The sequence below is a fragment of the Lathyrus oleraceus genome, chromosome 7, assembly GCF_024323335.1.
Source record: "Lathyrus oleraceus cultivar Zhongwan6 chromosome 7, CAAS_Psat_ZW6_1.0, whole genome shotgun sequence".
Classification (NCBI taxonomy): domain Eukaryota; kingdom Viridiplantae; phylum Streptophyta; class Magnoliopsida; order Fabales; family Fabaceae; genus Lathyrus; species Lathyrus oleraceus.
Window position 1 is genome coordinate 404,544,403 of NC_066585.1, and position 72,089 is coordinate 404,616,491.

The 72,089-nt window shown below is 40.7% G+C and overlaps 3 protein-coding genes across 3 annotated transcripts; all 3 read left to right on the plus strand.

Moving 5' to 3' along the window:
• Positions 1 to 6,326: 6,326 nt before the first annotated feature.
• Positions 6,327 to 7,448, plus strand: LOC127102735 (spliceosome-associated protein 130 A-like). The gene has a single exon (XM_051040075.1). It carries the CDS (start codon positions 6,495 to 6,497, stop codon positions 7,092 to 7,094), a length of 600 nt encoding a protein of 199 aa, XP_050896032.1. The 5' UTR covers positions 6,327 to 6,494; the 3' UTR covers positions 7,095 to 7,448.
• A 7,027-nt stretch (positions 7,449 to 14,475) lies between these two features.
• LOC127104041 (uncharacterized) lies at positions 14,476 to 47,368 on the plus strand. The gene is made up of 6 exons (XM_051041258.1): positions 14,476 to 15,209; positions 15,339 to 15,669; positions 15,733 to 16,680; positions 18,306 to 18,390; positions 19,614 to 20,173; positions 47,168 to 47,368. Exons 1-6 carry the CDS (start codon positions 14,476 to 14,478, stop codon positions 47,366 to 47,368), a joined length of 2,859 nt encoding a protein of 952 aa, XP_050897215.1.
• Positions 47,369 to 49,393: 2,025 nt separating this feature from the next.
• On the plus strand, positions 49,394 to 50,094 carry LOC127104042 (spliceosome-associated protein 130 A). Its single transcript, XM_051041259.1, has one exon. It carries the CDS (start codon positions 49,495 to 49,497, stop codon positions 50,092 to 50,094), a length of 600 nt encoding a protein of 199 aa, XP_050897216.1. The 5' UTR covers positions 49,394 to 49,494.
• Positions 50,095 to 72,089: the final 21,995 nt, after the last annotated feature.

Consider the following 72,089-nt stretch of genomic DNA (forward strand, 5'->3'; position numbering starts at 1 on the left):
CAAGAGTTTGGAGTTAGTTTGCCTTGAAAACCCTAATTCATCTGAGTATCTTGTGTGACTTCTTCAACAAGTTTCTTCAACAATTGATCAAATATTTCAAATGATACTTAACATTTCATCATCTTATGCATATATGATCCTCCATAAGTCCCAAAAGTCAAGAGAATATCAAGCTAGCAAGTTGGTTCATGGTGGTTGACCAGAGAAAGCCAACTCGTCAAAACTCGGGTTCCCTAGACCCTATTGCCTACAATTTTTGTCATATGAAAATGATTCCAAGAGAAACGTTACTCTAAATGACATTCCAAACAACTTTAATGTTGAAGTCAAGAGCTAGGTTTTCTTGGAAAGTCATTTTTTATGGTGAAAGATTATAGGTCATTTTGTCTGAACCCTAGTTTGGAGGTCAACTTCCCAAGACCATAACTTGCTCAATTTTTATGAGATGAAAGCCATTCAAATTTCATGATCAAATTCAAGATGTATAATTCAACTTTTATGTTTGGAGTAAGTGCAAATTCAACTTGAAAATGCATGTGCCAAAAGGAAACATTATAGGTCATTTTGGACCAATACCATTGAACAAGTGATTTTCCTCAACTTCTAAAATGCATAACTCCTTCATGCCAAATCCAAATGAGGTCAAATTTGTGAACAAATTTAAGATGTTTGAAATAGATACAACTTTGATGAAGGAACATTTTTCATTTGAAGTCAATAGAAAAATTTATTTAAGATAGAAGAAGTGAACATTTGACTTGGGACTGAAAATTTTCAAATATGTTTGATTTCCCAAACTTCCACCTCAAAATTCATCATGATACAAGATTCAAATGAAAACGTGTTCAACATGAAAGTTGTTCCCCTTGATCCCCCCTTTCTAAAAAGTCCAAAATCATCTCATTTGGACAAAGTATGAGAGACTTGCGCATGGGTGTATGTTAAAGCACCGTTTGGATAATTTCAAGTTCCAATTTTCACACACATTTTCATGAGCTTCTAACATGATTTCAGCATTGCACATTGGATTTTGGATCATAACACATCATCTCATGGGCCTAGTGCACGCCCATGCATCCATGCAATGGAGAATTTGAAATTTTTCCCAAATTGGAAGTGTGCAAATATCAATCACATTGGCTATAAATAAGACCCTTCATGCTCAGAATTACGGACCTCATGCCCAAGCTTTGAACCTGCAACCATAAACCCTCACAATTGAAGGATAAAGTTCAGGATATTCTTTGATCAAGTTTAAATTCTCCATCTGTTTTGAGATTGAAACTCCAAGAGTCCATCCTTTTCCTTGAGCTATTTCTCATCCATCAAGCATCTGAAGCAAGGCCAAGCATAATTGGAAGCAAGATCGAGCCAATCTGAATCTCAATTGAAGGTGAATTTTCAGATTTTTCATCTCTTCGATTGTCCCTCAATTCTCCACCATTCTTGTTGATTTTTGGTTGTCTGAAGTCCTACCATTGTAGGCAAGAAGATTGAGTTGCTTTGAGGTCAAATTGAAGCAACTCAGTTCATGATCCTCAAAATTCAAATCCATGTATCTTTTTATATACTTGGAATTGGAGAAAATTGAGGTCAGATTCGTGCTCCTGAGCATTTTTCCTTCAAAATAGTGTACTCATTTTTCATTTTTCTTTGAGTTGAGCTTGGACAAGTCTGGTGGTCCTCACTGGAGAAGATGACCGGAGCTAGGGCTTCGGTGGTGTGTTGGCAAGGTTTCAACCATCTGATCTGGTCCACAGCTTCTAATCTCATCCATCAAAAGTAATTATCATGCGTGTGGGACAATTGACTTCAGAATACATGGAACGCGCATTTTCATCCATCTGATCTGCCACCTCAATTAATGAGGGAGATCAAATGGTTCTCGTTTTTTTGAATTTCTGATTATTTCATTTAATTGCTTATTTTTAATTAATTCATATTAATTTCATTATTAATCCAAAAAATATGGGACTTTCACCAAAAGTTTTCAAATATTTTTCTATTTCATTTTCTGAATAAAATTTTTTTTTGGATTAATTTTGATATTTTTTATGATTTAATTGTCTTTGTGCATATTTTTAATTGTTTAAAAATAATTCCGACTTTTCAAAAATAATGAATTTTTTTCTCCAAGATCCTTTGACCTTGTTTGACCTATGATAAATCTCTTGGCCATTTATTTGGTGTTTTGAAGAGGTTTTAGGTTTTTGATAAAACATAATTTTATTTAATGCATTTTAATTTGATTTTTAATTGTTTAATTGTGTGAAAATTATGTTGAGCCATTTTTATTGACTTGTGAAGTTTGACTATGTGTCTGGGGCTTGGTCAAGGTTGATTTGACTTTTGTTGGATTAAAATCATTGGATTTAGGGGATTGATGAAATGTATATTTCATCTCCCAAAATGAATGAATGATTTTAATTTGATAAAATTCCTCCCATGACCAATTTGTGTTTGTCTCATTTTCCCTCCCTCTTCATCTTGAATCCCATTCTATTCCATCCCTCTCATTGGCCAATGACATCTCAATATCCTAAGGCTAATTGGTTCATCAATAACTTATGTTAGATGAACCAATACAAGTATGGATGAGATTAGGTCCATCCTTTGATCATTTTCTTTTTATGTGTGGTATGTTTTAGGAGTATGGTCCCTTATACCATATCTCTAACATGCATTAACACCAAAATTTCTATTGCCCGACCTCAGATAGTTGTGACTTCTACATAAGTTCAATTACGAACACTTAACATATCGTTAAATTTTGACCCAAAGGCATAACATTCTAGGTATTATGTGGAAACTTGGCCTTTTTCCCTTCATTTGGAAGATGTCTTGGTTCAAGGATCCATGCTTGTGAATAGAGGGTAGAGTGTTCTCCAAAGAATGACTTAAACAATTGAAAAGCAAAACTCCACTAACATCTAATCAACTAACATTTGCCTAAACTTTTAATTACAATTCATTTACTTTATGCAATTTAAATTCAAGTCATTTACCATTTCATTTGCCATTTTACATATCATTTAACTTGTTTATGTTAATGCCATTTTTACTTTGCTCACTTGAGTCATATATTGTGTTTGTATATATTTGTTTGTGTATCTTGTTTGTGTTTGTGGTCTTAGGACCTTAAAATATTTAATAAACAACAAAAAACCCTAAGAAATGTTTGTGTGGACTGTTGGATTTGATTTGAGCTTTGGACTTAGAATTAGGCAACATTCCCTATGCAAAAGAACTTGGCCAATGCCAACATTTCTAAAAACAAGTTTGTGAATTGAGCTTCCATTTGATGCAAGTATTGAGATCCATTTGAATTCATCTGCTACATGGTTATGATGCAAATGTTACTTTGAACCTGTGTCTAATGCCTTATTCTGAGCCAATCAAGGAGTAGGTAATCTGATACATGGGAAGATTATGAACAAGACTGTGAAGTTGCTAGCTTGGATGTGGCTATCTTTATTTGATGCCTTGCTATCCATTTTGCTACTTGCTTATTGATATTGCTTGATTTAAAGTCCAAAGGAAAAATGGATTTCTATATGACATTCTTGTCTATTGGATTGCATCCCATTGGTCAGATCTTTTCAACTCTTAATTTTTAAATTTTTGCTTAGGATTAGTGTCATACCCCGATTTTGGCCTTGAAAATTTTTCCCCATCAATCACTCGTTTGCATTCTTTCTTCATTCACCTTCATATCCTTCATTCATGTTCATGTTTACTATTTCATATTTTTTTACGTTTTTCACATTCAAAATTTACATTCATATTTTCTTCATTCACATTGAAAAAAAATTCCATTCATATTCAAGAATTTCCACATACTCATTCATAGTTCGATTACTTCGTTCATTCATTCAATCATAATCATCCATGTACATGGCATATGAATAACTTATATTAAAAAAAAAACATCCCATCACATGAATACATGAAGTTTCTAAGATGCAAAAAGGACTCTCTTGAATGACATGCATATCTTGGACTTGGAAACTATGATTTGGGACGAAATTGATGCTGTTGGAGTGCCTCCTTCCCCAAGGTCTGATCATGCTGCTGCTGTACATGTGGAGCGATACTTGCTCATCTTCGGAGGGGGTTCACATGCAACTTGCTACAATGATTTACATGTTCTATATTTGCAAACTATGGAATGGTCTCGCCCCACACAACAAGGCCCTTTATGAGATTGCTATGAGAGACCTTTTCAAGGATAGGAGAAATTCTAAGCAGTTAGAGGATGATGGCTTGGCTCCATGTAATCCTTCTTCAGGTCTACCTTTTCAGAATGTTGTTCAGTCGCCTGACACTCGCAATGAGAACTACTACCCGCCGTGAGAATGATGAAGAAAAGATTGAAAGGCATGATAGAAATCAAACTGCCACCTCAATGGGAGCTTACTGCAGAAGTGACACCATACATGAAGACCAATGCTGGAACAGTTCCATCCATTATTGTAGATCATACTGGTGTGTATTTAGGCTCAATTAAAGGAAGGGGTAATATTGTTGAAGTGAGGGAAGGTAGGTTGGTTAAGGCCTTCATGCCAGCAGGTAATTCATCGATGGGTCTAGGAAGCCTTAACAAACAGCTTGCCAGTTCATCTGCTAATGAGCAGGCTAAAGCCGAAGAAAAATTTAAGAAATCCATGTACGGAGTTGCTGATAATGGTAGCAGTAGTGATGAAGAAGGAGCATCCAAAATTAAAAGAATAACACTTACATATCCACTGCTGACAAGGTCGAAGCGTTATTTGAATTAATAAAAGGACGTATAATGGAGTTGGATGGAACATCTGAGGTTGGGGATCGACCAAGAAGAATTCAGTTTAAAGGACTTACTCATACTACCGTAAAATCCATTGCCGAGTTTCAGAATTTATACATCACAACATGTTCTGCACACACGGCTGCACCCCAAAAGAGGAGTATGTTTATACAGACGCAGTCCACTCCAAATTCAGAATCTCTCATGTTTCATCCCAATGCTTCCTGGGAATTTCTTAAGCCGAAAATCTTTGCTACTTTTCTGTACGATCAGTGCAGCTTACATTCATCTTTCTTGTTTTGTCGGCAAAATCACTAGTTACTTATGGTGATCAAGGAGCAAAAATGGTCTTTGCTCAATGGATGTGTGTCATGTGGGTCACATGTTACATATCCCTGCTGCACTCTTTCAGAATTTCCATCAGCATAGAATTTCTAAAGCTTCTCGTCTTTCAGATTCATTTATGGTCTTGGAAGAGCCAAATTCTCATTCAGAAGATGGAGTGAATTTCTGTCATGTAGATCACCAGTTCACAATTAATCTATTTGTTGCTCGCTGTCAACTATTGTGCACCATTATAAATCACCGTCCAAGTGAATGCAAACAGTGTGTTGCCCATCTTGAAGCCTCTGTCACCGTTCTTCTTAATTGCTTGGAGACAGTTTAGAGAACAACAAATCTACGGTGAATGAAGGTTGGTTTTGTTGGGAAGTAGAAATTAACACCGCTGCTATAGTCCCCGGCTCTATGCAGAATTCGCCTCGCAACAGTAGTGGTGGCTTCTCAAATCAACATATATCCACACACCAACTCAAAGCTATTCAACAATACGGACTCAATTTATCACAATGTTTTCCTCCACTACTATATCCTTTTGTTGAACCTATCTAGAAAGGGCATCCGCGATGATGACGATGCAAGGCCTTTGTCCAAATGATTTCTGTTGGTTTTCTCTTTGAAAGATGTTAGCCAGTTGAATGAAATATGATGCGATATTTGGGAAGGTCGTGTTACCGATTGGCTATTTGTCTTGGCTTTCATATATCCAAGATGATGTTACCGGTGTCGGTCAATGCTGTTTCGTTGGAAATGTTTTGGCATTTTCCAAGTTAACACTCATGCAGCGAGTTTGATTTACCTGTAATGACTACGGTGACTGGATGATTGGTTGGCGCAACTGTCAGCTTCGTTTCTGTTATGGATTCCCCACTTCGAATGGCTAACAGTTGAAAATGCGGTGTCACCATTGGCTGCTCAGAGTTTCCCGTCCATTGTGTCAGATACAATAACTCAGCATATCCTCCTGCAGCATCAAATGCAACGAGTTTTGCGTAAATTCACCAAGTTTCGATGTAATAAGATGGCATGAACAAAGGAGAAAAAGCATCTTCCAGAACAGGAAGGTCAACGACACCAACTGCAGGAATATTAGACCTACTGCTGGAAATATAAAGTCTAGCTCGAAAATCGTCTTCGATTTGAACACTCGTCGGAGCAGAATCCTGTGAAGGCTTTCTATCTGCAGCTTCACAAGTATCCATTATTATGTCCATACCATTATGTGAGATTCCCCAACACATTTGTCTCTATTCAAACCTACTGCGATCGAATTTATGTTGGTGACATCCAAGAGTCTTTTCATTACTGCAAGTATAGACGGGATGAAAACCAACTTTACATATTCGCTGATGATTGTGTTTCGAGATGGCCTATGGCATCATACCACATAGATTTTGACACCATGGCTGGTGCGGAAAAGTTTGGAAATATCTATTTCGTGCGGTTGTCGCAAGACGTATCTGATGAGATAGAAGAAGATCCTACTAGCGGGAGGATCAAGTGGGAGCAGGGTAAGTTGATTGGAGCTCCCAATAAGGTGGAAGAAATTGTACAATTTCATGTTGGCGATGTGATCTCATGCCTGCAAAAGGCCTCTCTTATACCAGGTGGCGGAGAGTGTATTTTATATGGAACTGTTATGGGAAGTATTGGGGCATTACATGCTTTTACTTCACGAGATGATGTTGATTTCTTTTCTCATTTGGAGATACATATGAGGCAAGATAATCCACCTTTGTGCGGAAGAGACCACATGGCGTATAGATCTGCCTATTTTCCAGTTAAGGATGTTATTGATAGGGACCTATGTAAGCAATACCCAACATTGCCAATGGATTTGCAGCGAAAAATTGCGGATGAATTGGACAGGAACCCTCGAGAAATTCTGAAGCAACTCTTGAAGATATTGCTCATAATTCAAATTCAACTTTCACAGAGCAGAATCAAACAAATATGCGTTTCAAATTCCTGATATGAGCCAAGAACAGGATACCGACAGTCATCAATTCAATGATCATATATCACATGCAGTAACAAGCAAAACTGATACATCTCATATTAATTTCTTTTGCCGTCAACAGGAAGCTGAGAAAAAAATCAGAACTAAAAAAAATGAAGTGAATCAGAGAAGAAGGAAATGGCTACCAATATCGGAATAATGGACGCCGAGTACTTCGTCGGTAGATTTGAGATTCTCTCTTGGATCAATTCACTTCTTCAACTCAATCTCTCCAAAGTCGAAAAGGCTTGTTCTGGTGTTGTTCACTGTCAGCTTCTTGATGCCACTCATCCTGGAATTGTTCTGATGCATAAGGTCAATTTCGATGCCAAGAGTGGGTATGAGATGATCCAGTCTTTGTTAAGTGTGACAAATATATCAAGTTTCTTAGCTGGTGTTCTAGCATGGAAAGATCCACATATTTTGGTTCATGCCTCGCAAATTGTAGAAATTCTTATGGAAAAGCTTCCTGATAAATTCTCTAAGATGCTTGTCAGTATCACTACTAGACAAGCCTCTTCCAGGGAGAAGGATAATGATTCCATATCTGGAGCATCATTTCACCGTAAGCACTATCACCTACGCAGTGGTAACTTAAATCCCGACGAAAGTCTCCTGGACGATATGAAGATTCCAGTTCCAGTAAATGTGAGCGGGCCACCATGTTTTGTGGAAACTGCAACAGTTAACTAGAGCATTCGCTCATCTGTTAGCTCGGCTGCTAAAACTTTTAAAGACGGGTACTTTCCTCCTGTTCCGGGGACTGTTGAAGTGGGTTTTAGTGATGATCTTTTGCACCTGAAAAATCTCTGCATCAAGTTGAATACTGACGTTGATGACCAAAGAGCTTGGCAAAGGAGATGGTGTGTCTGCTTTTAAATTTATTGGAAGTAGTGTTTTCAGATGCTTGCTAAAACAGTGTGTTTAGCAGATGAGAATTCAAAATGGATTGTTCCACGACTACTATTTCTTGATAGCTATTTCACTTGTGTAGTTAAGTCCAACTGGACCAGGCAAAGTGGAGCCAAAATGAATGTTATAAGGTCCCTTCTGCTGCTAAGCTGTGATTTCATGACTACTTGGAATTGCAGAAAGTTATTAGTGTCCAAGAAGAAGCAGGTCTCAATGTTTGTAGATGAACTTAAGCTATCATACTTGGCCAAAAGTGAACAAGCTTGGAATCATAGAGATCAAAAATGAATTATCGTGCATGGAATCACCGATGCTGGTTAATCTCTTACATGACTAAAGAACAGTTGCTATATGAGATGAGGAAATTGCAGAAACCATGTTGCATTTCCTGCAGGATGCAAACACGGTTATGTTGCTTTCAAGTTCAAACCTTTCTGCATTAAAAGAATTGATAGCTGTGTTGGTTGTCTATCATGATGATTCAAAAGGGAAGGCTACTACTGGGGAGAAAATTCAAATGAACTCATATTCACCTGTATAGATAATATATGCCAAATCATCCCCATGACCAAACCGTGCTTGTTTATGATTATTTGCTCCAGCTCATATTTTCACGTCGGCTTCTCACATAAAGTAGACGAAGTAAGATCAAATGTTGCAATAACCTTGGAGATATTGGTACAAGCAAAGCTTATCATTTGTATTCCTTGGGATTCCTAGACCAGATTGAAATCAAATATCACAATAAAGCCACTGCCGTAACATTTTGCCCCCCGAACGAATCGCACCAATGTCATGTGAAAGACATGCCAAGACCAAAACCGCGTCAAGCTGCCACAATAACACCACATGAAATCAGTTCAATTCAAAAAAAGTGAAAGCACATATTTCATTCAAATGAGTTTACAGTGGTGAAACCTTTCTTACCAACAGTAACGTTTTCAAAATGAAGAGGATTGGGAGAGGGACCACCAAGCTGGAGTGAGGACAAAAAAAAACCTCTCCACTACACAGCATCCTCCGTACCTCCACTACATAGCAGGAAACAGAGCAGAGGAGATGAGAGATATATAAGTGAGGCCATTGTTCATAAGAAGGGAGAGAGCCGAAAAACCCTAATTCCTTAGAGTAACCGCCACTGATCACTAACAAGGAAGAGAGAATTCTGCAAGAACACAAAGAGCTGACTGTTCACACAAATAAAATCCTACCTTTGAACCACCCACCCCAAATCTCATTTTCCCAACAACCATCGCATCTTCCACCTTGGCTCTCATTATATCCAAACATAACCACCATTACCACCGTAATCTTCTGCAACGTTACGACCTCTTCGATGACATGGATCCGCTAGTTTGTGGTTAGGTAACAGCAATACAAAAATTGGAGTTGCCGTTCATCTCACTCGTTGAAGGCTTTGGTGCTCGAAAAGATAACAAACTGCAACAACAGGGACGTCACTATAACCGCCACCACGGTATAATCATTTTCGACGCGGTCCAAGAATCTAGTATCGACATCACATAACATCGTCACTCGACATCAGGTGCGTTCATAGCTGACTTGCTTAGGAAAGAAATATATCGAAAATGAAAGGAGTTTGAGTTCCGGTTATTTTTTTGTTGATTGTTGTTGTTCGGACATAGTTGCATTGCATGAGAGATGATGTATGGTTCACAGTCCATGGAAGGAACATTTTTTTTATTTTTTTCGCAGAAGGTTAAATCCATTTGTTTCTTGTAGCAGGTGTGCATTAAAATGAATCTGTTTAAAAGGACTTGCTACTGTTTTAACTTTGTGTTTTATTTAAAGCTTGATCCATTTTTTATGTTATGTATTAGCGCTTGAGGCTATATGACAAGGATGCTTGTTTGGTGGAGTTGGTGAAGGGATGCTTTGGCAAGCCCTTGGTCTTGGGTTCAATTCCCATATGTGCCATATTTGATTTTTGCAAAACTTTAATTTCTATTTCACATTTTTGTTTTAATCCCCTCCTAATGTTTACTCTTTAATTTTATTTTAATTGTTAAATATCGATTTTAATGTACTTTGATTATTTTAATCCAATATTCAAAATCTTTTCTAAAACGTGAAGAAAAAGATTATCCTGGAAGGAATATCCAGTTATAATCCCGAATATTAGGCTCAAGCTGTAAGAGCTTGCAAGCCGTTAATATTCGTCTTCTCTTTAACACTCTAATATTCAAGTCATTTTCTAAATAAAACGTGAAGAAAAAGATTATCCTGGAGGGAATATCCAATCATAATCCCGAATATTAGGCTCAAGCTGTAAGAGCTTGCAAGCCATAAATATTCGTCTTCTCTCCAAAACACCTGTAAATATCTCAAACCATCTTCTTAATAAAGTTGGAAGAAAAAGATTACCTGGAGGGAATATCCAGTCGTAATCCCGAATATTAGGCTCAAGCTGTAAGAGCTTGCAAGCCATAAATATTCGTCTTCCCTCCAAAACATTCGTAAATATTCGAATCATTTTTCTTAGTAATATTGGAAAGAAACAGACTACCTGGGTGGAATGTCCAGACGTAGTCCCGAGTATTAGACCCAAGCTGTAAGAGCTTGTAAGTCACAAGTACTCGTCTTTCAAACTTCAAAATACCTAATTCCTACCTTAATACTTTTTCAATAAAGATGGAAATGGAACATGGTGTATACCGTGCACTCCTGAGGCTAGGATTCGAGATGTATATCTCGCTCATCCAAGTTCTCGCCATTATTCAAAACACATCAAACCAATCAATATTTTTCCTCGCCGCCGTGCGATTGATTTCTTAAACCTTTTCACAAACTAAAGGTACTTTGTTTCAAAACAATGCAAGGCAATGTTTCTCCACCTGTTTTGGGTAGTCCAACAATGTTTTCGTCGATTTGACACAAAGTAGCTTTCGCTAAAATCGACCAACAAACAAACATTTTTCTACCCCAGAACTACGTAAGCCTTGATTTCTCTTTTGAGATATGTAGGAGCAGGAATTTGTAAATCTTGTCAGGCCCACTAATAAAAAACTTAGGTTTAGTCCTTCGTCAAAAATCCAAAAACATTCTCCTCTTTTCCTTTCTTTCTTTCCCACCTAATAATTCGAAAAGCCTAATATTTCAACTATCACAAACGCACACAACTAACCTAATGGTTCCCGTTGAGTACAACGGACGTGAGGGGTGCTAATACCTTCCCCTTGCGTAATTGACTCCCGAACCCCGATTTGGTTGCGATGACCATAATCATTGTCGTTTTGTCTTGGGTTTTATCGATATTTCCCCTTTCCTTTTTAGGAATAAATAAAGTTCGGTGGTGACTCTGTTCAGTCCATCATTGCGAACGTGCGATCGCGCTTCGCTTTAAAGTCGTATCCCCATTTTTTTCGAGGTGCGACAGATGGCGACTCTGCTGGGGAGTAGGAACATTCCTAAGTGAGTCAAGCCTAGTTAGGTCGTTTGTGTGCCTTTGTTTGTTTACCTATGTGGCTTTTCTTTATTGGTTTTACTATCTCTATTGTCATATTGATATGAATCTGTTGTATTGGTTCGATTATGGTTTGGTACTTGGGTACTCTGATTGCAAACCTTGTGGGAAAGACTTTTTACCCGAGTCTCGAGTAAAAACATAAGATAGGACGAGGTTGAGTAGTGCGGGTCCGCGAGATGTATTTCTCGTTGGGTCGGTACGAGAACCTTACTTAGAGTAGATTCTTGAGAGGATGTTGTCGCTCGGTAAGTAAGTTGTCGTAAGCTTCAATGTTTTCTTTAGGATCCATGACTCTGAGAACCATTTGTAGAACCTTAGTTCTTTGCCCAACTAGGAAAGATAGTTGCGTAGTGTGGGTCTGCGAGATGTATTTCTCGTTGGATCGATGCGAGAACCTCACTTAGAGTAGATTCTTTAGATGGAGTTGATGCCCGACAAGTAAGTTGCCGCAGGTAGCAAACAGTCTAATGGATCCATGACTCTAGGAACCTTTTTAAAAAAAAAAAAAAAACTTAGACCATACCTGGTGAGAACCATGTTCTATACAAAGCAATCAGACTTATCCATGCCTTAAGCCTATTGAACCTATACAAAAAAAATGCATTACATTCATACATTGCATCAACATCATAAAAAAGTAAGCTCTTAGTTGTCTCTTATTTGTTTCAGGAATTGAGAACTTGAAAATGACAACTTCAATAAGACACACTTTCACGCTTAAGTACAAGGAACCTAAGTTGGACAGTCTGAAGGGTTTGATCTCTGATTTGTCTCTCAGCAGACGTGATGAGTTCGGAAAAAACTATGGGAAAATTTTGAGCCTTCTAAATAAGAAAGTTGAATATGGAATTATCGGCTCTCTGGCACAATATTATGATCCACCTCTGCGTTGTTTCACATTCACTGATTTCCAGCTAGCTCCTACTTTGGAAGAAGTTGAGAGAATTGTGGGTCTCAAATTAAAAGATTTTAATCCATTTCCAAAGCTCGAAGAAGATATGGGTCCAAAGAAGATAGCTTCAGCCCTAAGTATCAATGTCCCGACTGTTCGAGACAATATGGTTGAAAAAGGGGGTTGCAAAGGTTTTGCCGCGATGTTTTTGGAGGATTTAGCTCTAAATTTCAAGAAAAGTGGAAATTGGAATGCATTCTATGCTGTGTTGGCTTTATTGATCCATGGGATTGTGCTCTTCCCTAATGTTGAAAAATTTGTGGATCAAGTGGCCATAGAAGTCTTTCTCTCTAGCAACCCAGTACCATTTCTCTTAGCTGACATTTACTATGCCCTTCACGCTCGACATGAAAAGAGGGGTGGAACTTTGTTGTGTTGTGCTCCGTTGCTTTACACTTGGTTCATGCAACACATGCCCGAAGAAGGTCCTTTTGTGGCAAAAGAACTTAAGTCTCCTCAGAAATTAGCTTCTCTCACCGCAAGTTCCATCAGATGGTATATCCGAGAGTGGGAAACCCCAGACATTATAGTCAGCTGTGGGGAATTTCCTAATGTACCGTTGTTGGGTACCAAGGGTTGCATCAACTATAACCCTATGTTATCTCGATTACAACACGGTTACTCCATGGATGGTCCTCCTGACGCAAATGACTTATAGCCATTTGTGCTCTCTGACATCCAAGCAAGCAATCCTGATGTAAGAGCAGTACGAAAGGCTTGGTTAAAGGTTGTAAGAAAGGGTAAAGAGTTTGGAAAAAGAAACATTCTCGCCAAAGAACCTCACACTCAATGGGTGAAAAAAAGAGTTGAGGAAATCCAGTTGCCCTTTATCTTAAAGGCTCCAGCTTTTCCTAAAACTCCTGATCCCAAGCCCATACTCCCCGAGGACATGGAGAAACTCGCTACTAAGGTTAAGGAGCTCGAATTGGAAAATACTGAATTATGAATTCAGATGAACCGAGTTATCCTGGAAAATCAGATTTTGAAAGAGGAACGTAAGGGAAAAGCCCAAGAACTGGAGGATAGCAACAAGAGAGCCAGGTTATTGGAAGACCAGAAAGATGATCTTGATCATATCCTATTGGGTTCCACATCAGTGATCCGAACCAGGAAGGAAGAGCTAGGATCTGTGAGTTAGGGAGAATGTTGGATAAATCTCTTATGGATAAAAAAGAAATTAAGCTCGACTTTGAGGCACAGATTCGTGACTTGAGAGACGCTCTGAAGAAATGCGAGGAAAAGTTGTCTCGCGAGATCCTCCAAAAGGAAGAAGCTGAAAGAAACTGTCACCATCTCAGGTACCAGTTGGAAGAAGCTACTATGAGGTTTGCAGTTTTGGAGAGCCAAGAAGGTGATGCAGCCTACTTACTCCTAAAGAATGATTGTGTGTACTGGAAAAGGTTGTATAGAGAGGCTAGAGCAACCTTAGATGAAGATCAAAAGGTCATCCAGAAACTCCAAGAGCTCTATGTTGAGTGGAATGGCAAGTTCCGCAACTTAGCTAGGTTTGTTAACCACAATATGTTGGAGCTCCCAGAAAAACTCCAGGAAGCGGATTGGTGTATGTGTCCAGAAAACACACCTCCTCAAGTTTTCAATTTCGTCAAGTTTATCAAGAAAATGATGAATGAGCTCACCACAGATTTGGCTACGATCATAAGAGCCGAGACAGAACTTAAGTTTACTCGTACTTGAATTTGAATTGTTGGTGTTTAAATCTTTTTGTATTCGAATCATGTGTACTTGAAGTTAAATCCTTTTGTATTCGAATTTGATTTTGATTAATGGAAGTTGTCATTTTGGGTCTCAATTATTACATGTCGTTCTTATATTCTAACATTGCTGAAATGAATAATAAAGATAACTAAGAGTTTTGCAAACAAATGCATCCATACATGCATTCATACATTTTCAAAAAAGAGTCTCACTCCGCCCTTTCTTCCACCAGCTTCACGCTGAATTTTCAACACCAGTATAATACTCGCGCCAGAGCAAGACAGAGAATGGATGAACAAGAACAAGAGAGCGCCCGAGTTAGAGCTGAACTAGAAGAAATCAAAGGAGGCGTGTCCCAGATGCGAGAGATGCTGCAAGCTTTAACCTTCAGGTTTGAGATTCCACAAGCGACCGTGATTTCAGAGACCACGGGCCCAGCAGTAGAAGTCCCACCTCAGAGGACGTTACCCTCAACCCTTCCTCCATATGGGCTACCTTATGACTTCGTCCCCCGAGCGGAGGTGGTGCACGAAATGGGGCAATCTGTCCAACAAGCTGTGCCATTACCGGTTTACACTGACGCACGTCCAGTCATCCATACTGTGGTTCCACCAGCTGCCTATGCTAGGCATATTCCTCATTATGAAGATCAAAACCACATGTATCAGACTGTTGACTCAATTGTTGCTGGTGACGAAGTAAGGTTTGAGGACTTCAGGGAGGTAAAGGAGAACATGCAGCTCCTTGAGAAGAAGTTTCGAGATCTAGAAGGAGACCACTTCTTTGGATCTGCTGCCAAAGAAATGTGCCTGGTGTCCGGGTTGGTGATTCTAGCCAAATTCAAAACTCCAGATTTTGACAAATACAAGGGGCATACTTGTCCAAAGAGCCATCTCATCATGTATTACCGAAAAATGGCTGCACACATGGAGGACGAAAAGCTGATGATCCACTGCTTTCAAGACAACTTGAGTGGGGCTCCTTCCAAATGGTACCTAAGTTTGGATCAGAACAGGATCAGGTGTTTCCAAGACCTGTCAGATGCGTTCATAAAACATTACAAATACAACATGGACATGGCGCCTGACAGAAGACAGTTGTAGAGCATGTTCTAGCATGACAAAGAGTCCTTTAAAGAATACGCTCAAAGATGGAGGGAACTGGCTTCTCAGGTTAAACCACCTCTTGCTGAGAAGGAATTGGCTGAACTATTTATCGACACTGTCCAACCCCAGTTCTACGAGAAGATGGTTGGAAGTGCTTCTTTGGGATTCTCCGAGCTTGTTGCTATGGGAGCTCGTGTTGAATATGGTGTAAGGAATGGAAAACTGGCGGTTGTAGCTGGAACTTCAAATGCTAATCCAAAGAAGTTCTCTGGAGGGTTTCCTAGAAAGAAGGAAGGGGAAACAAATGCTGTGACTGCTGGCCAAGGAAGAGCTCCTCCAAGAAGGAGACCACAACAATATCCACCTCAGCAATATGTTCAACAACCAATTCCCTATCAACAATCCATGTATCCTGTCCAGTATGCTCTGCAACCATAGGTAGCTGTTGTGACGCCTGCGTTCAATCAACAGCCTGCTCAGGCTTATCAAGCGCCTCCAGTCTATCGACCAGCTCCAGTTCAACAACGTGTTGCGGCTCCGCCAGCTTATCAACAAGCACCAACAACTCCTGTTTATCAACAACCGAGAGCTCAAGCGCCGAGGCAGAATGCTCAAAACCAAAATAAGAGGCAAGGGGAGAAGGTGACCTTCAATCCAATTCCAATGTCGTACACTGAGTTGTATCCCTCCCTATTGCAAAAGGGGTTGGTGGTTCCCAGACCTATGGGACCTCCACCTGACCGTCTTCCTCCATGGTACAACCCTAATGCACACTGTCCTTTTCATGAAGGGGGCCCCGGGCATGACCTAGAGGGTTGTTACGCTCTAAAGCATAGGGTTCGGGAATTGATTGAGAGCAAGATCTTGTCTTTTAAGGACATGGGGCCGAATGTGAAGAACAATCCTCTTCCTCCCCATGGAGATCCCGCGGTAAATGCCATTGAAGATGCCTTTGCTGGTGTTACGGTTGATAAGGTGGATGATGTGAAGACTCCTTTGGTGGCATTCCATGCCCGATTGGTGGAAGCTGGCCTGATTAATGTAAATCATGAAAATTGTGAAGAGTGTGCCACACATCCAAAAGGGTTTCAGATGGTGCGAGACAATATTCAAGGCTTGATGGATGAAGGAATGCTTCAAATATCCAGTGCTGTGAAGAACGAGGATGTGTTGGTGATTGAACCTTGTTTCAATTTACCTGAACCAGTCGAAATCCCATATTATAGTGGTGGAGTGGTCCCGGTGAACAGTAAGCCATCGCCTTTCGAGATATGTATGCCCACGCCTTTTCCCTACGAGAGCACCAAGGTTGTGCCTTGGAAATATGAGATTACTGTTGTGGATAAGGTTGTTGAAGGAAGTTCAGACGCTGAGGTGACAGAAGCTGTAAGTGAACACTACAACAAACAAGACCTTAGACAGCGCTTTTTTTAGCCTTAGACAGCGCTTTAAAGCGCTGTCTAAACCTCCGCTGCTAAAGGTTTAGACAACGCTTTTTTAAATCTTAAAAGCGCTGTCTAAGCCCACCCCCCCCTTAGACAGCGCTTTGGCCAAAAGCGCTTTATAAGACACTCTTATTTTAAATTTTTTAGGTATACCTTAGACAGCGCTTTTGAAAAGCGCTGTCTAAGCCCCACCCCCTTAGACAGCGCTTTGGCCAAAAGCGCTTTCTAAGACCCTCCTATTTTAATTTTTTTAGGTATACCTTAGACAGCGCTTTTCAAAAAGCGCTGTCTAAGCCCCCCCTTAGATTAAAATTTATCCTATGTAAGCTTTTCTAAAAAGCGCTTTCTAAAAAATATGTGCATCATTCACAACAGAATAGGAACCTTAGCAGAAGGTAATGCTCCATATAGCTTGTCTGTATTCCATGGAGAAATTTGTTTTTGTACATAGTTAGAGAGTATTATGCGGCTTTAAAAAAATAGAAAATGTAACACATGATAGGAAATAATTGTAGACAGTTGTTGAATAGAAAAATAGATTATTAAATTAGATAAAGTGTATAGAGTCTATCATAGATATGGATATAATTAGCTCAATATTGTGCCAGCTACTGAAAATATTGAACAAAGTTTCATTTATGTCATAATCCCTAAAAACATAAAAGGCACAAATATGTATTCATCAGCATTCACCAAGAATCCATATATTAAAAGTTAGAACCAAAACAAAAGCTCATCTATTTCACTTCTAAAATAATTCCTAGAAAGCTCTCTGACTTGATTACCAAATTCACAATTTTCATATAACAGACTACCTACTAGCTATATGTTGGTGTTTTTCATTTCACACAAAATAAATGGATTCCACACAAAATCAATTTGATTTGTATATTTAGGCTTTAGAGAAATGTTAGCTTAAGGATATAATCAGCAATCTACCAAATCTCTTGAACTCTAGGAAACCCCGATACTCCAAAATAGTCAAAGTATCGGTGTCTAACACATATCTGACACCATAAACCTGTCCGATACAGAAAACTATATATCATGTTTGATTATAGCACACATTTTCAGAACTGTTAGACAAAAACGCACTCAATCATAATAACATATCCTGTGAAATTAGTGGTCTAAACTTTGTGCCTATATACTATTTAAGACTACATGCACAACAAAAACTTTTGTGTTTCTCCCAGCTAATTCATTCATGGAAAATATACTGCTATCATAAAGTAATCCTCACATTATACATCAGTAATAACAATTACAATTTTTTGTCAAGAGAAAGGACTTAGTTCCAAGGAACTCATTTCATATCAATTTATTCAATCTAATGTGACTCACTTACAAGGCAAAACATAACAAATATGAACAAATTAGACAATTTAGAGAGGACTGCAAAACGCATCTACTCATATATGAGGAAATAACATATATTAAACTTACAATATGAATGTATAATGATGGCGAGATAGGAGCACGAGACAAAGATGAACGACAATGAGAGAGTATGGACTGAAAATGAAAACTAGTGTTAAAGAAATGATAAGTGTGAAACATTTGTAGAATGAGGAAGGAACGAAAAGATTAAACTTACAATATGAATGTCTAATGGCGGCAAGACAAGAGCCGGAGAAAAAAATAAACGGAGGTGAGAGAGTATGCGCTGAAAATGAAAACTAGTGTTAAAGAAATGATAGGTGTCAAATGCACACGCAAAACAGTTACAAGATTAAAATTGTTAATTTGTAGTAATTAAGTAGCCTAGCTAACTATTCCAATTCAGATGATATGTGACAACAGTTACTAGATAAAAAAACTCATCTACTCCTATAACTTGTTCAACAAGTTCTCTAACCAAGACAAGTCACCACTTCATTTATACACACAAACAATAAAGTAGTTGTGATTCAGATTTCATGCATCTCTATATGTTAAACAATAAACCCTAAAGTTGAGTCAACAAGCCCAACTGTGACTCCCACAACACCAATTACTAGAAATCTTAAACCCTAAAAAATCAAAAATTCAAAGTAACATAGTTTCAATTTATGATGTGATTCCAACAATCATTAGTGAGAAAAATAAAATAAAAAATTAAACCCTAGCAAGAAAGCAGTCAAGAGAGATGAGAAAAGGGTACAACAGAGGAGCCAAGAGTAAGTTACCGGTGCGAGCTTCGATAACCCCCGTTCATGAGTGACCGTCATGTTCTTTGTTAACCTTCATTCTCGAGTGACCAGTGTGAAAAAGCTTACATAGGATATACAATCGGTAAGGACAAATCGTACAAACTAGAGAGAATCGGTAAAATTTCAGTGTGAATTTTTATTTCTCATTCAGTTAGCGTTGGAAGAATCGGTAAAAAGCTTACATAGGATATACAATCGGTAAGGACAAATCGTTCGCTGTTGGGGTTCGCTGGAGGGGTTTAATCGCAGGAGGGAAAACAAAAAGAACTGAGAACGAAAATAGAAGTCTGAAATTTAATTTTAATTAGACCTTAGACAGCGCTTTTGTGGAAAGCGCTTTCTAAGATAAGCCTTAGACAGCGCTTTCCAAAAGCGCTTTCTAAACCCCCACCTTAGACAGCGCTTTTGGTTTTAATTTTTTTTTTAACTGAAAGACTTTAAACAGCGCTTTCTCAAAAGCGCTGACTAAGGTCTATATTTAAAAGCGCTTTCTAAAAGCACTGTCTAAGGGGGGGTCTTAGACAGCGCTTTCTAAAAGCGCTGTCTAAGATCCCCCCTTAGACAGCGCTTTCATTATTTTTTTAGAACATTTTCCGTGTTTTATTTTTATTTTAACCTTAGACAGCGCTTTCTTTTAAAAGCGCTGTCTAAGATGCGCTGTTAAAAAACCTTTTTGGCGTAGTGGAAGACGTCACAAATATTGCAGGAATGAGCAGAATGACCCGTAGTGGTCGAATCTATACGCCTGAATTCAATGTGACTCCTCAAGGGCCAAATAAGGAATCAACGGTTGCAACTCCCACTAAAGAACCCGAAGTGGTCCAATCCGAAGATGCTGTTGAATTCTTGAAGTTGATCAAGAAAAGTGACTACAAGGTTGTGGACCAGTTGCATCAAACACCGTCTAAGATCTCTATTTTATCTTTGTTATTGAACTCCCAAGCCCATAGGGAGGCTTTGTTGAAGGTGCTTGCTCAAGCTCATGTAACGCAAAGCATAACATTTGACCAATTTGATGGAGTAGTTGCAAACATCACAGCTTGTAATACTTTGAGCTTCAGTGGAGAAGAATTACCTGAGGATGGACAAAATCACAACCGTGCTCTCCATATCTCGGTGAAATGCAAAGATGATACTTTGGCAAGAGTGTTGGTCGATACCGGATCTTCTCTGAATGTTATGCCAAAGAGAACACTCACCAAGTTATCCTATCAAGGACCAGCTATGAAGCCTAGTGCCTTGGTAGTGAAAGCTTTTGATGGTTCCAGGAGAACCGTGATTGGAGAGGTGGAACTGCCCATATTGATTGGCCCTCATGTATTCCCGATTAATTTCCAAGTCATGGATATTAATCCAGCATATAGCTGCTTGCTGGGACGTCCTTGGATTCATGCTGCAGGGGCAATTACCTCCACCTTACATCAATAAATGAAGTTTGTGGTGGACAATCAACTAATCATCATTTCTGGAGAAGAAGACTTTGTGGTCAGTCACCTTTCATCCTTCAGATATATCGAGGCTGATGAGGACGCTTTGGAAACTTCTTTCCAAGCTCTTGAAATAGCCAACGCCACTTTTGTGGAAATGAAGGACCCTGTTGGGAAAGCTTGTTCATCTTTCGCTTCTCTGAAAAGCGCAAAGTCTAGCATCGAAGGAGGAAACCCTGAAGGTTGGGGTCAACTTATTGATATTCGTGAGAAGCATGACCGCTTTGGTCTGGGATATGTGCCTTCCGCTGCAAAAGGAGCCCGAGTCCCTACAAAGGACAACACCCGAAGCATCCAGGAAGTATTCCTCAGCACAGGATTCATCCATGGAGATCAAGTCAATGCAATTGAAGATGAGCCATGTTTGGTTTACCGGTGTGAGACAACTTTGAACAACTGGAAGGCGGTTGAGATCCCCGAAATTTTTCCTTTGTCAAAGTAATAATTGTTGTATTTTTCCTTTCAAATCCTTAGCTCTGCCCAAGGCTAATGGATCATGTTGTAGGGCCCATTTTCATTTTCAAATAATCATTATCAATGAATGAAAGGCATTTTGTTAAATTCTTAAAATTCATTTATTTTGCTTTCTCTTAAGAAAATGGCAATCTTTTCAAAAACAAAAGAAAAACTTTTCATTTATGCATCTTTTATTTTTACTTTGTCTAAAAGAAATCAATCATTCAAACATGCAGAATAAATGATAACCCCGTTGAATCCAATGACTTTACTACCTCTCATAACTTTGACTCTCCTATCTACCAAGCGGAAGAGGAGGGTGAAGAAGATTGTTACATCCCCGACGAACTGGCAAGGCTGCTCGAGCACGAGTCCAAAGCCCTTCAGCCACATGAAGAACCGGTGGAAACAATCAACCTCGGCACAGAGGAAGAGAAGAAAGAAGTCAAAATTGGCACCACACTTGAAGCAGGCGTCAAAGAGAGATTAGTCGAGCTGCTACAAGAATATGTGGATGTATTTGCATGGTCATACCAGGATATGCCAGGTTTGGACACCGACATCGTTGAGCACAAGCTCCCGCTTCAGCCAGAATGCCCGCCAGTAAAACAAAAACTCCGAAGAACAAGACCAGATATGGCTCTGAAGATTCGTGAAGAAGTCAAACGACAATTTGACGCTGGTTTTCTCGCAGTGGCGAAGTACCCACAATGGGTAGCTAACATTGTACCTGTGCCTAAAAAGGATGGCAAGGTAAGGATGTGTGTTGACTATAGAGATCTGAACAGAGCTAGTCCAAAGGACGATTTCCCTCTACCACACATTGATACTCTGGTAGACAACACTGCAAGTTTTGCTGTATTCTCCTTTATGGATGGTTTTTCGGGATACAATCAAATCAAGATGGCTCCAGATGACATGGAGAAGACCACTTTTATTACCCCATGGGGCACTTTTTGCTATAAGGTAATGCCTTTCGGTCTCAAAAATGCTGGGGCAACTTACCAAAGAGCTATGGTCACTCTTTTCCATGATATGATGCACAAGGAGATAGAGGTCTATGTTGACAACATGATCGCCAAAACTCAGAATGAAGAAGATCATATGAGCCATCTGAAGAAGCTATTTGAACGCCTCAGAAAGTTTAGATTACGATTAAACCCTGCAAAATGCACATTCGGTGTCCGTTCAGGGAAGTTGCTTGGTTTCATCGTTAGTCAACGAGGAATTGAGGTGGACCCTGACAAGGTCCGAGCTATACAAGAAATGCCTGCTCCACGCACCGAGCGAGAAGTCAGAGGTTTCCTTGGACGTTTGAATTACATCTCAAGGTTTATCTCCCACATGACGGCCACATGTGAGCCTATCTTCAAATTGCTTCGAAACGACCAAGTTGTTGAATGGAATTCTGATTGTCAAAATGCTTTTGAGAAGATCCATCAATACTTGCAAGAGCCTCCTATTTTGATTCCACCTGTCCCGGGAAAGCCATTAATCATGTATATGATTGTGCTTGAAGGGTCAATGGGATGCATGCTGGGGAAACATGACGAAACCGGTCGGAAAGAACATGCTATTTACTATCTGAGTAAAAAGTTTACCGATTGTGAAAGTCGATATTCGCTTTTGGAGAAAACTTGTTGCGCGCTAGCATGGGCCGGTCGTCGTTTGAGGCAGTACATGATTTGCCATACTACTTTGTTAATCTCGAAAATGGATCCAATAAAGTACATCTTTGAGAAACCTGCCTTGACTGGAAGACTTGCCCTTTGGCAGATGCTTTTGTCAGAGTACGACATCCAGTACGTAACCCAGAAGGCAATCAAGGGAAGTGTGTTAGCAGAGTATCTTGCTCACCAACCAGTTGAAGACTATCAGCCATTGAAGTTTGATTTCCCCGATGAGGATATAATGGTGATAAAGGATTGTGAGACCCCAGGCCCAAATGAAGGACCAGAACCAGGGTCTCGATGGAAGCTCGCGTTCAATGGTTCTTCCAATTACAGTGGTCATGGTGTGGGAGCTGTTTTGATGAATCCAAATGGTGGCTTTACCCCTTTCACAACAAGGTTGTGTTTTGATTGTACGAATAATGTCGTTGAATATGAAGCTTGTATCCTTGGTCTTGAAGCCGCAATTGATCTCCGAATTAAGATCCTTGAGGTGTATGGAGATTCAGCCTTAGTGATCTATCAGGTCAAAGGTGAATGGGAGACCCGTGATGCGAAGCTGATCCTGTATCGCGCTCATGTTGTGAAGATGATAGAATACTTCGACGATATCACTTTCCATCACATCCCAAGAGTAGAAAATCAAGTGGCTGACGCTTTGGCAACATTAGCGTCAATGTACCAAGTCAAATTCCATAATGAAGCTCCACTTATTCGAATCGAGCGAAGAGATGAGCCTGCCTACTGTCAGCTGATTGAAGAAGAAATTGATGGTAAACCATGGTTTCATGACATCAAGCGATATCTTCTAAGTCAAGAGTATCCAGAAGACGCTACGTTGTTGGATAAGAAAACTCTGAGGAGGTTATCATCCAAATTCTTTTTGAGCAATGATGTGCTTTACAAGAGAAACCATGACATGGTTCTGCTCAGATGCGTGGATAGACACGAAGCAGACACGTTAATCAAGGAGATTCATGAAGGATCCTTTGGAACCCATGCTAATGGACATGCCATGGCCAAGAAGATTTTGAGAGCTGGCTATTATTGGTTGACCATGGAGTCCGATTGTTTCAGCTATGCAAGAAAATGTCATAAATGCCAAATTTATGCTGATAAGGTGCATGTGCCGCCAACACTTTTGAATATTTTGACGTCGCCTTGGCCTTTCTCAATGCGGGGCATCGACATGATTGGTGCTATAGAGCCTAAGGCTTCCAATGGTCACCACTTCATCCTGGTTGCCATCGATTACTTTACTAAATGGGTAGAGGCTGCTTCCTATACCAATGTGACGAGTCATGTGGTTGCTCGCTTTATCAAGAAGGAGATTATCTGCCGCTATGGAATCCCAAGCAAGATCATCACCGACAATGGTTCAAACTTGAACAATAAGACAATGACAGAATTATGTGAGAGTTTCAAGATTGACCACCATAATTCTTCTCCATACCATCCAAAGATGAACGGTGCTGTTGAAGCTGCCAATAAAAATATCAAGAAGATCCTGCAAAAGATGGTGACAACTTATAAGGATTGGCACGAGATGTTACCCTTTGCTTTGCATGGATACCGGACTTCAGTCCGCACTTCAACAGGGGAAACCCCATTCTCCTTAGTATATGGGATGGATGTGTAGCGGTGTATTCGTCGCTATATGATCTATCGATTAAACCATAAGCAAGGTATACAATGAAATTTCGAGTCGCCACCGCACTTTTATTTATCCAAAGGACTGGCTAAAAAGCGAACAAAAGCCTAAGAAGTTTTACACGTAGAAAACTAATAAAAAGATCAGAGAGTCTGGGTAAGGGGTAAATTACGCAATGGGAAGGTGTTAGGCACCCATCACGTCCTAGGTACTCCTAGGGAGCCCTTTTCACACTTGTTGTAAAAATTGTTATTTGTTATGACATAAGTATTGTGCAAACATGATTGGGATGATGAGAAAAGAATGTACAAGTTTTATTGGGTTTGAACGGATGAACCCGCTGCCTACGTACCTTCCATCAAAGGTAAGGATCAAAACGCCGTAGTTCGGCTAAAAGATTTCCAAAAGTTGGTGGATTCAGTTTTAAACACAAGCACTGAGGCTTTTCATTATCAATGGGAGAACACTCGACCAAGAAACAACATCCACCATGCGAGGATAGCTTCGACGTACTAGAGGGGTTAGCCCTGTTTTTAGTACGGAAGTCTTACTGTCGACTCACTAAGGATAGGCAAGATTTACATCAACCACAATGATAATTGAAACCTATGGCTAATGCATGAAAAGATTAACAATGGACAGAGCCAAAACAAGTGAATGAGTGAAGTTAATTGATTGTGATTATGAAAATGAAGTCAAAGTATGATTAAGATTGATTCAAAAGAAGTATTATGAAATGGAGTTTTGAAAAAGAGTCAAGGACTTGGGTCCAGGTTTTTAGTTTGAAAAGCATGAAGATGTTTGCACAATATCTATGTCAAGCTTGAAATCAAAGTGTGAAAAGGTTTAGGACATAATGGAGATGAATGGATGAAGATGGTTTGTAAAACTTCTTAGAAGGTTCACTTCTTGAAATCATATGGGAGATGATTCAAGTGTGTCCTTTGGAATAAGCAATGGATAATAACAAACAAACAAGAAAGAAGGAATGAAAAGCGGATGTCGGATGCCAATCACTGGGCTTATACCAATCTCCTAAAACAAAACGGGATATCGGAGGCCACTCAATGGTCTTACACTAATCTCCTCAAACAAAGAAGTAAAAGGCGGATACCGGATACCAATAGATGGATTTACACCAGTCTCCTAAAACAGAAACAGGATGTCAGAAGCCACTCAATGGTCTTACACTAATCTCCTCAAAAGAAAACAAAGATGAAATATGGAAGTCAACTGCCAATCTATCTAGACTTAGGTTAACTCCACATATGATCATAGGAAATCCAATGCCACGTTACAGGGACTTACAATGAATCCTCACATACAAACAGACAAAACAAACTATGATCACAGGAAAGCAGATGCGAACTTACAGGGACTTATAACTACATCCTCACATACAAACAGATAAAACAAATCATGATCACAGGAAAACAGATGCCAACTTACAGGGACTTATAACTGTATCCTCACAAACAAACAAAACAAATCATGATCACAGGAAAACAGATGCCAACTTACAGGGACTTATAACTGTATCCTCACAAACAAACAAACAAAGCAACAGAAGATATGAGTGACCAATGAGGTCTTACACTCTATCCTTCCATATCATAGGAGCAAATGCCAAAGCAATGGACTTACAATTGTCCTCAATGGGTAAGCAACAATGATAGCATCACAAAGACAAATGAGATGATCATGCATTAATGGCAATTGATGATGATAAATGCACAACATATAAGCAAACAGGTGCATATGAAGCAATCAATCAATCAATGAATATCAAACAGCACACTCTATATCCAAACAAGGAGGCTCATACAAGAGGGTTAGGCACTGAGGCCAACTGGAATAGGGTCAAAGAGTTGCTCTTAACCTTGCCATTGAGAGGCTAAGGTGTAGCAGATGAAAGGAGATGAGGGGTGTGCCTCATTGCTTCTATCCTTGATCAGGGAGAGCATTAGAAAGTGTGGGAGTTCAGAAAGTAGGAACTCTTTCCACATTATTGACTCGATTGATCTTGGGTTAGGATCTCAATGCTACAACCATGTAATGGGAGCAAGGAGAAGACTCACTGAATAGTAGGGGATAGGTTGCTTATCCCTTTGATCTACCAATTGCCTTACTTGAAGGACTTTTCCTGCTTGGGACAATTTTAAACACACACAAGCATTGCCTCTTAAGGAGGACTTCAGACAGTTTGCCCGGCCAAATAACAGGCCGGGTCTCCAGACTACATGAAGAAAGAGGGATTACCTCAAAGCAAATTGCTAAATAGCAAAGCAAAGCAAGTTCAAAGAACTTAAGCAACTAAAAGGGTACCTGAAATGATCAGACAAATCAGTACACAGTTCAACAGTTTAAATCAAAAGGAAATGGATCAAACAGTTAAATCAGAGGGACCAATGTGCAAAGCACAAGACTCAAGTCACATGAGTCACACCTACAAAACAAAGGTTAGCACATGATAATATAGTCAAGCTCAATCAAATTTGGATGGTTTCTTTGAAGCACTATGCTTAACCTGAAACAAATGAACTCAACATAAGTCCCAAAAGACCACTAGGACAAGCCTAGGGTCAAAAACAAAAGGGAAAGTCAAAACAGCAAACAATAGTCAACCAAAGTCAAGTTCAAACATTTAAGAAGCAAGCACAATTGGTTTCAAGTTTATATCATGCATCATCATCATTTTATAGACCAAAGAAGTCAAAGCATGGCAAAAGGAAGCACAAATAGGTCAACAGCAAGACCAAGCTCAAAAGCAAGCATAATCAATTCCAAAAATTATGAAATAATTCATACTCAATCACAATCCATAACATATCATGCATATAAAATTTCAGCTCAATTGGATCATGGGAAGATAGTCAAATAAAATCAAGAAGTCAACACATTTTCAAGTATGCACCAAGAAGTCAACAAAACATGTGTCATCTTCAAAAAATCATAACAAACTGAAAACAGATGAGAAATGGATGGGATCAACACCAATGCAAAGCTCAAGATGTCTAGTATGCACATGTGAAATTTCATGATCATCCAATAAGGTATGAGAATTTCACAAAGGATTTGGCAACATGTATCACATAAAGTCAACAATTGACTAGGCAGGGAAGCAAAATTCCAAACAAATCAGAAATGGCATAATTAAATCCAGGAAAAATCACACATCAACTAGACATATAAGAGATGGCTCATGCAAAATTTCACATTATTTGAAGGCCAGGAAGCATGTGAACAAAAATCAAGAAATTGCATAACATTGGTGTGACACAAATTGTCACACCCTACTTCAGAAAATCATATCTCACACACCACATATGATAAATGCACAAACTCTACATCAAAACAAAGATGAATGAGTCTAGTTTCACCACAAAACATTTCAGGGTCATTGGATGCATCATCATCATTTCACAAAAGGAATGGCCAAAGGTGTCAAATAAGCATACATGTTAAAAACCCTAGAGCCATTTAAAATCCAGCCATCCAAAAATTCAATAAAAATCATGATTAAATAATAGACATTCTTGTGAACATGATGCAAAAAATCCCATGATTTTTGGAGTTAAATTGAGTGAAATATGAATTGTGGAAGATGATGAACAATTGGGAACAAATATGAGCATATAACATGGTTTAATGAGTCAACCAAGGTCAGCATGGCATTTTTGTGATTACATGCATCATTAATCAAAACGCAGAGTTTAGGCTCACAAAATGAAATGTTGTGATTGGCCAGTTTTCAATGAAACAGTAAATTCGCAGGGCAAAACGAACCAAGCAACCAATCGTGATTCAAGTTCAAAACCCTTAGGGTTTAAGAAACAGCATGGCAGCATCATCTTCATCCAATCATTATGAACAAATTTCAAGCATAGTTTCACAAACATCATGGCAAATAATAATCCTGCAACATCATGCAACAATGAACCAAATACGATGGGGGAAAAAATCTGGAAACCAGCTAGGGTTTCAAAAGCCAACAGCATAACTTCATCCCTTCCAAACAATCGATCAAAATTTTTTCGCCCAGAAACAGCAATTGATTATACCATTCGAACAAGCAAACTTCAAACATTACAAATCTATCAACCAAATGCAATGAAACACAATGAATAGCATGCATCGAGTACAATCAACAATGAACACAAAACTTCATTTCCAGATATTTCATGCAATATTCAATCATTTCAAGCAAACTATAGTTCATTAGAATCAGCAAGTCAAGGACTACACATGGCATGGCAAAAATTTGAGAAAAGAAGAACTCGAAATTTTACTTGATTTGGAAGAAATGGGAGAAACAGCTGTTGTTTTGAGGATGTAGCCCGATACAGATGAAGTTCTTGGTCCCAAATGATGTATCCTTGAAGAAGTTAAGCTCAAACTCGCTTGATTCGACTCTAGCTCCAAGCTGCCATGGGAGAAGGCTTTGGAAAACAGAACACGATGAAGACTGGACAGATGATGAGCTGTGCTTGAAAAAGGCTCCAAATGATGTCCAGATGAAGGAACAAAGAAGAAAGGCTCGAGGGTTTGAAGCTTTTGGCCAGAAAATGCAAAGTGTCAAAAATGCAAGAAGGAGAGAATGAAGGTTTTTTGCTCGATGGAGGCTGTGACTTAGGGTTGAAATGAGCAGAAAATTGCTTATATGTGGTATGTTTAAGGTTGTTAATCCATGTGCTAACCAAAGTTAACTTAATGAAGCCATTTTGCATATTGCTAAGTTTGGAAAATATGGAAGTGGAGGTGTATGGTCTGCCACGAAAATGGGCTTCAAAAGGCTGCAAAGGACCCTTACATTTGCTGTTTTTTGTCTGCTCATGAAGTGTTAACAAGGATTTACTCTAATGAATCCATTTGCAAAATTGCCAATTTCCCACATATGCACATGGAGGTGCATGCTTCTGGCCGAGTTAGGGCTCTAGACAAGTTGCAAATAACATATTAAACACATCCCAATTGGCCAAAAGTGTTAAAACTGTTTAATCTCAAAAGTCAACTTTTGGTCAAACTTGATTTTTAATGAAACAAGTCAAAAAATGCCATTTTGATTGGCAAGGTTTTGGTGAATGAAATTTATATTTTTGGAAAGAGGGGATGAAATGTGGTTTGTAGGAAAAAACCCCACCAAATTTGGCCTTATGGTTCATGAGATATGGCTCTTTGAAGTTCACAAATTTTTGAAATTGAATTGATCATATCTTGCAAACCATCCATGGGATTTGAGAGTTCTTGGACTTTTTGAAAATGGGAGAACAAGATCTTCAACTTTCATGTTGGGCAAAAATTCATTTGAAGCTTGTATCATGATGTAAGTTTAAGATCAAGAAGTTTCCATTTTTGGCAGTTGAAATTACAGGTCCACTTTCTATTTCTGGAAATTTTCTGTTTTTACTTCAAATTCTTCCATGATGAGGTTGGACATGATATATGAGGCTTGTATAAGCATGAATGAGCTCCTTCAAATCAATTCCATCCATCAAATCACTGATTAAATCCACAGTTGACCAAGTTTGACTTTCTGTTGACTTTTCTAGGGTTTTGGATGACTGGAGCATATCTGATGAATTCCAAACCCTAATTCTTTGAGAACTTGATTCTAAATGATGTCATAAGATGTATGAACTCTTGATTATTGATCATGGTGCCCAAATTCTGCAAGAATGGCCACCATCCACTGCTTTGACTGACTGTGACTGATTTTTGACCTAATTGCTGATGATTGCTTCAACTGCAAGCAACAAGGTTAAACTGACAATATTTTTGTACTTTTTTGGTTAGTAAACATATGAAAGGCAAAGATATACAAATGCAAGACATGCTTGGTGATCAAGAATCAACCCACAAGGCAAACCACCCACTAGGAGGGGAACTAGGGCATGCAATGATCCTCGAGGCCATGATATGATATGATATGGGCCATGAGGGATCTTAGGGCCAAAATTGGGGTCTTACAGATGCCCCTATTTAAGGTCATTCTAGCCGGAGAAGTGAAGTTTAGAAATCTTCATCTCGAGGCGGTAGAATGGGCTTAAATAACAGTAATGAGACAAATTTTGGTCCCTAAGAGACCTCATGATGCAAATGTATGCATGCAAAAGACACAAATTCTGTGGGGGAATATGATTCACACAGAAGAAAAGACGATCCATCGGAGTAGTACACTCACCAGGAACAGAGACTCTAACAAGACTCTAGTTAGGGATAAACAAAACTGACACAGTGTGAACAAGACACGACTCTGATTAGAAGATAACAGAAACGGACTGGAGAACTCACTGGGGAGTGAAGAACTCACACTGGGAAAAGATTTCCAAATGGAAAATAAATCCATTGGAGAAACACAAGCTGACTCCTGGGGAGAAGCAACAAGAAAACTTCACGGAGGAAGCACCAAAGAAAAGAGATGTTACCGGTATAAGGGTAACAAACTCAAGAAAATCTGACTCCACAGGGGGACCGAGGTCATAATAGGGAGCAGAAAGGAGGCAACACCAAGGATACCGGTTACTGGGTATATAATAGGTGACCGACCAAAGCGTGAATTGGATTTCACTTCCAATACACTCATCATCCTGAAGAGAGCGAAAGCAAACTTGTTTAGGATGGATATTCAATTCCACAAGGGATATGAATCTTACTATGAGGGGAAAACAACGAAGGATTGACCCAAGAGTGAACGAGACATATTATTCATTACCGGCAGACCGTGAATAATATACTCGAAAGGAAAATTATCCTGAACCGGTTACTGGGTTGTTTATAGGATAAGATCCGAAGACGTGAATTGGTTTTCACTTCCAAAACACTCATCATCCTAAACACAAACTGGTTAAAGGATGGACATTCGATTCCACAAGGAATGCGAATCTTACTCGACTGGGGAAGATCAACAAAGGATTCCGACCAAAGAGCGCATGAGACATATTATTCATTACCGGCAGACCGTGAATAATACACTCGCATGGTAAGAAACACCAGGGATACCGGTTACTGGGTATATAATAGGTGATCTACCGAAAACGTGAATTGGATTTCACTTCCAAAACACTCATCATCCGAAAGGAGGGCTTGAAAAAGCAATTTGACTTACAGGATGGGCATTCGAATCCACAACGGGAAAACGAATCTTACTCAACTGGGGACACAAACCCAAAGAGTGCATGAGATATAATATCCATTACCGGCAGACCGTGGATAAGATACTCGCATGAGATATATTATCTATTACCGTCAGAACGTAGATAATAAACTCGCATGGTAAGAAACACCAGAGATACCGGTTACTGGGTATATAATAGGTGATTTACCGAAAACGTGAATTGGATTTCACTTCCAAAACACTCATCATCCAAAACACCAACTGGTTAAAGGATGGTTATTCGATTCTACAAAGAATACGAATCTTGCTCAGTTGGGGAAAATCAACAAAGGATTCCAACTAAAGAGCGCATGAGATATATTATTCATTACCGGCAGACCGTGAATAATACACTCGAAAGGAAAAGACACCAGAGATACCGGTTACTGGGTATATAATAGGTGACTAACCACAATAGAGAGACAATCGATACCAAGCATCCGGGTAAACGAAAGACAACTCACAGGGATAAATTGCAAGCATCCGACAATTATCCAACAACAAAGAAATATTCGACTCCGCAGAGGGACAATGACGAATCTTACTCGACAGAGAAAACACGAAAGGCTTCGACTGAAGAGTGCATGAGATATATTATTCATTACCGGCAGACCGTGAATAATATACTCGCAAAGGAAGATTATCCACAACCGGTTACTGGGTTAATAAAGGATAAATCAACCGAAAAGAAAGGCATCGGGATACCAAACTAGGTATATAATGATAACCAATCAAAGGGAGCAACAGACATTACCAACAAAAGGGTAAATGAAAGGCGATCTGCTGAGGAAAATTGCAAGCATCCGGCAATTATCCACAGGGACTAGCTGGGGATGCATTGATATACAACCAATGATCTGGGGAACAAATCACTAGCAAACAGTGAAAGGACCCACTGGGGATAAAATTGCTAGCATACGGCAATTATCCTCAAAAGACTTGCTAAGGATATAAGTGCTGATCTGAGCAACTTATACAAGCAAAGGAAAATCAACATCAAAAACTAGATGAAGATAACCACAAAATTAGGGTTTACATCTACCGAATACGGGGTAGAAGACCAAAAACTCCGCGTGGGGATAGAACAAATCACAAATCCGCACGGGAAACCAAAATAGGGTTTATAACAACCACAAACTGCTGGAGAGCAGGAAAATAGGATTTACAACTACCGCGTAGTAGGTAGAAAACCAAAACTCTGGCTGGAGAATAAAAGGTGTATAACCACAAATTCTGTCAAGAAAGCCAGGAAAAGTAGGACTTATAACTACCAATATGAGGGTAGAGGCCCAAAAACATTCCGCTGGGGAACAACCCACTGGGAAGCACAAGACATTTGACAAATAGTCAATTCGGGAATAATCCGAAAAGACGGACTGAATCAAGACACGTCCTAATGAGGATATAACTCAAATAGGAAAATCCATCCCAATATATGTGTTGGGAGGAAACGGAAGAAACCGTCATCCACGAGGATATATCTCAGTGGGGAACTACAGAAGGAAAGACAACATTTTCTGCTTACGGGCTGACTCTATATGGAGAGATTTTAAACACCCGACATCTGCTTGGGGAGATCTATGAAGAGATCTACATCACCATAGCAGGAGACACGACAAACAAAAGATATATGGCAAGAAATGCGACATGAATATCTGAATGTTTTATGAATATGCATGAATATGCGTGATTTATGTTTGATGAATGCTGACAAAACAGACAATTCTAACACAACAAGGTCCGGGAACCAAACGTCCGGTATTATACTTCCAGGGGAAAAACCAGCTGGAGAGCCAATCTGCGGAGATCTATATGCTGTAAAGCAAAGATCTGCGGGTACTGCTGAAGAAGCAGAGGATCAGAGATATCAGGAAACAACCCAATCAGGGTACAGAAAGTCACAACGGGCAGAGACAGCCACCAAGACAAATCTGTAGGGGAACAAGAGAAATCCCAAAGCATCTGCAGGGGATCCCAGTGTCAACTGAGAAACAAAAAACGCGTTGCACGAGCGCAAACTGCTGTAGAAGCAACTCCACAAAACTCCGCTGGGGGACAACCCACTGAGGGAGAATGATATCATCCAAATAGAATCTAACTGCATAAGCAACTCTACTGGGGAAAACTGTCGGCTACTCTCTTGGGGAACAACCCACTGAGGGAGGACAGATCACACAAGTAGATTCTGCAACAAACCACTCTACTTGGGGGGAATATACATAGCAAACTGGTCACAACAAGTAGATTCTGCAAAACGTGAGCCACTCTACTGGGGATCACAAACAGTCAGGAAATCAATCCGTTCACTGGATGCTAAAGCCATCATCCGACCATACTGGGGATTGAAGGAGTATTCAACGGGCAAAGCTGCCACAACAAGCATTCTGCAGACTAGGCTGAGGAAAAGATGGTTGCAATACTGGGATGTCGACCCAAATCAAACACCGAGTAGGAAAATAAATCCTGCTCTGCTGAAGAGAAATAAGCACTCTGATGGAGAGATAGCAACAAATCCGCAGACGACTTCGCCGGGGAAAGGGTAAAGTACCGGGTATCACACCACTGACTTACCGGGTCTTCAAAAGGAAAGCGATTGTGCTGAGGAAACAGACGGCTCCGCTGGCAACTGCACTGGGAAGAGTGACAACAACTCTGCTTGCGACCCTGGTGGGGATATCAATAACAACTCTACTCGCAACTCCGAGGGGAATATCAATAACAGCTCTACTCGCGACTCCGAGGGGAATATCAATCAATAGTTATACCCATGACTGCGCAGAGGAGACAAATAAAGTCTGGGGCATACGACCCACTGGAGAAAGTGACGGGGCACCAAGATGACAAACCATCAACCGCCGAAACTTCTATAAGGAAACACCCATGCTGGGAAAACTGCTGCTGGAGAAACGAAGTCTTCAACAACACTCTGCTTGTGACTATACTGGGGAACAACCCCAACAACAACTTTGTTTGAGGAACAACCTCAACAAAGATCTGAAGAAAGAAGATACCACCAAACCAGGAATATGAACGAATATCTTACCTGTTGGAAATCATGCCACCCTCGGGAGAGCACTGAGATATTCTTGAGTATCCTTTCAATCTTGTGAATGTTCACTTTGTCTAAAATGACAAAAAATTTGAAAAATTTGATTTGTTTAAAACAATGACATTTTATCAATTTAAAACATGCAAAACATTTGTTGAATTGAAACAAATAAGAGTGCAAATAATTGGATAAAAAGCTCAAATTGATTTGATGGAATGGTAGCCTGCAAATGGCAAGACTCCATAGATCTGTACAAATTTGAAATCAGTGATATATATTGGAAGAGGGCTACATTGAACATAATGATCCTTTCTCTACCAATTTGAATCTCGATGTATCCGAAGCTTCAGTTGACGACGAATCGAGAATCTTCTGACGGAATGACGACTGATGAACCAGAAGTCTTGTCAGGATGCAGTTACTTGCCAAATCCCTAATTTTTGCCTAGATTGCCCCAGGGTGAGGTACTCAATCTAGCGGGATGCAAATATTCTCTTTTTTTTTAAGTCTCTAATTTTTGCCTGGATTACCCTTGCGGGTTCTCCACCGAGACGCTCATTTTGCCTAAGCCGCCCTTTCGGGTTTTCAACTTAGCGAGCTATTCTGTTTTTTTTTCATTTGCATATACTTTTTTTTTAGGCAAAGTATCTCTTGACTGCATCTGAATTCACATGACGAGTGAAATCCTCCCCATCCATTGTTGTAAGCATCAAAGCACCGCCTGAAAAGGCTCTCTTAACAACATATGGACCCTCGTAGTTTGGAGTCCACTTGCCCCTGGAATCGGGCGCGAAAGACAAAACTTTCTTGAGCACGAGGTCACCTTCTCGGAATACACGAGGCTTGACCTTCTTGTCGAATGCTTTCTTCATTCTCTGTTGATATAGCTGACCATGGCACATGGCAGTTAAACGCTTTTCTTCAATCAAATTCAATTGGTCGTAACGACTCTGAATCCATTCAGCATCAGTCAACCAGGGACTTGAGGGTATCATTCTTCTTTTTTCTCTTTGAAAAAAATTTCCTGATTTTTCCTTTTATTTTGATTTTTTTTCACCCTCTTTCTTTTCTTTTCTTTTTTTTTTTTTTTTTTTTTTTTTTGATTGGATTTGCAATGCCCCAGTTTGACTGTTTTGCTGATTCTCATGATACAGCTGAATGAGCTTCTTTGTGCTCAAGAAGGCAGGTAATCTCATCAGGAATCCCCTTCAACATCATCTTCCTCTGCCTCAGATACAAGGACTTCAAGATTGGGAGATGGCGTTGGATCATTATGTTCAATGGGTTTGGAAATCCCTGCATAATGATTCTGGATAAAGAAAAGCTTTTGATATTTTAAACAAGCAAATCATTTATGTAGATGAAAAAGCTGTTTTATTGTTTTTCAGGTTTTTTGTGATCACTGATTTCATGCAAAAAGCAAAAAGTGAAAACAAATGGAAAAACAAATGTTTAACAATGCATTAATTGAATGAAAACGTCATTGTATTAAATGCTGCCAACAATGTCATCACTTCTCCTTTTGGCATGGGAGAAGGGTTTTAAACAAAATGAACAAATCACGCTGACTTATGAATGACCGTAGGAACATCCACAGCGACCCAATTGTGGCAGACACCACCAGGTATGATGAAATTGTTCAGATCTTCTGCATCTTCTTCTTCAATGATAGCAGCAGCTTCTTCTTCAGGTTGATCAGCATGGATGAATCCTCCACTTGTGAACAAACCTTGCTCATTAAGTGCCCCAGAACAGTAGCCAATGCTAGCCCGGGATTGGTTAACCAGGAATAAATCCATCAACAGGCATAAATCCATCAACAGGAATAAATCCATCAAAAGCACTAAGGCTGGCAAATTCCTCCTCTGAGTTCACCACTCTCTTGTTCAATCTGATCCATCAATCTGGCAGAGATAGCTCTGGTATAATACCGGCAAAGTGCGTCTTCAAAATGAATGAAGATCGCAGGGTCAGACCACAGGACGGGAGACCGGAACGAAACACCTGCTGATGCAAATGATGCATGAAGTGTTTATGCATATGCTTGTTTTTTTTCAAAGGAAACTCGAAGGTTTTATTTGCAAACTTTGAAATATTAAAGCATTTTGATCATACATGAGAATATCTCATCAGATATATTAGGTGAAAAAAATTTTCCCGGTTTTTTCATGTTTTGAAAATTTTTGCAAATAAACTCCTTTGAGTTCCTTGAAAATTTTCTTTTTTCTGATGATATGAATGCGGATGAATGCGTGAATGTATGAATGCAACAAACACACTCAAGGATCAAGCAAAGCACGCCAAACAAAGGTCGTGGGAAAGCTCTATGTATCCCTAATATCAATCATCCATTTTGGTGGATTTAGGTTTTCACCTTATCGACACCCAAGTTCCATTGATATTAACGGTACGTGAACCGGTTCAGACATTCTTAATATCAACCAGCCGCTTTGATGGATTTTAGGTTTTACACCTGATCCGGGATCCATTGATATTAACAATGTTTGAACGACTCAACCACGAATCATGGGTTTGTTGAGAGTCACGAGCATGGAGTCTCGGTTAAGAACCACCCAAAGGGAGTGTACTAGGGTTTAAACCTGCCAGACATGTTCTATCAGAGGTTCCCATAATCATCGTTCCATCTTTCGAATATTATCGGAGGAACGAATACTCGTATTCCAAGAATATTCTCAAGAGAAACTCTTATGAGTGTAGTATCGCGTGACAATCGTATCAGAACTGACATCTGAACGACCTCCGCACTACGGTCCTAAAAATAGGCCAAGATGGGTTTGGTAAGCTAAGGTCCTTGGCTTCTGCGGCACATGATTGAAAGAATAATGCCTAACCACAAATAACTTGTGTGACATTATTAGTTCAACATGACCTCCACCAAGTGAATGGACTCGCAAGTCAACTGGCTAAGGACTACTCCACACCAGTCAACAAGACTATGCCATTCTCCTATCCTAGAGAGCACTCGAGTTCGGGTATAGAACTCATCTTACGGATCACCAAAGCAAACAGCAATTGTATATCAAGCAATTCAAACATTACAATCAATACAGTGATCCCAAATTGTACAAAAATATGTCATATAACAAATAATAATATAGCACAACAAGGGTGAAAAGTAGGCAATACCACCAAGGATCGATCAGTTTCCCCAGCAGAGTCGCCACTTTTCTGTAGCGGTGTATTCGTCGCTATATGATCTATCGACTAAACCATAAGCAAGGTATACAATGAAATTTCGAGTCGCCACCGCACTTTTATTTATCCAAAGGACTGGCTAAAAAGCGAACAAAAGCCTAAGAAGTTTTACACGTAGAAAACTAATAAAAAGATCAGAGAGTCTGGGTAAGGGGTAAATTACGCAATGGGAAGGTGTTAGGCACCCATCACGTCCTAGGTACTCCTAGGGAGCCCTTTTCACACTTGTTGTAAAAATTGTTATTTGTTATGACATAAGTATTGTGCAAACATGATTGGGATGATGAGAAAAGAATGTACAAGTTTTATTGGGTTTGAACGGATGAACCCGCTGCCTACGTACCTTCCATCAAAGGTAAGGATCAAAACGCCGTAGTTCGGCTAAAAGATTTCCAAAAGTTGGTGGATTCAGGTTTAAACACAAGCACTGAGGCTTTTCATTATCAATGGGAGAACACTCGACCAAGAAACAACATCCACCATGCGAGGATAGCTTCGACGTACTAGAGGGGTTAGCCCTGTTTTCAGTACGGAAGTCTTACTGTCGACTCACTAAGGATAGGCAAGATTTACATCAACCACAATGATAATTGAAACCTATGGCTAATGCATGAAAAGATTAACAATGGACAGAGCCAAAACAAGTGAATGAGTGAAGTTAATTGATTGTGATTATGAAAATGAAGTCAAAGTATGATTAAGATTGATTCAAAAGAAGTATTATGAAATGGAGTTTTGAAAAAGAGTCAAGGACTTGGGTCCAGGTTTTTAGTTTGAAAAGCATGAAGATGTTTGCACAATATCTATGTCAAGCTTGAAATCAAAGTGTGAAAAGGTTTAGGACATAATGGAGATGAATGGATGAAGATGGTTTGTAAAACTTCTTAGAAGGTTCACTTCTTGAAATCATATGGGAGATGATTCAAGTGTGTCCTTTGGAATAAGCAATGGATAATAACAAACAAACAAGAAAGAAGGAATGAAAAGCGGATGTCGGATGCCAATCACTGGGCTTATACCAATCTCCTAAAACAAAACGGGATATCGGAGGCCACTCAATGGTCTTACACTAATCTCCTCAAACAAAGAAGTAAAAGGCGGATACCGGATACCAATAGATGGATTTACACCAGTCTCCTAAAACAGAAACAGGATGTCAGAAGCCACTCAATGGTCTTACACTAATCTCCTCAAAAGAAAACAAAGATGAAATATGGAAGTCAACTGCCAATCTATCTGGACTTAGGTTAACTCCACATATGATCATAGGAAATCCAATGCCACGTTACAGGGACTTACAATGGATCCTCACATACAAACAGACAAAACAAACTATGATCACAGGAAAGCAGATGCCAACTTACAGGGACTTATAACTGCATCCTCACATACAAACAGATAAAACAAATCATGATCACAGGAAAACAGATGCCAACTTACAGGGACTTATAACTGTATCCTCACAAACAAACAAAACAAATCATGATCACAGGAAAACAGATGCCAACTTACAGGGACTTATAACTGTATCCTCACAAACAAACAAACAAAGCAACAGAAGATATGAGTGACCAATGAGGTCTTACACTCTATCCTTCCATATCATAGGAGCAAATGCCAAAGCAATGGACTTACAATTGTCCTCAATGGGTAAGCAACAATGATAGCATCACAAAGACAAATGAGATGATCATGCATTAATGGCAATTGATGATGATAAATGCACAACATATAAGAAAACAGGTGCATATGAAGCAATCAATCAATCAATGAATATCAAACAGCACACTCTATATCCAAACAAGGAGGCTCATACAAGAGGGTTAGGCACTGAGGCCAACTGGAATAGGGTCAAAGAGTTGCTCTTAACCTTGCCATTGAGAGGCTAAGGTGTAGCAGATGAAAGGAGATGAGGGGTGTGCCTCATTGCTTCTATCCTTGATCAGGGAGAGCATTAGAAAGTGTGGGAGTTCAGAAAGTAGGAACTCTTTCCACATTATTGACTCGATTGATCTTGGGTTAGGATCTCAATGCTACAACCATGTAATGGGAGCAAGGAGAAGACTCACTGAATAGTAGGGGATAGGTTGCTTATCCCTTTGATCTACCAATTGCCTTACTTGAAGGACTTTTCCTGCTTGGGACAATTTTAAACACACACAAGCATTGCCTCTTAAGGAGGACTTCAGACAGTTTGCCCGGCCAAATAACAGGCCGGGTCTCCAGACTACATGAAGAAAGAGGGATTACCTCAAAGCAAATTGCTAAATAGCAAAGCAAAGCAAGTTCAAAGAACTTAAGCAACTAAAAGGGTACCTGAAATGATCAGACAAATCAATACACAGTTCAACAGTTTAAATCAAAAGGAAATGGATCAAACAGTTAAATCAGAGGGACCAATGTGCAAAGCACAAGACTCAAGTCACATGAGTCACACCTACAAAACAAAGGTTAGCACATGATAATATAGTCAAGCTCAATCAAATTTGGATGGTTTCTTTGAAGCACTATGCTTAACCTGAAACAAATGAACTCAACATAAGTCCCAAAAGACCACTAGGACAAGCCTAGGGTCAAAAACAAAAGGGAAAGTCAAAACAGCAAACAATAGTCAACCAAAGTCAAGTTCAAACATTTAAGAAGCAAGCACAATTGGTTTCAAGTTTATATCATGCATCATCATCATTTTATAGACCAAAGAAGTCAAAGCATGGCAAAAGGAAGCACAAATAGGTCAACAGCAAGACCAAGCTCAAAAGCAAGCATAATCAATTCCAAAAATTATGAAATAATTCATACTCAATCACAATCCATAACATATCATGCATATAAAATTTCAGCTCAATTGGATCATGGGAAGATAGTCAAATAAAATCAAGAAGTCAACACATTTTCAAGTATGCACCAAGAAGTCAACAAAACATGTGTCATCTTCAAAAAATCATAACAAACTGAAAACAGATGAGAAATGGATGGGATCAACACCAATGCAAAGCTCAAGATGTCTAGTATGCACATGTGAAATTTCATGATCATCCAATAAGGTATGAGAATTTCACAAAGGATTTGGCAACATGTATCACATAAAGTCAACAATTGACTAGGCAGGGAAGCAAAATTCCAAACAAATCAGAAATGGCATAATTAAATCCAGGAAAAATCACACATCAACTAGACATATAAGAGATGGCTCATGCAAAATTTCACATTATTTGAAGGCCAGGAAGCATGTGAACAAAAATCAAGAAATTGCATAACATTGGTGTGACACAAATTGTCACACCCTACTTCAGAAAATCATATCTCACACACCACATATGATAAATGCACAAACTCTACATCAAAACAAAGATGAATGAGTCTAGTTTCACCACAAAACATTTCAGGGTCATTGGATGCATCATCATCATTTCACAAAAGGAATGGCCAAAGGTGTCAAATAAGCATACATGTTAAAAACCCTAGAGCCATTTAAAATCCAGCCATCCAAAAATTCAATAAAAATCATGATTAAATAATAGACATTCTTGTGAACATGATGCAAAAAATCCCATGATTTTTGGAGTTAAATTGAGTGAAATATGAATTGTGGAAGATGATGAACAATTGGGAACAAATATGAGCATATAACATGGTTTAATGAGTCAACCAAGGTCAGCATGGCATTTTTGTGATTACATGCATCATTAATCAAAACGCAGAGTTTAGGCTCACAAAATGAAATGTTGTGATTGGCCAGTTTTCAATGAAACAGTAAATTCGCAGGGCAAAACGAACCAAGCAACCAATCGTGATTCAAGTTCAAAACCCTTAGGGTTTAAGAAACAGCATGGCAGCATCATCTTCATCCAATCATTATGAACAAATTTCAAGCATAGTTTCACAAACATCATGGCAAATAATAATCCTGCAACATCATGCAACAATGAACCAAATACGATGGGGGAAAAAATCTGGAAACCAGCTAGGGTTTCAAAAGCCAACAGCATAACTTCATCCCTTCCAAACAATCGATCAAAAATTTTTCGCCCAGAAACAGCAATTGATTATACCATTCGAACAAGCAAACTTCAAACATTACAAATCTATCAACCAAATGCAATGAAACACAATGAATAGCATGCATCGAGTACAATCAACAATGAACACAAAACTTCATTTCAAGATATTTCATGCAATATTCAATCATTTCAAGCAAACTATAGTTCATTAGAATCAGCAAGTCAAGGACTACACATGGCATGGCAAAAATTTGAGAAAAGAAGAACTCGAAATTTTACTTGATTTGGAAGAAATGGGAGAAACAACTGTTGTTTTGAGGATGTAGCCCGATACAGATGAAGTTCTTGGTCCCAAATGATGTATCCTTGAAGAAGTTAAGCTCAAACTCGCTTGATTCGACTCTAGCTCCAAGCTGCCATGGGAGAAGGCTTTGGAAAACAGAACACGATGAAGACTGGACAGATGATGAGCTGTGCTTGAAAAAGGCTCCAAATGATGTCCAGATGAAGGAACAAAGAAGAAAGGCTCGAGGGTTTGAAGCTTTTGGCCAGAAAATGCAAAGTGTCAAAAATGCAAGAAGGAGAGAATGAAGGTTTTTTGCTCGATGGAGGCTGTGACTTAGGGTTGAAATGAGCAGAAAATTGCTTATATGTGGTCTGTTTAAGGTTGTTAATCCATGTGCTAACCAAAGTTAACTTAATGAAGCCATTTTGCATATTGCTAAGTTTGGAAAATATGGAAGTGGAGGTGTATGGTCTGCCACGAAAATGGGCTTCAAAAGCCTGCAAAGGACCCTTACATTTGCTGTTTTTTGTCTGCTCATGAAGTGTTAACAAGGATTTACTCTAATGAATCCATTTGCAAAATTGCCAATTTCCGACATATGCACATGGAGGTGCATGCTTCTGGCCGAGTTAGGGCTCTAGACAAGTTGCAAATAACATATAAACACATCCCAATTGGCCAAAAGTGTTAAAACTGTTTAATCTCAAAAGTCAACTTTTGGTCAAACTTGATTTTTAATGAAACAAGTCAAAAAATGCCATTTTGATTGGCAAGGTTTTGGTGAATGAAATTTATATTTTTGGAAAGAGGGGATGAAATGTGGTTTGTAGGAAAAAACCCCACCAAATTTGGCCTTATGGTTCATGAGATATGGCTCTTTGAAGTTCACAAATTTTTGAAATTGAATTGATCATATCTTGCAAACCATCCATGGGATTTGAGAGTTCTTGGACTTTTTGAAAATGGGAGAACAAGATCTTCAACTTTCATGTTGGGCAAAAATTCATTTGAAGCTTGTATCATGATGTAAGTTTAAGATCAAGAAGTTTCCATTTTTGGCAGTTGAAATTACAGGTCCACTTTCTATTTCTGGAAATTTTCTGTTTTTACTTCAAATTCTTCCATGATGAGGTTGGACATGATATATGAGGCTTGTATAAGCATGAATGAGCTCCTTCAAATCAATTCCATCCATCAAATCACTGATTAAATCCACAGTTGACCAAGTTTGACTTTCTGTTGACTTTTCTAGGGTTTTGGATGACTGGAGCATATCTGATGAATTCCAAACCCTAATTCTTTGAGAACTTGATTCTAAATGATGTCATAAGATGTATGAACTCTTGATTATTGATCATGGTGCCCAAATTCTGCAAGAATGGCCACCATCCACTGCTTTGACTGACTGTGACTGATTTTTGACCTAATTGCTGATGATTGCTTCAACTGCAAGCAACAAGGTTAAACTGACAATATTTTTGTACTTTTTTGGTTAGTAAACATATGAAAGGCAAAGATATACAAATGCAAGACATGCTTGGTGATCAAGAATCAACCCACAAGGCAAACCACCCACTAGGAGGGGAACTAGGGCATGCAATGATCCTCGAGGCCATGATATGATATGATATGGGCCATGAGGGATCTTAGGGCCAAAATTGGGGTCTTACAGGATGCAGTCCTCCCAATCGAAGTAGAGATACCTTCCATGAGAATATTGATGGAGGCCAAGCTGGATGAAGCTGAATGGATCCAGAACAACTATGATCAACTTAATCTCATTGATGAGAAGCGGATGACCGCATTGTGCCATGGACAATTGTACCAGCAACGAATCAAGAAGGCATTTGACAAAAAGGTCCGTCCTCGAGAGTTCAAGGAAGGAGATCTCATGCTCAAGAAGATCTTGCCAGTACACAAAGATTCACGTGGAAAGTGGACTCCCAACTATGAAGACCCATACGTTGTAAAGAGAGCGTACTCTGGAGGTGCTCTATTTCTCACAACTATGGATGGAGAAGAGCTCGTTCACCCTGTGAACTCTGATGCAGTCAAAAGATACTATGCCTAACAAATCCCGGTGGACTGAAAACCCAAAAGGGCGGTCCAGGCAAAAGTTAGGGACAAAAAAAAAAGATGGTAGCTCGCTAAGTTGAAAACCTGAAAGGGCGACTTAGGCAAAAAGGAGCGTCCCGGTGGATTGAAAACCCGAAAGGGCGATCCAGGCAAATATTAGGGACCAAAAGGCATAGACTGCATCGATTCGTCACTGATCAATATAGAAGAGCTAAAGATGGAAGATCAATCTAGTTACTCCCTTCAAAAGCGAGGTCTCGTGGAGTCATTGTTATTAGGGATAATAGTAGTCATTGTGATTCAATGTAAACCTTTCCCTATTGCCATTTTCAAATTTGTAACATTCCATGGAGCTACGCCATTTGTGTGCTACCATTCTTGAATAAATACAAGTTTGCCCATCAAATTCTAACATTTGATGTTTTTCTCTGATTTTCTTTGTTATGCAAAATGTTATTTATTTGTTAATAATGAAATTTTGAACTCAAAAAAAGAATTTTTCAACATATTGAGAAACACAATTTTGCTTTGACATGTGGAAATATTAAAAGGAAATCTTTCGTCTTTCCCCACAAGTCTCAAGTTGCAAGACTCCCCTTGGATGATCAATATCTATCTCCAGAGATCACAAATTTATCATTCTCTGGAAGGATTATTGGGCCAGTTGTAACTGCTCAGCTTGATAGATCCTCCTTTGATGCATTATTGGTGTTGAGGATTCAGTACCTCCATAAAGCTTTCCCTAATTTCCAGTGTATATTGTCAGCATTAGCATTTCATGATCATTCATACATCATGCATATAAGCAAAATCCAAATCATGCATAACCGAAATATACTTCGTGCTCATTTTGCATTGACCTAGGTCTTGTTGTTGATCCTATATCCTTTGACCTCTAATTCTGGTTTGTCTTTGGTGCCCTTAAACCAACACCCGGTTTTCGAAGTCATTTTCAAAGTCCAATTGTCGTTGGCAAACTCCGTTAAAAGTTGGTTGTAGTCCATTACTTACGGTTAAAAGTCCAATTGTTGTTGGCACGTACAGAAAGTTTAATTACCCTATCTTTCCTGATGGTTCCGTGAAAGTCATGTATGACTTATCATCTTGAGGAATTTCCAGAAGCTTGGAGGTTCTTTGTGATAGAAAGCTCCAATGATGTTCCTTTGTATGTTTTCCAATATTCTCAGGTCATGTATGAACCTATTGGTAAAACTCCCTTTGATTTTTTCCAAGTGTTGTCAGGTCATGCATGAACCTGTTGTTGAAAATTCTTTGAATGTTCCTGCTTTATCAGGTCATGTATGAACCTGCTGTTGAAAATTCTTTGAATGTCTCTGTTTTGTCAGGTCATGTATGACCCTGTTGTTGAAAATTCCCTGAATGTTCCTGTTTTGTCAGGTCATGTATGAACCTGTTGCTGAACATTTTGTTCCAATATTGTCAAGTCATGAATGAACTTGTTGTGGAAATTTTCCCAAAATGTTCAAGTTTATCATCAGGTCATGTATGAACTTGTTGATATACTATTTTTGAATTTTTCTGAGTTTGTTAGGTCATGTATGAACCTATTGTCAGAACTTCTTGATATTCCAGCATTGTCAGGTCATTTATGAACCCGTTGCTGTTGAGCCTTTATTCCAGTTTTACCAAGTCATGTATGAACTTGTTGTGGAAATTTTTTCAAAATGTTCAAGTTTGTCGTCAGGTCATGTATGAACCTGTTGATATACTCTTTTTGAATGTTTCCGAGTTTGTTAGGTCATGTCTGAACCTGCTGTCAGAACTTCTTGGTATCCCCCAGCATTGTCAGGTCATGTATGAACCCGTTGCTGTTGATCTTTTATTCCAATATTCCCAGGTCATGTCTGAACCTATTTTGGAGAATCTTTCTCTATGATTATTTCAGTGTTCTCAGGTCATGTATGAACTTGTTGATACACTCTTTTTGATTTTTCTATTTGTTGTCAAGTCATGTTTGAACTTATTGTCAGAACCGTTCTTGGTATCCCCCAACATTGTCAGGTCATGTATGAACCTGTTGTTGAGCTTTTATTCCAGTATTACCAGGTCATGTATGAACCTGTTTTAAAGAATCTTTCTATATGATTGTTTCAGTGTTACCAGGTCATGTATGAACCTGTTTCAAAGAATCTTTCTCTATGATTGTTTCAGTGTTACCAGGTCATGTATGAACCTATTTTAAAGAATCTTTCTCTATGATTGTTTCAGTGTTATCAGGTCATGTATGAACCTGTTGTCGAAATTTTTCTTATTCGGGTTTAGTAAGTCATGTGTGAACTTACTGCCGAAATCTCTTGTACTCTAAGTGTCGTTCATCGAGTTTCACTTTGAGTACTCTCTAGTGTGTGTCTGATTCTCCAGCAGGTTTGTTTTCCCCAGCGAGTTGTTTTACCCTTTTGTCTGTTTCCCTGTGGACCATCAGTATTCCCCACATATTGGTTTGTCTAGTAGCATCTCCTGTTAAGGATTCACTGTGTCCCTAAGAGATAAAATAAAAAAAAATAAAGAATCCTGCATCCATGCATATCATATCATAGCATTTTTATTTTCAGGTTCAAAATCTGGGTCTCCATGGTATTTAACCATCCCCCACTGCGATCTGATGAAAAGTGTCGTTTCATTTTCCTCTGGTGGAAGATGTTTAAATAGGGGAAACTGTCATACCCCGATTTTGGCCCTGAAAATTTTTCCCCATCAATCACTCGTTTGCATTCTTTCTTCATTCACCTTCATATCCTTCATTCATGTTCATGTTTACTATTTCATATTTTTTATGTTTTTCACATTCCAAATTTACATTCATATTTTCTTCATTCACATTGAAAAAAATTCCATTCATATTCACGAATTTCCACATACTCATTCATAGTTCGATTATTTCGTTCATTCATTCAATCATAATCATCCATGTACATGGCATATGAATAACTTATATTAAAAAAAAACATCCCATCACATGAATACATGAAGTTTCTAAGATGCAAAAAGGACTCTCTTGAATGACATGCATATCCTGGACTTAGAAACTATGATTTGGGATGAAATTGATGCCGTTGGAGTGCCTCCTTCCCCAAGGTCTGATCATGCTGCTGCTGTACATGTGGAGCGATACTTGCTCATCTTCGGAGGGGGTTCACATGCAACTTGCTACAATGATTTACATGTTCTAGATTTGCAAACTATGGAATGGTCTCGCCCCACACAACAAGGCCCTTTATGAGATTGCTATGAGAGACCTTTTCAAGGATAGGAGAAATTCTAAGCAGCTAGAGGATGATGGCTTGGCTCCACGTAATCCTTCTTCAGGTCTACCTTTTCAGAATGCTGTTCAGTCGCCTGACACTAGCAATGAGAACTACTACCCGCCGTGAGAATGATGAAGAAAAGATTGAAAGGCATGATAGAAATCAAACTGCCACCTCAATGGGAGCTTACTGCAGAAGTGACACCATACATGAAGACCAATGCTGGAACAATTCCATCCATTATTGTAGATCATACTGGTGTGTATTTAGGCTCAATTAAAGGAAGGGGTAATATTGTTGAAGTGAGGGAAGGTAGTTTGGTTAAGGCCTTCATGCCAGCAGGTAATTCATCGATGGGTCTAGGAAGCCTTAACAAACAACTTGCCAGTTCATCTGCTAATGAGCAGGCTAAAGCCGAAAAAAATTTTAAGAAATCCATGTACGGAGCTGCTGATGATGGTAGCAGTAGTGATGAAGAAGGAGCATCCAAAATTAAAAGAATAACACTTACATATCCACTGCTGACAAGGTCGAAGCTTTATTTGAATTAATAAAATGACGTATAATGGAGTTGGATGGAACATCTGAGGTTGAGGATCGACCAAGAAGAATTCAGTTTAAAGGACTTACTCATACTACCGTAAAATCCATTGCCGAGTTTCAGAATTTATACATCACAACATGTTCTGCACACACGGCTGCACCCCAAAAGAGGAGTATGTTTATACAGACGCAGTCCACTCCAAATTCAGAATCTCTCATCTTTCATCCCGAGGCTTCCTGGGAATTTCTTAAGCCGGAAATCTTCGCTACTTTTCTGTATGATTAGTGCAGCTTACATTCATCTTTCTTGTTTTGTTGGCAAAATCACTAGTTACTTATGGTGATCAAGGAGCAAAAATGGTCTTTGCTCAATGGATGTGTGTCATGTGGGTCACATGTTACATATCCCTGCTGCACTCTTTCAGAATTTCCATCAGCATAGAATTTCTAAAGCTTCTCGTCCTTCAGATTCATTTATGGTCTTGGAAGAGCAAAATTCTCATTCAGAAGATGGAGTGAATTTCTGTCATGTAGATCACCAGTTCACAATTAATCTATTTGTTGCTCGCTGTCAACTATTGTGGACCATTATAAAGCACCGTCCAAGTTAATGCAAACAGTGTGTTGCCCATCTTGAAGCCTCTGTCACCGTTCTTCTTAATTGCTTGGAGACAGTTTAGAGAACAACAAATCTATGGTGAATGAAGGTTGGTTTTGTTGGGAAGTAGAAATTAACACCGCTGCTATAGTCCCAGGCTCTATGCAGAATTCGCCTCGCAACAGTAGTGGTGGCTTCTCAAATTAACATATATCCACACACCAACTCAAAGCTATTCAACAATACGGACTCAATTTATCATAATGTTTGCCTCCACTGCTATATCCTTTTGGTGAACCTATCTAGAAAGGGCAGCCGCGATGATGACGATGCAAGGCCTTGGTCCAAATGGTTTCTGTTGGTTTTCTCTTTGAAAGATGTTAGCCAGTTGAATGAAATGTGATGCGATATTTGGGAAGGTCATGTTACTGATTGGCTATTTATCTTGGCTTTCATATATCCAGGATGATGTTACCGGTGTCGGTCAATGCTGTTTCGTTGGAAATGTTTTGGCATTTTCCAAGTTAACACTCATGCATCGAGTTTGATTTACCTGTAATGACTGCGGTGACTGGATGATTGGTTGGCGCAACTGTCATGGATTCCCAACTTTGAATGGCTAACAGTTGAAAATGCGGTGTCACCATTGGCTGCTCAGAGTTTTCCGTCCATTGTGTCAGATACAATAAGTCAGCATATCCTCCTGCAGCATCAAATGCAACGAGTTTTGCGTAAATTCACCAAGTTTCGATGTAATAAGATGGCATGAACAAAGGAGAAAAAGCATCTTCCAGAACAGGAAGGTCAACGACACCAACTGCAGGAATATTAGACCTACTGCTGGAAATATAAAGTCTAGCTCGAAAATCGTCTTCGATTTGAACACTCGTCGGAGCAGAATCCTGTGAAGGCTTTCTATCTGCAGCTTCACAAGTATCCATTATTATGTCCATACCATTGTGTGAGATTCCCCAACACATTTGTCTCTATTCAAACCTACTGTGATCGAATTTATGTTGGTGACATCCAAGAGTCTTTTCATTACTGCAAGTATAGACGGGATGAAAACCAACTTTACATATTCGCTGATGATTGTGTTCCGAGATGGCCTATGGCATCATACCACATAGATTTTGACACCATGGCTGGTGCGGACAAGTTTGGAAATATCTATTTCGTGCGGTTGTCGCAAGACGTATCTGATGAGATAGAAGAAGATCCTACTGGCGGGAGGATCAAGTGGGAGCAGGGTAAGTTGATTGGAGCTCCCAATAAGGTGGAAGAAATTGTACAATTTCATGTTAACGATGTGATCTCATGCCTGCAAAAGGCCTCTCTTATACCAGGTGGCGGAGAGTGTATTTTATATGGAACTGTTATGGGAAGTATTGGGGCATTACATGCTTTTACTTCACGAGATGATGTTGATTTCTTTTCTCATTTGGAGATACATATGAGGCAAGATAATCCACCTTTGTGCGGAAGAGACCACATGGCGTATAGATCTGCCTATTTTCCTGTTAATGATGTTATTGATAGGGACCTATGTAAGCAATACCCAACATTGCCAATGTATTTGCAGCGAAAAATTGCGGATGAATTGGACAGGACCCCTCGAGAAATTCTGAAGCAACTCTTGAAGATATTGCTCATAATTCAAATTCAACTTTCACAGAGCAGAATCAAACAAATATGCGTTTCAAATTCCTGATATGAGCCAAGAACAGGATACCGACAGTCATCAATTCAATGATCATATATCACATGCAGTAACAAGCAAAACTGATACATCTCATATTAATTTCTTTTGCCGTCGACAGGAAGCTGAGAAAAAAAGCAGAACTAAAAAAAATGAAGTGAATCAGAGAAGAAGGAAATGGCTACCAATATCAGAATAATGGACGCCGAGTACTTCGTCGGTAGATTTGAGATTCTCTCTTGGATCAATTCACTTCTTTAACTCAATCTCTCCAAAGTCGAAAAGGCTTGTTCTGGTGTTGTTCACTGTCAGCTTCTTGATGCCACTCGTCCTGGAATTGTTCTGATGCATAAGGTCAATTTCGATGCCAAGAGTGGGTATGAGATGATCCAGTCTTTGTTAAGTGTGACAAATATATCAAGTTTCTTAGCTGGTGTTCTAGCATGGAAAGATCCACATATTTTGGTTCATGCCTCGCAAATTGTAGAAATTCTTATGGAAAAGCTTCCTAATAAATTCTCTAAGATGCTTGTCAGTATCACTACTACACAAGCCTCTTCCAGGGAGAAGGATAATGATTCCATATCTGGAGCATCATTTCACCGTAAGCACTATCACCTACGCAGTGGTAACTTAAATCCCGACGAAAGTCTCCTGGACGATTTGAAGATTCCAGTTCCAGTAAATGTGAGCGGGCCACCATGTTTTGTGGAAACTCCAACAGTTAACTAGAGCATTCGCTCATCTGTTAGCTCAACTGCTAAAACTTTTAAAGACGGGTACTTTCCTCCTGTTCCGGGGACTGTTGAAGTGGGTGTTAGTGATGATCTTTTGCACCTGAAAAATCTCTGCATCAAGTTGAATACTGACGTTGATGACCAAAGAGCTTGGCAAAGGAGATGGTGTGTCTGCTTTTGAATTTATTGGAAGTAGTGTTTTCAGATGCTTGCTAAAACAGTGTGTTTAGCAGATGAGAATTCAAAATGGATTGTTCCACGACTAATATTTCTTGATAGCTATTTCACTTGTGAAGATAAGTCCAACTGGACCAGGCAAAGTGAGCCAAAATGAATGTTATAAGGTCCCTTCTGCTGCTAAGCTGTGATTTCATGACTACTTGGAATTGCAGAAAGTTATTAGTGTCCAAGAAGAAGCAGGTCTCAATGTTTCTAGATGAACTTCAACTATCAGAACTTGTGCTATCATACTCGGCCAAAAGTGAACAAGCTTGGAATCATAGAGATCAAAAATGAATTATCATGCATGGAATCACCGATGCTGGTTAATCTCATACATGACTAAAGAACAGTTGCTATATGAGATGAGGAAATTGCAGAAACCATGTTGCGTTTCCTGCAGGATGCAAACACGATTATGTTGCTTATTGTCGCATCGCGCGAAAAACCGGCGGGAAAAGAAAGAAACAACAGAGCCGCCACCGTGCGTTATTTATCCCAAAAGAGGGAAAGGAAACGCTCGAAGTAAACCTAGGAAAGAATATGGTCTCGCGACCAAAGAGAAAGGGTTCGGGAGTCGGTTATGCGAAGGGAAGGTGTTAGGCACCCTACGCATCCGTAGTACTCTACGGGATCCACGCACACTAGAAAGGAAAATTGGTTGCTAAACACTGCTCAAAACTCACACACACAACCGGCTGAAAGAAAAGCGGGAGACTGACTGAAACTGAACTCGGCAGGATGTCGCATCCTGGGCCTACTTAGTCTATCTAGCATAGACATCAGAGTCCAAGTAGTTCGGACTGGGGAGACGACACATGCTCGCTAGGAGGTCGCATCCTATGCATACGTATCTTCTCGGACGAGAGAAGAATCAGAGCATTCGTAGCTCGGCTGACACGCACACAAACAAACAAAGCACAGGCAAACGTGGAGCCCGACTGCCAATCACTGGACTTATGTCAGCATCCGAACCTAAACACACACAAAGAGGCAAACGTGGAGCCCAAATGCCAATCGCTGGACTTACATTGACATCCGAACCTAAACAACACAACAGATAGATAGGGAGTCTGGGACTCAGCCTAAAACTGTCAAACAAACACAAAAGAAAAGAAAAGGCGCCCGGAGAGATCAGCTCAATCTCCTGCCTACATACTTCATCTGGTGTGAAGATCAGGGCGATGTAGTTCCCCTACGCAGGGACAAAGGATCTAGCCTAACCAGATAACAGAGGGAGACACAACTCTAGGGAGACTACGACTCGAGCCTAGATGTTGTCATGCAAAAGTCAACCCTAAGTTAAGGTTTCTAGCTAAATGGCACACGGGCCAACCTATCCTAGACACGGCTTGCACAGGAAGCAAGGGTCTCGATTGCAACTAGGGCAAGAGAAAGGGGAGGTCTCAATCACAACAGGGGTGAGAGAAAAGAATGATCTCAATCACACAGGGGTGAGAGAAAAGAGTTAGTGTTAGTGGTTAGTCAAACTCGGCAAGACATCGCGTCTCGTGCCTACGTATCTCACCTGAACGTGAGAATCAGAGTTGCCGTAGTTCGGCCAAACAACCCTAAGTATGGCTCACACAAGGGTTAAGCCACACAGACTTGACTTGCACAGGAAGCAAGTCAAGCACAAACCTATTGCACAAGGGCAAGCAACTAAAACCTAAAGAGGCAAACAAAGCAATCACAAACACATACAGCATAAGATAAACACACCAACAAGGGGGCTCAAACATCAAAGGTTAGGCACTAGGGCCAACTGGAATGGGGTAAGTGTGCTCTTAACCTTGCCATTGAGAGGCTAAGGTGAAGCAGATGAAAGGAGATGAGGGGTGTGCCTCATTGCTTCTATCCCTGGCCTGGGAGAGCATTTTGACAAGAATGTGTGGGTTCAGAAAGTGGGAACCCTTCTACACATTTAAAACTGACTCAAATGTGCAATTGCACAAGATCTTGGGTTTTTATCTGAAGTGCATCAACACAGTGGTGTGAGCAAGACAGAAGACACACTGAATAGTGGGGGATAGATTGCATATCCCTACCTTCCACCAATTGCCTCTTCACTTAGGAGGTCTTTGACTCTGTACAGGGACAAAGTAAACATACACAGGCATTGCCTCTTAAGGAGGACTTCAGACAGTTTGCCCGGTCAAATAACAGACCGGGTCTCCAGACTACATGAAGAAAGAAAGGTTTATACCTCAAAAGCAAATGCTAAAATAGCAAAGCAAGCAAGTTCAGAGAACTTAAGCAACTAAAGCACCTGAAAAAGCCAAACTTATTAGTAAACAAGTCAAAAGTTTAAATCAAAAGAAATGGCAAACAGTCAACATAGGGGATCAACTGAGCAAAGCATAAGACTCAAGTTATGAGTCAAACCATCTGCAAAACAAAGGTTAGCATGGGATAAACAAATCAAATTCAAACAAGTTTGAGTGATCTTTGAAGCATTGTGCTCAACCTGAAACAGATGAACTCAACATAAGTCCAAAGGACCACTAGGACTAGCCTAGGGTCAAACATGAAAGAAAAAGTCAAGGCAAGCAAGGAAAAGTCAACTCAAAGTCAAAGTCAACCAATTAGAAAGCAAACACAATTGGGCCCACATTCAAATCATGCATCATGATCAATTCATGAATATTTGAAATCAAAACAAGGCAAAGGATAGCATACAAAAGTCAACAGAATGACTTGCATCAAAAGTCAACCTAAGCAATCTCAAAAATCATGAAATAAATCACACTCAATCCTAACATCTAACATGGTATACATGTAAAATTTCAAAGCATTTGGATGAGAGGAAGGCAGGCAATTAAAATCATGAAGCCAGACCAAATTCAAGTAAGCATGGTGAAAGTCAACAAGCATGGGTCAACTTCAAAAAATCATATCAATTTGAAAACAGAAGAGAAATGAATGAGATTAACACCAATGCAAAGCTTGAGATGTCTAGTTATCACATATGAAGTTTCATGATCATACAATATGTTATGAGAATTTCCCAAAAGATTTGGCAACATGTAGCACAAAAAGTCAACCATGGACTAGGCAGGGAAGAAAAATCACAATCAAATGGAAAATTGCACAATAAATTCCAAGAAAATTCATACATCAAATAGACATACAAGGGATCATTCATGCAAAAAATGGGGTCATTTGGATGTAGGGAAGCATGTGAACAAAATTTGTGAAGATGCATGTTCATGGTATAGCAACAATTGTAACACATGACTTCAAAAAATCATAACTCCCAATCCACAAATGATAAATGCACAAAGTCTATATGGAGACAAAGGTCAAAGTGTCTAGTTTCATCACAAAAAATTTCAAAGGCAATGGATATAACATGACAATTTCACAATTGAAATGGCAAAGGGTGTCATTTTGGCATACATGTCAAGAAAATATTTGTCATTTAAAATCCAGACCATGGAAAATTAATTAAAAATCATGATTAAATAAAGAACACATTCATGAACATGTGGAAAAAATTTCAAGATTTTTTGATGAAAATTGACTGAGAAATAAATTGTGGAAATTGGATGAAATTATGGATGAAATATGAACACAAGGCATGGCAAATGGGGTCAACATAAGTCAACGCAGTGGCAAACTAGTAATTCTGGGTTCATTAAACAAAACTACAGCGTTTTGATGCATGGCAATGAAATAATCTGATTGGCTCTCAGCCAATGGAATAGTGACCGAGCCAATCAACTCAAACTCTTGGTTTTAAGAAAAAACCCTAAGGTTTCTAACAGCATGGCCAAGGCAAATGGACTCATATTCATGGACAACAATCGACAAACAGCATCAAAGTGAATCATGGCACGAAACATCATCATCATGCAATGTCAACCCACATTAGAACAAGCACTCATGGGAAGTTCTGGGAAGGGTTCTGTTCTATGGTTTAAAAAAACAGCATACAACCATCATCATCATGCAATCAGCTGACATTTCAATAGCACAGTAACAGCATGGCATCATCTTCATGTTCATTAACAAATCAAAATCAGACAACAGCATGGTAACTACATGATAACACACTCATGATGCTCACACAATAATCAAACAGCAACCAAAACATACATGAGCTGGATTTTCTAAAAAGAATAACAGGGTTTGTCACGGCATGGTTTAGCAACATGGTCTTGAAACTTGGTTCATTAATATCATCAAACCAAGCAAAACAAGTAACAGCATACAACATATTCGAATGGATTTTCATGGGCAATGTTGAAGTTGCAAAACAGCAGGGCATTGGCAACATGTTCATGGTATTTCCAACATCAAATACGAAATTCGACCAGCACAACAGCAGCATGGTAATAGTACAGGCAACAACAATGTTCATGTTCTGGGCTTCTCATGCATAAGCTAGGGTTTTAACTAACAGCCACATTCATTCATCATCATGCAATCAGCATGCTTATCAAGATCCAAACGAAAATCAACATGGCATGGCAATCAGTAGGGCATTATTACAATAGGCTCATGCAACATACAAACAATCAAAGAAACCAACACACGTACAAATTCTGGGCAAGCTAAAAGTTCAATAACAGAATATGAACTTCATCACCTTCATGAGTTCAAAAATTTCCAAAAGTCCAGAAACAGAAATTGGGCACACAAATAGCTTCATCCAACATTCAGTAGCATAAATCCACCAATGATTTTCATCACATCAACAACATATGAGCAAATCGAAGAAAAACAAGTTTATGCAACAAGAGTAAAATCCAGATTTTTCAGCTACCAAGTAACCATTTGCCACGATACAAGTTGTAACATGTTCAGCATACAAGGGCCTAACCTAATCATGTGGTGGTTTGGCAAGAGAAGGCAATCGAAATTTTACCAATGATGAAGCAAGCTGATGATGCAGTGGTGTGTTGGTAGTATTGTGCTGAAACAGATGGCCTTGATGCTCCACAATGATGGAATCTTGAGGTGGTTTGGCTCAATGGTGCATAGAGTTTTTCAAATCCTCCTTCACCATTGTTGATAGCTTGGAGATGCAGTGTTAAAGAAGGCGTTCCAGTTGATAAAGGATGGTTCAAAATGCCTCACAATGCAGTCCAAATGATGATGGATGCAAAGGTTCTTTGTGGTTTTTGGTGGTTTCTCCAAATCGAGTCAAAATGCAAGGTTGCAAGAGAGAAGGGAGTGAGTTTTTCTGTGTGTTTTCAAGTTGTGGCTAGGGTTAGAAAGAGCAGGAAATGTGTTTTTATATGTCCGTTTAGCAATGGTTAATCGAGTGCTAAGCTAACTTAATTCAAAAATCACCAATTGCCATTTTTGCTAATTGCTCACAAGTGGAAAATGGAGGGTATAAGTTGGTCGAATGGGCCTTGAATAATGCTGCAAACAGATCACTCAATTGCTGTTTTGTAGTCTACTTATGAGTGGTTAACTTGCTTGGTTTAAAATGCATCACTTGCATATTTACCAATAGTGTGCACAAGTGAAAGGGAGGGTATGGATTGCCCGAGCTGGGCCTTCTAGCATGCAGCAAATGACCATTAAAAATGTTGTTTGATGTTTCCACATGAATTGCTAACTTATTTTGTCCAAATGAAGCTTCTTGCCAAAAATTGCCAATCTTGTACAAATGAAATGGAGGTGCAATGCTTGCTCAAGTTGGGCTTTAAACAGGCTGCAAGGACCATTCCAAATGCTGCTCATGATTTGCTCAAAGAAATACCAAACATTGCCTTGCTTTGTGAAGCTATTTGCACCATTTGTCAATTATGCATTTTTGTCCAAAATTGTGGTATGGTGATGGAATATGCATGAATTAGGACTTGAGGCAAGTTTCAAATGTGATTTTAAACCTTTCCCAATTGGCCAAAGTGAGAAAAAGTGTATGGTTCAAAAAGTCAAAGTTTGGTCAAACTTTGAATTTAAATGCAAAAGGTCCAAAAATGCCATTTTGAATGGTAGGGTTTTAGGTCATGAAATTTATATTTTTGGAAAGAGGATGAAAAATGTGGTTTGTAGGAAAAAACCCCACCAAATTTGGCCTTATGGTTTGGGAGATATGGCCCTTTGAAGTTCAAAAATTGATGAAAATAATTTGATCATATCTTGACAACCACACATGGGATTTTGATGTTCTTGGACTTTTTGAAAATGGGAGAACAAGATCTTCAACTTTCATGTTGGGCAAAAATTCATTTGAAGCTTGTATCATGGTGTAAGTTGAGGATCAAGAAGTTTCCATTTTTGGCAGTTGAAATTACAGGTCCACTTTCTATTTCTGGAAATATTTCTGATTGGCTTGATTTTCTTCCATGATGTTGATTTCCATGACACATGAGGCCTATTAGGACATGAACAAGCTCCTTCAAACCATTTCCATCCCTCAAATCCAAAGAATCAACCACAGTTGACCAACTTTGACTTTCTAGGGTTTTGGACTTGACTGTGCACTTCTGATGAATTCCAAACCCTAGTTCTTTGAAATCTTGACTTCAAATGATGTCCCAAGACATATGAACTCTTGATGATTGATCATGGTGCCCAAATTCCACAAGAATGGCCACCATCCACTGCTTTGATTGACTGTTGACTATCTAGGGTTTTGTGCCTGCCTGTGCATTGACTGCTGACCTCTGAGCCTTCAACCCTTGACTTGAACACTTCAAAAAGACCCCCAAGGCATGTGAACTTGTTGGACAAACCCTAAGGCCTTGATTCCTTGAGAAACATCCTTGCTTGATTGGTGGACTGATCTCCTGATCAGTTTGACCTAATTCTTGCCTGCTTGCTCTTGAGGCAACTGAGGATCAATGCAAATGCTATGCAATGGATTATGCTATGCTATGACCTAATATGAAATGAGATGTACAATGATAGGTGCAAATTTGAGGTGCTACAGCTGCCCCTATTCAATCAGCTGGGAACCCGAACGGCTGATAGCAATGGCTGTCAGACTTTCAGGGTAAATAGGGATTGAATACAAAAGAACCGTAGAAATTTGCACCGACTGGATATGATACAAAGGGAACCACGTCATTTACCGATGACAAACTGCAAGACAGCTTCAGAAAAGCAAAACCATTTACCGATGGTTGAAGAAACTGGAACCTTGATATTTACCGATATCAACTTCAACACAACCATTTACCGATGGCGGCTGGGGAAAACAAACTTCTGAAAAGCAAACCATTTACCGATGGTTAAAAACTTGATATTTACCGATATCAACTTCAGCAAAACCATTTACCGATGGTTGCTGGGAAGCAAATGATGTTGAAAGGAAGCTAGACCATTTACTGATGGTGGCTTCAAAGCAAACTTGATATTTACCGGTATCAAGGCCATTTACCGATGGCTGCTGCAACTGGGAACTCGATATTTACCGATATCGAAGAAAACTGGGCCATTTACCGATGGCATCTCCGCTTGGGGAGGAACAAAATCTTTGTGGTGATACCAGACAAGACGTTTACCGACGACCTCTGGGGATTTCTGATTTTATTGACAAGAGAACAAAGAATGACCAGACATTTACCGATGACTGGGATGAGACTCGATGTTTACCGACATCGAAAGATGATGTTTACCGACATCAAAAGAAATGACCAGACATTTACCGATGACTGGGATGAGACACGATGTTTACCGACATCGAAAGATGATGTTTACCGACATCAAAAGAAATGATCAGACATTTACCGACGACTGGGATGAGAAATTTATTGGGGAAAGACAAACAGATATTTGCAACTGAAAACCAGACAAGACATTTACCGACGACCCTACTGGGGATTTCTGTTGGGGATTATCAGACATTTACCGATGACTGAAAGAAATACTCGATGTTTACTGACACCGAAGCAATGGCGTTTACCGACACCAAAAAATGACCAGACATTTACCGATGACTGGGTGGAACTCGATGTTTACCGACACCGAAACAATGGCGTTTACCGACACCAAAACAAAGAAGACACACGCGGGTGTTGACGTGACACTTACTGATATCACAAGAATGGAATCTGGGATAAGTTGAAGCAAGGCTGATCACTTGCTGGGAGTCTCACTGGGGAGAAACAAACTTCTGTCACTATCGGGTGAGGAAATAAACCTCTGTCACCATCGGGTGAGGGAAATGAACCTCTGTGGGGATAATCAATTCCGAATGCTGTCGAAGCAACTGTAGCAGACTGGTGCTGATTTTGAACAAAATGATCCGCTTCTGCCGGGGATGCGGTCTGATGTGGTATCGAACACATGAATGCATATGTTTGAATTTTTCTATGGTGTAATGTTCCATATGGGATGGAAATGCTACGCAATTTTGAGGATGCAATGATTACTATATGCAATGCAATATGATAAGAACTCTGCGGGGAGAGATACACAGGACGACTGTGCTAAGGAATCTTCAAGATAAATCCACTGGGGGAACAACACGACTGCTGGGGAGCTGACAGTATAAATCCACTAGGGGAAGATAAGGCAACTCACTGGGGAGTAAAAGCAACTTTGTTGGAGAGAAATGAATCAACTCTGCTAGGGGAAAGCAAAGGGAAACCTGCCGGGGATAGCCCAATCAATCCATGAAAAATTCCGCTTGGGGAAATAAAAAAATCCGCTGGGGAAGCTAAACCAGGCGACTCTTTGGGGATGAGGCTTCATGCAAACCTCATATAAAACAGACTGCTTTGGGGAATAACTGCTACTCCGCCGGGGACGACCCACAATATTCACAAGTAGAAATCAACTCAGCTGGGGATGCGGATATCGCTCTGCCACGGTAACTCATCCAATCCTCTGGTAGGATAATCTCCGCTGGAGAAATGACTGCTTCGCTGGGGAAGGCTTGAACAATCCATAGACTAGGGTAATGATTCTGTCTGGGGAAAGCACTGCTGGAGAGTGCTCACAGGCGACGACCTTACCGGGGAGAATACTCACAGGTGACGACCTGCAAATCGGAACAACAGATGCCCCAGGGGGTACATGGACAAGATATGGTCAAGTGTCCTCAACATTCAAAATGATTTTCAAACGTTTTAATCTTTCTGCACGTCATTGTTTAGCCTTCATGTTTTTATATGCAATGTTTATCAAAAATCGGACGTTTTTGCAAACAAAACAGTAAAAGTAAAAACAAGAGAGCAATTTATCTGAATAACGACTTTTATTGATTGGAAGTGTGCCTGAAAAGGCAAGTACATTGGGAAGCAATTCCTAGAAAGAGGTAATTGCGCACAAAAGGAAAAAAAATAAACTATCCTAATGGCAATGTGAACACGGCATCCACTGTTTCCCAACTCTGTTATAACTCATAGATCATCAGTTTCCTCCCAATTCCTTGCTTTCTGAGAAGAATGACTGGACCGATCACATCTTTGGAGATGGCAGCTGACGAAGCATGACGAAGTGCAGATCACTCAGATCGTAGTCTTCGCTTTTAATCCCTCTTTTGGCTGGATCGCCCTTTCGGGTTTTCAATCCACCGGGATACCCATTTTTGCCTAAGCCGCCCTTGCGGGTTTTCGACTTACCGGGTGTACAATTTTTTTTCAATTTTTATCCCTAACTTTTGCCCGAACCTTTTCTTTCTGTTTTTGGTTCGCCGGGATGCCCATTTTTGCCTGGACTATTTTGTTCTTTTTGTCCAGCGGGTCAATTTACGCGAAGTATTTTTTGACTACATCTGAGTTGACAGGGGAAGGAAAATCTTCACCGTCCATAGTTGTAAGCATCAAGGCTCCACCGGAGAAGACCTTCTTCACAACATATGGACCCTCGTAATTAGGAGTCCACTTGCCCCTGTTATCTGTACCGGGAGGAAGGATCCTCTTCAAAACTAGATCGCCAGTTTGAAATGTTCGAGGACGCACTTTCTGATCAAAGGCTCGTTTCATCCTTCTCTGATACAACTGCCCATGGCAAACAGCTGCCAACCGTCTCTCTTCGATAAGGCTTAACTCATTAAACCTTGTACGAATCCACTCGGCTTCGTCCAGCTTGACATCCAATAATACCCTCAGAGAAGGGATCTCCACTTCAACTGGTAGGACTGCTTCCATACCATACACAAGGGAGTAGGGGGTTGCCCCGGTCGACGTACGTACTGAGGTACGGTATCCATGCAAAGCGAAAGGCAACATCTCATGCCAATCCTTGTACGTAACGACCATCTTCTGCACAATCTTCTTGATATTCTTGTTTGCTGCCTCTACAGCGCCATTCATCTTCGGTCTGTAAGGAGAAGAATTGTGATGTTCAATCTTGAAATCTCTGCACAAGTCTTTCATCATCTTGTTATTGAGATTCGAACCATTGTCAGTGATGATTCTCTCGGGAACTCCATAACGACAGATGATTTCCTTCTTGATGAACCGGGCAACCACTTGTTTGGTGACGTTGGCATAGGAAGCTGCTTCCACCCACTTGGTGAAGTAATCAATCGCGACCAAGATGAAGCGATGTCCATTAGAAGCAGTAGGCTCAATCCTTCCAATCATGTCAATGCCCCACATGGCGAACGGCCAAGGCGAGTTCATGACATTCAACGGGCTTGGTGGTACATGCACCTTGTCAGCATAAATTTGACACTTATGGCATTTCCGAGCATATTTGAAGCAATCGGATTCCATAGTCATCCAATAATATCCGGCTCTAAGCAATTTCTTCGACATTGCATGACCACCAGCATGGGTACCAAACGAACCCTCGTGCACTTCTTGCATTAACATGTCTGCTTCGTGTCTATCCACGCATCTGAGCAGAACCATGTCAAAGTTCCTCTTGTATAGCACATCATCCTGATTCAGATAAAAGCTTCCAGCTAGCCTTCTCAGGGTCTTCTTATCGTTCTTCGACGCACCCTCAGGATACTCTTGAGTCTTGAGGAAGTTCTTGATGTCATAATACCACGGCTTATCATCAATAGCATTAACAGACTCGGCTGCAAACACATACGCAGGCCTCTCGAGTCGATTCACAGCAACATGTGGCACATGATTCCACCAATGAACCTTTATCATGGAAGATAAAGTAGCCAAGGCATCAGCCATCTGATTCTCGTCTCGCGGGACATGATACAACTTCACTTTCTTGAAGAACGTCAGTATTCTTCTGGTGTAATCTCTATAAGGAATCAGATGTGGCTGGTTTGTATTCCAATCTCCATTGACCTGATTGATCACAAGAGCTGAATCTCCAAATATGTCAAGTGTTTTGATCCTCAAATCAATGGCTTCTTCTATTCCCATGATACAAGCCTCATACTCAGCTTCGTTGTTGGTGACGTCGAATGTCAGTCTGGCAGAAAAAGGTATATGAGCACCTTTGGGATTGATCAACACTGCACCAACACCGTTACCGTTCATATTCACAGCCCCATCGAACATCAGTGTCCACTTGTCATCAGGATCCGGTCCTTCCTCGACAAGCGGCTCTTCACAGTCTTTCGTCTTCAGATACATGATGTCTTCATCAGGGAATTCAAACATCATAGGCTGATAGTCGTTGATCGGTTGTTCGGCAAGGTAGTCTGACAGAATACTACCCTTGATGGCCTTCTGCGACGTGTACTGAATGTCGTACTCGGTTAAGATCATTTGCCAACGGGCAACACGTCCAGTGAGAGCTGGCTTCTCAAAGATGTATTTGACTGGATCCATCCTAGAAATCAACAGAGTAGTATGGTTCAACATATACTGCCTTAGTCGGCGAGCAGCCCAGGCCAAAGCACAGCAAGTTTTCTCGAGCAGTGAATATCTTGTTTCACAGTCGGTAAACTTTTTGCTTAGGTAGTATATGGCATGCTCTTTTCGACCAGACTCGTCATGCTGACCCAATACACACCCCATCGAAGTCTCGGTGACTGATAGGTACATGATCAGTGGTCTCCCAGGAACTGGAGGAATCAGGATTGGAGGGTTTTGCAAGTATTCTTTGATTTTGTCAAAAGCTTCCTGACAGTCATCATTCCATTTGATCGCCTGATTCTTTCTGAGTAGTTTGAAAATTGGTTCACATGTAGCAGTTAGATGAGATATGAACCTTGCAATGTAGTTCAATCTCCCTAAAAACCCACGGACTTGCTTTTCCGTCTTCGGTTCAGGCATCTCTTGAATAGCTTTGACTTTAGCTGGATCGACCTCAATCCCTTTTTCACTGACAATGAAGCCTAAGAGCTTCCCGGATCTTACCCCAAACGTGCACTTGTTCGGATTCAGCCTCAGTTTGAACTTGACCAGTCTGTCAAACAACTTCTGCAGATTTACCAGGTGCTCCTCTTCCGTCTGCGACTTCGCAATCATATCATCCACGTACACTTCGATTTCGTTGTGCATCATGTCATGAAAGAGAGTCGTCATTGCCCTCTGATAGGTAGCACCGGCATTCTTTAGCCCAAATGGCATAACCTTATAGCAGAACGTGCCCCAAGGTGTAATGAATGTCGTCTTTTCCATGTCCTCTGGCGCCATCTTGATCTGGTTGTAGCCTGAGAAACCGTCCATGAAAGAGAATACCGAGGACTGAGCCGTATTATCCACCAATACATCGATGTGAGGTAATGGGAAATCATCTTTCGGACTCGCCCTGTTCAGATCCCGGTAATCGACACACATTCTGACTTTGCCATCCTTCTTTGGCACTGGAACGATGTTGGCAACCCATGGTGGGTAACTGGTAACAGCCAGGAAACCTGCGTCCCACTGCTTTTGAACCTCTTCTTTGATCTTGACAGCCATGTCAGGACTAGTTCTGCGAAGCTTCTGCTTGACCGGCGGACACTCTTCTCGGAGAGGTAACCGATGCACCACGATGTCTGTATCCAGACCCGGCATATCTTGGTATGACCAGGCGAATATTTCCATATATTCTTTCAGCATCTCGATTAGCCTCCTCTTGACAGAGTCTTCTAAAGCAGCTCCAATCTTGATCTCTTTTCTGGCGTCCTCAGTACCCAGATTGACAATTTCCAGCTCTTCCTGGTGAGGTTGGATGACCCTTTCCTCTTGCTTCAGTAGTCTGACCAATTCTGCAGGGAGTTCACAGTCTTCCTCACTCTCCTCTTCAGCTTGGTAGATGGGATTGTTGAAATCATACTGAGCCATAACAGAGTCGTTCACAGTGGGTGCCAAAAGATCACTTCTGCATGTTTAATGTTTTGTTTTTTTAGAAAAAGATTTCAATAAAGTCACAAAAAACAAAAACATTGCCATTTTATTTTTTGAAAAAGTGGAAAACCGAAAATAGAAAGACAAAGATCTCAAAATTTGATTGAAAAACGTCCTTTATTTATAAACATTGTGAACATGATGTGGCCCTACAATGAACCACTACGCCTTGGGCAGAACGTAGGGTTTTCATGCAAAATGATAAAAACAAAAGAAAATTACTCTGTCAGTAGAGTAACTTGGACTACATCTTCTGCCGTCCAATTGTTGATGACCTCGCCTGGTGCACAAGGGCGGACCCAGACATCCAAATCACAACCACTATCTTCACCATCAGTAGCAAAGACGTCTCCATGGTTCATCAGCCCAGCGCTGGTGAAGGTGCTCGGACCTGCTTGTACATGCTGCTCTGCTGCGAGAGGCTCGTACCCAATGCCGAACTTGTCTTCTTTTACAGGCAAGTCAACCATCTTGCCCCAGCCTTCAGCTCTTCCGGAGTCAACCACCTCCTTGGCTTGCTTGTACGACGATATTGAAGCACCTGGCTTCCTCTGCTCTGCACAAGCTACACCTTCCAATGCCACAGTCTCAAATGCCTGGCACAGGGTTTCATGGATCTCGCCATCCACCTCAACATATTTGAATGAGGAGAGATGACTCACCAGAATCTCCTCTTCACCACAGACGGTCACGATCTGACCGTTCCAGACATATTTGAGCTTCTGATGGAGAGTCGACGAGACTGCCCCAGCGGCGTGAATCCAAGGACGCCCCAACAAACAGCTGTAAGCAGGCTGAATGTCCATCACATAAAATACGATGTCGAAGACTTCTGGACCTATCTTCACTGGCAAAGTGACTTCACCAAACACAGACCGTTTGGATCCATCGAATGCACGCACAATCAGGTCACTGGGAGTGAGCACGACTCCCTCAACATCGATTTTCTTCAGTATTTGCTTTGGAAGGACATTCAGGGACGACCCGGTGTCCACTAGCACATGAGATAGTACAGCACCTTTGCACTCCATGGTGATATGCAAGGCTTTGTTGTGATTACGGCCCTCAGGCGTCAAGTCTAGGTCAGTGAAACCTACACCATGCCTGGTACTCACATTTGCTAGAACACCTTCCAGCTGGTTGACAGATATCTCTTGCGGGACGTATGCCATATTCAGCATCTTCAACAAGGCGTCCCGATGTGCCTCAGAACACATCAGCAAAGAGAGTATCGAGATCTTCGACGGAGTCTGGTTGAGTTGATCAACAATCTTGTAATCACTCTTCTTTATGATCTTCATAAACTCCTCGACATCTTTCTGGAAAGAACTCTCAGCCTCCTTCTGAGCCGGTTCTTCATCAACCATTGTTTGCTTGCCCTTAGCCCTTGCAGATGACTCAGCAGCAGCATCTCTCACAGGCTGAGGAGCAAACAGTCGTCCACTCCTTGTGAAACCTCCCTGTCCTCCAACATTGTCCACCACAGGACTTGTAACAGCAGGGATCCTCACAGGAGCACTGATCGTAACTGGTGTTTGAACAATTGGCCTTGTCTGGTTACCAGCCCTCCTATCTCGGCGATAGGCATTGTCATAACTCCAGGGCACAGCCCTACTATTTTCAATCTGCCTTCTGCCAGGCGCAACAATAGTAACTGGTGCACGGATGGTTACCGGGGTAGGAATGGTAACCGGAGTATTGCTGGTGGTGGGTGTACTGACAGCCCCACGTCCTCTTCCTTCAGCCGGCTTATAAAAAATGGTGACAGTAGACACTGCCCCATTATCTCTGGTAGCACGGCTAAACTGTAGACAGCCTTCGTCCATTAACCTCTGAATACCAGTCTTCAACCGGTCACAACCGTTGACAACCTCTGAACAGCCCACACAATCTTCATTACAGCCCGGGTCAACACCCCCCTTCAACAATCGGCCCTTGACAATCAGTAAGGAAGTCTGGACATCTTCAACATTCACAACCAGATCTTCAGCTTCTCCATCTTCAATGTTATTAACCCTATGCCCTCCATGTTGTGGCATAGGATTGTTTACCACATTCGGAACCGGAGAGAAGTTGATTGTCTTGGAATCAATCAGATCCTGAACCTTGTGCTGAAACGCCCGACATCTTTCAGTATGGTGGCCTGGTGCCCCAGAGTGAAAGTCACATCTTACATTTGCATCGTAACCGGGTGGCAGTACAGTAGGAGTTGCCATCGTACGCAACTCTACAAACCCTAACCGGAGTAGTTCGGGTAGTAGCTCTGCGTACGACATAGGCAAAGGATCAAATCTTCTATCAGGATTCAACCTCTGTCTCTGCTGAGGCTGGAAAGGACGTTGTTGTTGTTGTTGTTGTTGTTGCGGTCGTTGCGGTTGTTGTTGAACTCTCTGTTGTTGTGGACGCGGTTGAGGTGCAGGAATGGTCACTGCAGCTACTGGACGATACTGGTCCCTGTTGTTGGCTCTGTAAGCACTCCCTCTGTGCTGTACAGCATTAGTTTCTCCTTCTCTACGGCGAGGTGCCCCAGAGAAGGGTTTCTTTGATGACGATGAGGAACCAGTATCGTGGATCCTCCCAGCCTTGATCAGGCTCTCAGTTCTTTCGCCGCAGATTACGACGTCAGAAAAGCTTCCGAATGGGCAGCTTCCCATCCGGTCCATGTAGACACCTTGTAGAGTGCTAATGAACATGTCAGTCAACTCCCTTTCCAGCATAGGGGGTTGAACTCTCGCAGCTAGTTCGCGCCATCTCTGGGCGTACTCTTTAAAACTTTCATTGTTCTTCTGACATAAGCTTTGTAACTGAGTTCTGGTTGGAGCCATGTCCATATTGTGCTTGTACTGCCTGAGGAAGGCCTCACCCAGGTCTCTCCAGCACCGAATTGAATCCCGCTTCAATTCCATGTACCAATCCAAGGATGCCCCAGATAGACTATCCTGGAAGAAATACATCCACATCTTCTCATCGTCTGTATATGCGGATATCTTTCTATAGTACGCCTGCACATGGGTGCGAGGGCAAGAGGTACCGTTGTATTTGTCGAATGACGGCGCCTTGAATTTATGCGGGATTCTAAGTCCTTCAACCAATCCCATGTTTGTAACGTCAAAACCGAGGGAGTTTTGACATTCCATTGCTCTGATTTTTTCAGCAAGGGCCTCCACTTTGCGGTCTCTCGCATCATTTCTACCCAACATGTTGTCGTCTTCACTGAGCATCGTAAACAAATCCTCTTGTCTGTCAACAATTGGAATTCTGTTACGGACCGGAGCATGGATGACTCTGGGACTAACAGCATCTGGAGCAATCGGTTGACCGTTGACCCGGATACCCCTCAACTCTTCACCTACAGCATAGTCGTTGACGGGAATAGCAGCAGCAGGGACCTCAGGAACTGGGTTTCCTTCTTGCAGAGGCTGGTTAGGCGGTGGCAATGTAGCTTCTTGCCTCTGGACCATTGCTCGGAGCTCTTCTTGGCCTTGTGCGACCCCTTGCATCATGTGAATAAATTGGGCCATGCTTGCCCTCATTTCTGCCAACTCGGCTTGTACTTGATCCATGTTGCGTTGATGGTTGAGCCTCGTTGAGTAGCGGTGCGGCCTTTGATCAGCTATCCTGTCTGGACACAGGAATCAAAGTGAGAAGACGGCCTGAGAATACCTGTTATGCAAAGATGATGCAAAAGTGAAATGTTAATGCAATGACATGTTTATCATTTCAAGAGAGTATTCTACATCCTTGATTCCAGTCTCACGAGAAAATCGAGCCATAGATAAAATTCGGAGATTAAGATACAATAGAGAAAAGGTCTTCATACAGATGAATTTAAAAAAGAAAGGTCTTAGCCAATAGTACATCAAAAGAGGACTTCCACAACAAGCCTGTGGATCGTCACTACATAACAACAAAGCAATGAGTAAAAAGCAATAAACAGGACTCAGCTTCCCGTGTACAAACCATGAGGACTGCTCCTCACTTCTTCCAGTAATGCTAACGTGTCGGGATGACCTGGGGATTCTGTCAAACGCCGGATAAGCAGATTCCTCTGGTAAATGACTTCATCCATCTTGTTGATGTGCTCCCTGTAGTAACTCTCGTCATCCTCTCCGAATACCTCTACAAGTCTGGATTTCTTCAAACCTGCTAACTCTTTAAGTTCTTCAATCTGTCCCCGAGCCTCATTGAGTTGATCGGTGATGTACCCATTGGTAGAACGGGCACACAGAAGCTCATGGTTCTTCTCTTTCAACAAAGTCTTCAACTTCTCCATTTGACCAGTCAGTTCGGTCACCATCTCTTCCTCCTTTGCCTTCCGAGAAGTTGAAAATGCATCCCATCGTTCTTGCCACCCGGCCAATTTACCCTGAGCATCCATTAATTGTTGCTTGACTCGCCTCAATTCAGAACTGGATGATCCCAAGGCCTTGTCCGTCTTCTTAAAGAAGTCCACCTCCACAGCTAATTTTCCCTCTGCTTCCTCTCGCAGTCTGACAGCTTCCGCCTTCTGATATTCTGCCTCATGGAATTGATGCATATAGTCTTGCAATTTCACGTTTAGCTCCGAGTTTTCGAATTGAAGCTTCTCCATGGCTTTCTTCAATCTGTCATATTCCTCCCGGCTCACCACTGTTGACTGTGCAGGAGTCGGCGGATACAAAGGTTCTTCTACAGGAAACGGCAGACCAAACTCTTTAACTCTTCCTTGAAGCCACTCTTCATACAGAGGATAAGTCCTACAATCTCCTTTTCCAAGTACAACTCCTCCTCGCTTGATCATCTTGAGCCAAGCCTCAGCTGCTTTACGAGATACAGTCAAATCAGGCGCAGAATGGAAAAACAGAGATTCTTCCACATCCATTTCCAAAGGCGGAGTCCTTAAAGCATACCCAAACTGCCTGACTGCTAGAGAAGGGTTATAGTTGATTCCTCCTCTTCTTCCCACCAACGGTACATTTGGGAAATTTCCACAACTGTGAATGACATCTGCCCTAAGCAAACTCCGATCAGACCACCAAGAAATATCTTCAGCTCTCAACCCCATCAATCTCTTCGACCAACTCAACGAGTCCTCGACATCAATGAACGCTCCTGATTTGGGTAGGTGTGAACTGAACCACTTATAAAACAAAGGCGCACAACAATTCACCAATCCTCCTTTTCTATTCTCATTCCTGTGGTGCACCGAATGAAAGAAATCTCCCAACAAGGTCGGCACTGGATTTCCCAACACGAAAAGGCGTATTGCGTCTATGTCCACAAATTTTGCAACATTAGGGAACAGGACAATCCCATACACACAGAGAGCCAACACAGCATTGAAACCCCTCTGGTCACCATCTTCAAGCTTCTTCTTTGCCTCTCCCAACAAGAAGCTCAAATGAAAGCCACTGACTCCTCCCTTCTGACATATATTATCCTTCAAAACCGATTTCCCCAAATATGTGGCCGAAGCAACCACGCTGAGATCGGGTAGAAGCTCAGATCTGTAGAATAACAATTGTGACTTAATAGGAACTCTGAGAAAACTGGAAATCTCCTCCAAAGTAGGGACCAAAATATAATCCGGGAATGTGAAACACCTCAATGGAGGGTCATAGAACTGCAGCAGTGTAAAGAGAGCATCGTGTTGATCTTTGGAGAGAACTGTGACGAAGCTTAGAATCAAACCATAATCCTTCCGGAATCCTTCTAGAGAAACGTGATCCATTGACTTCATCAGCTGTTGAATAGGCTCCAAACAAACCACTGGAAACTTGTAAGCGACATGTCTCTTTCTGCCAATATCCATCTCAGGAGAACCAGGAAACCCCGACCGGAATCAAGAAGAAGATGTAAACCCCTAGAAATGGATAAACATGTGTTAGATGATATGAATGCAAAATGATGTGATGCAATGCAATGATATGGAAACCAGGACCGCTGGATCTGCTTAAACATCTGCCGGGTTGCACTGTCTGAAGAAAAACCCACTGAAGAATAAAATACAAGACCACAACTATGCTCCAGAAAACCGGGTTGGTTGGAAGTTAAGGTTTCCTGAATTTAGCCCGCCCCTCACTTGTAGGTTCTAAGAACAGAAGTTTGTCAGTTTCAGCCCTTCAGTCGAGAATAATACGTTTACCACTGAAGGTTTGGTATTATTACGGGACGAAAGACCTCTGCTGACTCCCCTCAACAGGATATCCTATAGCAAGTTCCCAGTCTCGGGGTCCTCGGATTGAGCAGCGAGAATGCGCCCACCAGAGCTAACATAATCACATCTCGGAGGAGAGGCCTCGACTGGGTTCTCGGGAAATGGTCACCAGAGTCGACGATTTCTAAAGGAATATTTGTCGTTATGGAACATCCATAGGACAAAATATATCCAACAGAAACCTCGTCTGGAATGTGGGTCTCATGAACGACTTAACGTAGCAACATACCACGCAAGCCTCATGACTATCCACTCTAACACCTATGTGTGCACTCAAGCCTGGGTAGTGGGCTTATTTCTCACAAAATATCCCATCCCAACAAACAGGCAACCAGCAGATGAATATGAATGAATGCAAACATAATTACAAACATAAATGCAAACAATAGACAATGAATGCAAACAGTAAATAATGAATGCAATAAATAAACACAGCAAAAAGCAACCAAAACCCTAACCTAGAGAGCGCTAGGAGAGACTCGCTTAGGGAAGATGGACCAGCATAGGTCAACTTCTCTATAGTCCCCAGCAGAGTCGCCAGCTGTCGCATCGCGCGAAAAACCGGCGGGAAAAGAAAGAAACAACAGAGCCGCCACCGTGCGTTATTTATCCCAAAAGAGGGAAAGGAAACGCTCGAAGTAAACCTAGGAAAGAATATGGTCTCGCGACCAAAGAGAAAGGGTTCGGGAGTCGGTTATGCGAAGGGAAGGTGTTAGGCACCCTACGCATCCGTAGTACTCTACGGGATCCACGCACACTAGAAAGGAAAATTGGTTGCTAAACACTGCTCAAAACTCACACACACAACCGGCTGAAAGAAAAGCGGGAGACTGACTGAAACTGAACTCGGCAGGATGTCGCATCCTGGGCCTACTTAGTCTATCTAGCATAGACATCAGAGTCCAAGTAGTTCGGACTGGGGAGACGACACATGCTCGCTAGGAGGTCGCATCCTATGCATACGTATCTTCTCGGACGAGAGAAGAATCAGAGCATTCGTAGCTCGGCTAACACGCACACAAACAAACAAAGCAATGGCAAACGTGGAGCCCGACTGCCAATCACTGGACTTATGTCAGCATCCGAACCTAAACACACACAAAGAGGCAAACGTGGAGCCCAAATGCCAATCGCTGGACTTACATTGACATCCGAACCTAAACAACACAACAGATAGATAGGGAGTCTGGGACTCAGCCTAAAACTGTCAAACAAACACAAAAGAAAAGAAAAGGCGCCCGGAGAGATCAGCTCAATCTCCTGCCTACATACTTCATCTGGTGTGAAGATCAGGGCGATGTAGTTCCCCTACGCAGGGACAAAGGATCTAGCCTAACCAGATAACAGAGGGAGACACAACTCTAGGGAGACTACGACTCGAGCCTAGATGTTGTCATGCAAAAGTCAACCCTAAGTTAAGGTTTCTAGCTAAATGGCACACGGGCCAACCTATCCTAGACACGGCTTGCACAGGAAGCAAGGGTCTCGATTGCAACTAGGGCAAGAGAAAGGGGAGGTCTCAATCACAACAGGGGTGAGAGAAAAGAATGATCTCAATCACACAGGGGTGAGAGAAAAGAGTTAGTGTTAGTGGTTAGTCAAACTCGGCAAGACATCGCGTCTCGTGCCTACGTATCTCACCTGAACGTGAGAATCAGAGTTGCCGTAGTTCGGCCAAACAACCCTAAGTAT

Bases quoted from the DNA above. Each gene is read 5' to 3' on its own strand.
- LOC127102735 (XM_051040075.1), top strand. From the start codon at position 6,495: ATGGCATCATACCACATAGATTTTGACACCATGGCTGGTGCGGAAAAG.
- LOC127104041 (XM_051041258.1), top strand. From the start codon at position 14,476: ATGGATGAACAAGAACAAGAGAGCGCCCGAGTTAGAGCTGAACTAGAA. The intron at 15,210-15,338 runs GTGTTTCCAAGA...ATACGCTCAAAG, and splicing joins TTGGATCAGAACAGGATCAG to ATGGAGGGAACTGGCTTCTC. The intron at 18,391-19,613 runs GTGAGAGAGTAT...TTTTTGGCGTAG, and splicing joins GGAGAAAAAAATAAACGGAG to TGGAAGACGTCACAAATATT.
- LOC127104042 (XM_051041259.1), top strand. From the start codon at position 49,495: ATGGCATCATACCACATAGATTTTGACACCATGGCTGGTGCGGACAAG.